A 63,857-nucleotide genomic window follows, 5' to 3' on the forward strand; every position below is an offset into this window, starting at 1 on the left:
TATAAATCTACGACCTTTATTTATGTACTTTTGTTCACACTCACACAGACTCTGGCTTTCCTTTTTCTGATCTCAAACTCCCTTGTTATAATTCACTTTTCTTACAATACATTTGTTTCCTTTTTTTTTTTTAATATTGACCTTAATCAGCAACATCTTAGACAATGTAAGCGACATAAATAATTCCCTTTCACCGATCTCGCTCTTGTTCGCTCAGCAGAATCAGTCAACGTGCCATTGATTTCCCTTCGGCTTGGGGCTGATTGGGCGATAACTGGGGGTGACAATTACTTTCCAACTGAACAATAATATATTGACAAAAATTATAATACTAATAAAGTGTATTCTAATGAGTTTTCTACATCGGTATCTTAGTACTGTTATATCTGTAAATAGATGAAGTGTGGCTCATGTTCTATTTTTTTTTTTCATTTTGTTATATTATAGTGATAATGTGTGTGTGTGTGTGTGTGTGTTTGTGTGAGCGTGTGTGTATTGTGAAAATGATCTGCCGTTTGTTTCTCTGGCAGAGAGAATCGAATAGGAATAGGTTGTTGTAATAGTATTTTGCATTTTACAGCAAGCAAGCAGGGAAAAGCTCACATTTTTTTCAGATTTATTTTCTCCTTCAAGGTTTAACTGTGGAACAAACTTTATCATCATCATCTTCGGCTTGTTGTAGTTATGAATTACAGCGATATAATATCACAGACTTTCATCCTCAACACCACCCCAACATAGAATTTAAGCAACAAAAAACTAATCCGACAAAATAGAAGCTATTTGAATGAACCATAGAAGGACACTAACAAAGAAAATTATACAATAAAAATATGGCGAAATTTGTCGTTGTCATCGCCATCGAGAAGTTTGTCACCTTGTCTGTAATTGTTAGACACATCAGCCGATGCTCGGCACATCGAACATGCCACATCAGCTTTCTGACGCAAACGTCAAAATTATATTAGGATCTCGATTCAGTATTTATATTATTAACAGAGCTCTTTTCTTTTAACATCATAGGGGCTACTTTTCACTTGCACTTCATCGTACCCCTGCGTATAGGGCATCAGCCAGGTGATTTAGGTACATTCAAGATATAGCTTCACAAGGCTTGGCGGGTATCGATAAGCTCATCAAAGTAGAATAAGTATAATAATGAAAATAGTAATTAACTACTATCAATATTAGGCATGGCAATAATCGTCATGATTATTGAATTGAATGCCATTTAATCGTTATATATTGTATGAACACCGGTTAGTTATCTTAATGAATTAAATAGCTGCTCAAATAACAAAAATAGACTGATAAAATTGTTACGCATCTAAATAAAATCCGTATAGATATCATAAAGTTAAAAAAGGAAGTACATATTATGAAAGCAGTCACGTAATAGGAATAGTCCTAATCCAAATGCAACTCCAGATGTGACCACAACCGATCCCACATTTCCTCCGACCCCAATGAACTTAGCTGACTACTGACTAATTACGTTTCATTTTTGTAATGAGCTCATGTCTTAGTACATGAGAATGTATTTCTTCATAAACAGAAAGCGAAGTACAATATCTAGAGGTCTGGACCATTACCGTCCATTACAGCAAAACTGCAGCCCTCGAAGGATTGCATTTTAATGACGACTGCTCGACGAATCTTGATCAATGCTTGTTTCATTGTGACAACGCCATCTTGCAGCAGTATTATTATTATTAGTACACTGCGGTCTATGATATATGTTACTCTCGTTGTTTGTCATATACAGGTCGTATCTACTTTACTAATATATACTATATAAGTTTGTATATTATTTTACGTTGACTTATTGTCCCAACCCGCCCCGTCCTTTGCTCCCGACGCTATTTTTGCTCTCCCTTTCACACAACCAATTCGCGGTCAAATCAATTCTGAAATGTCCATGAGCTTCGTTTAAGTGTCTATACTCCTATTTTTTTTCTCGTATATGTTCCTCACGGGTACGAATTTTCTTGACAAGCAAAAAGTTACATTACCCAGCCATGATTGAAGTTACTTTCAAGAGGTGAGCGCACTTTCTCCGATCATTCACTACCTACCTGTTACGTATACATCTTTCTATTGGAAGCTTTATTCTCCATTGACATAAACATTCCATTTGTCAGTGTGGATTACTCCATTTCTCTTCATTATTTTTAGATCTACACATATACAAGAGGGACCAAATGTATGGCAAACGGGAAAATGTCACGAATGGCGTCTATGTTGAGCGCACGGATAGAAGAAGCGCATTATGCAAATGTACAATAATGATACTGTTATTTTAACTTAATAAAATAAATCATAAAAGGATCAACCATCATATAGGAGCGACCAAATGTAGGAACCATACTATGAGCTTACCGCTGCGTAGCCTTATTTTTATATTAAATTTTAGGTTTAATGCATGTTGATCTCTTTTAGTCTTGTATTCCACTTGACTCGAATTATTATAGACAGGAAATGGATTCTACATGTGTCTGTCGTCATGGTAACAATCTGTGTAATAATTTGTAGTCTATATGAAGCATGCCTTTAGAAAGAACGGAGGCTTGACCTTTAAATAGGTACAAAATGTTGCCAATCAAATCTATTCTTAGCGTCGCAATAAATCAAAAGATAAGAGGCGTTACTCATCGTACGTATACCGACTGTATCTCATACAAGTCACATGTTTATGTACAGCGAGAGTAACAACGTCGAATCACGTTTAAAGGCAACGAATCCCATTAGAGATACCATCTTACCCGTTTCGGATAGCCCTTTATATTAATAGCGTAATTATAATCTTTTATGTATAGGAATAATACATAATATTTATAAGTAGTCAACAACAAGTTAAGTCTATTATATATATATATATATATATATATTATATATATATATATATAAGCGATCTCCAAACTCGCAGTCAAATTCTATACAGTAATTATAGTCGGTCGTGCAGTTAACCGATCGTTCATGGCAACTTGGCGTGGAAAAACTCTGCTTAGTTAACCCACCCATACACTTTTGCTGTTGAATATCAATACAAGTGCAAAAGTAGCTCATCCGTTGCGATACTGTGGAGTAAGTTAGAATGTTTACTGCAAGGAAACTCCCACTAAATAAAATATCGGAGAGCAAAGACATTAAGTGGAAGTAAAACTAGTTACTCCGGCCGCTCTTATTAAAGTAACAAAATCCCTCAATCAAAGAGTCCAAACCCGGAGCTCCTTGACGTGGATCCTGAATGTCTAGGTGGAGGCAATATACCATTGAATGCGTTTGGCAGAACTCCTACGTGAGGAGGTCGTGCCCCGTACAGCGAATCTTGGCCGCTTCCTACACCAGCTGGACCCACCGAGCTTGCACCTGGCAGTTGACCGCAGTTACCGATATCTGGGAAGATGTTGCTGAGATTGAAATTCGTCGTACTTTGACCAACGGCATTGGATCCAATATTTGACATGGGGTTGTGGTATCCATGACTGGATGTTGTGGCTCTTGTCACTGTCGGTCCATGTCCAGGGAAGAGGTATGATGAACAGCTGGCATCGCTCGATGGCGGCGTGGGTGTGACTGGAGGCCACACCCGATGGTTTTGACTTGTTGTACTAGTTTTTTGACCAGTCGCACCAACGACGGACGGTGTTGGACCACAGTTATTGAACGTGCCGCTCGAGGGCGCCATATTAAAATCAAAATAGCCCAGTCCCGTGGAGCCCGTCGAAGATCTGTCCAATGTCGGCATAGGGTAGCTATCAAGTGATTGGCTAGACCTCGTCTTATGCGCGGCCTTTGACGAGCCGCCCGATGAAGTCTTGCTACTTCGACCACTATCGCTACCCGAATTGTCGCAACCGCCGGGAACTGGCGGGACCGGAGCGTAACTGGACGTCAGCGGAGGGCACTTCGACACTGAAGATGACGGCGGGGGTGGTGGATGTATACCGAAAATGGTTGACGAGCTCTGTTTCGAACTTTTATCAGCACTTGGGGGTGCTAAGAATGATGGAGGGACGGGCGTGACCGGCGGCGGAACGAAATTATTCATCAGATGACCAGTGGCCGCCTCGTGGAGATTGAGCGAATTCACGGACGGTATGGGAGGCGGTGCAAAATCACCAGGATTGCCTAAACTTACCGGCGGTTGCGGATGGAAGCCATGGTTGTGTCCGTGTGGCGTATGGTAATGTCCACCATTCATAACCGTACCAGTTGACTGGCCCAATCCATTACTGCCTGTATTTAGTCCATAGTCGGGCGTTGTATTGTTCCGTGGCGTGAAATAGTCACAAGTAGTGTTCATGCTTCCACCAAACGAGTTACTGTTGTTTTGCTGGATCGACGAACAGTAGTTATTCGATGAGTTAGAGCTGCTTCCGCTTGTTGAATTGAAGCTATCCAGATTGTACGGAGCGTACGTCGTTGTCGTGCTCGATTGCTGTTGACCGTGACCACTCTGATATTTTGTGTTACGCTCGTTTGCTGGCGATACAGACCCGTAGCTATAACTGTTCATAGAAACAGACTGAGTCGAGACGATTGGCTTTCCACTCGAACATCCCGTGGAATGATTTTTACCGCTAATATAAGTTGGCGAGCCTGCTGACGATAGGGATACGCCTACGTCTGCCGAGTCAGACTGCAGAAGGCTTTCGGCAGAATATGAGGAGTTTAGATGACTCGTGCTCCGTAAGCTAGGGAACTGAACTATTGGTGGTCCGATGAGGCTCTCCGCTGAGTAGTTGCATAGCTGCTGTTGTTGTTGTTGTTGCTGTTGTTGTTGCTGCTGCTGCTGCTGCTGCTGTTGTTGTTGTTGCTGTTGTTGTTGTTGTTGCTGTTGATTCTGGGTGTTTTGCTGTTGTTGCTCATTGTGATGATGCAGTTGAGGAGCATTAAGTGGTGGTTCCATCGAAGGCGATCGACTGACAACCGAGCCCATTCGATTGTTGTTGTTGCTACTGCCATTGCTATTATGAATAACGCTGTCAGGACTTTGCCGAGGCTGTTGCAACGGTGACATAAGGTCTCGACGGGGGCTGAGCGCAGGAGAGGGTCCTTTGGGTAGATTTTGCTCCGTACTAGACCTTTTATGGCCGAGAGCTATAGAAACAGGAGTAGTCGATGTCGAACACGATAATGATGAAGAGCTCGACGAAGACGTTGATGTGCTTGATTTCGATGCCTGCCTAGAAGGTCCTTTAACTGCAGACAGGTCCTGATTCTTGAGAACTGGAAGCGGCGCTTGGGCGGGCGGGGGTGGGGGCTGCACAGCGGTCTGCATTGAGTGTGGAGGAAGAATGTTCGCTAAATGGTTGACCCCCTGCCGGTAATTAATATTCATCGGCGGCAACGGTAGACGGGGGAAGTTGCAGTTATCCGCTCCATGGGACATGGGCTGCGGCTGCATCGAGGACATACTGGTTATCGGCATACTGGGTAGACCCCGATACTTTACCGAGGATAGAGACGTGAATGGAGGCATAGGATCCGCGGAGGACGCGTAGCCACTGTTTGGGCCAGAGATCAGAGGAACGCTCAGGCTGTTGCTTAGTGTCGCAGCGGGCGTATGCAATGTCTGTGACGTCGGCGGCAGTGGAGATGACGAAGGGACTATATTATGAGATATGGCCGATTCAGGAACTGTCGCCGTTGTCGACTGAGACGATGCCGCTTTCGCAGCAGCCTCAGCCTTCAGTACTTGGGCTACGGTCCGCGGGGGCTGGCTTTGCCGTCCATGGTTCGTGCCAGACTGGTTTTGGGGCTTCTTCTTACTACTGCTGCTGCTGCTGCTGCTGCTGCTGCTGCTGCTGTTGTTGTTGTTGTTATTATTGTTGTTGCTCTCATCATCCTTTTTAACAGCGATATTAGTAGCCGTCACTAATGACGTAGGAGTCGTTGATACTTTGGGAACGGATGAAACGGCAGAAGGCGAATGACGTTTTTCGTTCGCCGTTGTCACTATCAAGGCCAATGACCCTGGAGTAGAAATTGATGTCGGAGTTGACGACAATCCGCTGTTATTACTGTTAGTCGACGTTCTTGTCGACGAGCTTTTCGAAGAGACTAGAGAAGGACCTGGGGCTGGTGGCGTCGCTGCAGCACGCCTGCTACCGGACGTTGCTGCTGCTGCTGCTGGCTGAGGGGACATCTGGGTTACGGCCGGGGTAGACGCCGTAAGCGTCGTATGCGAAGTTGGCGCACCGGAGAGAGCCGCCGGCGCCGACGGAAGCCGCTGGATTCGCTGAGCCGCCGTCGCCGAGCTGCCAGCCACGGCCTGCACAACCAACACTTTTTGATCCCCGTTCGTAGCCGCAGTCATCCCACTTGCCTTCGATACGACAGTGGAAGTGACCGTAGATGCGGTAGTAGCAGTAACTGCAGCTGAGGCTGTCGAGCCCTTGCTCTCTGACACGGGAGCCACGATCGGAAGTAGTGGGGATTTTGCTTGAGACTTCGAGGCTTCCTGATCCTGGCTTTTTGTCGGAAGAGCAGTTGTAATCGTGGGAGCAACAGATGGTTTAGCTTTCATTGGCTGTCGTGTGGGCCCTGGTATTGCCATTGTTACTGCCACTGTAGGCAAATTGCTAGACGTCATTAAAGTTCTTTTTTGTTGCTCAGCTGTCTGAGACACGATATGCACCGGTGTTCGAGGTGACACTGTCGATGGTTGATCTATCGTCACTGCGGGGGTCGAGTTGTGTAGGGAAGCCATAGAAGAATCTACAGACGTGGCCACAGCTAACGAATGATGCTGTTGTTGCTGCTGAGACACTAACTGTTGCTGAGACGTTACCTGTTGCTGGGGCGCCAATTGTACCTGAGACACCGATTGTGGTTGTCGTTGTTGTGTTTGCTGAACTGCTGTACTCGGTTGGATTGTCGTTGGCGGGACAGACGCCGTCAAGCCTACACTTTGCATAGGCAAAACCTGTGATGGTTGACTTTGAGCTGATTGAGCAGGAACTGACTGAGGCTTCTGCTGCTGCGCGGTAACCGGAAGGCTGCTAACAGCACACGTTGTGGTCGTCGTCGTCGTGGTCGTGTGTCCTTGCAAGGTCAACGTGTGCGTTTGAGGGGTTTGCGAATGCATTGCACGAGATGGCGAATTTCGCGCTGCTGCTGCTCGAACACTGGGAGCGGCAACAGACATCGGGGGCGTGAGCACAGTGACGGGTGTAGGTGGCGATGGAGACGGCGGGATAGGAGTTATTGGAGGGTCGGGTACCTGCGAACTAAAGATACTTTCAGTTGCCTGCGCCAACAGATCAGGATTGGAGGAACGCTCCAGCTCGCCCTGTGTCTCCTTGCCGTCTTTCGTTAGCTCCTCCGATGACCCCTCGTTGAGGTCTGATTTGGGTTTCTTCTCCGAGACCGCCAGAATTCCACTGGGCGTGCTCGCAGGTCTTTTAATACCCTTGTCGCGTTCCTTATTGCTGCTGTTCTCCGTAGCGATAATCGCAGGGTTAGTAGTTTGCATAGCTGTGTCCGCGTCCAAAACTAAAGTCGACAGGACAACAGGCTTAGGTGCTGCGCTCGTAGGCAAACTAACAATGGCTTTCTTTGGGGCAGAGGCCGGCTGAAGTATACCAGTTGTCGGGGCAACAGTGCTAACAATGGACAGTGTAGGATTGGTGGCATGCGAAACAATCGGAAGTAAACTGCCGTTGGCGGAAGGCAGCAATATCGTGCCTCCATTGCCTAATTGCAGAATCTGTCCGCCGACGCCGCCTACACCGTTAACAACAGTGGTTCCGTTAGCGCCAAGAGTAATCGCCTTTGGATCGGCTGCCGCTTGCATCAGTAATTCTTGAGCCCCACTGAGCAGCAGGTCTCCCGACACTCCAGTCGTACCTGAAACGGTGTTCACAATGCGGGGCCCTCCTAAAAAAATTCACAAAACATTTGCGATAGATCAATTATTGTTACGCAGTACTGAACAAGGTTGGACTATAGTAATTACATAATGATGATTTAACTTGAAAAGAAAAACTGGCAGCAAAAGCAATTGGATAGCTAGCAGTCATACCTGGCCCGTTAAGAATGAGTTGTTGGGTTGGAGCTCCATTTAACGTCTGCGGTATGATGAGAGAACTTTGGGGGATCAACATCGTGGACATTGTAGCCGGTGGTGGATCATTGGTCATGAGAATAGGTGGCCCACCCGGATTTAACTGTACTATTGACGAAGGCAATAGTTGATTTACTCCATTTAAGGGTTGTAATTGACTCACAGATGCACCAGTCAAATTTCCTAATGATGTCGTTAGCTGCGGTGCCTGGCTGTCACTTTTCGGAGGCACGGGAATAGCTGTGGTTGAAGATACCGCCGCAGATGTGACTGTAGTCACGGTTCCCTCCTGTAAATAGTCGAGCATTTATCAAGGGGCATCCGTAGATGGAAAAATGATCTATTCATAAGTTTATTTTTATAAGCGATTTATAAGCATAACTGCTGTCTTCGTAAATGAAAAAAACCACCCGAAACACAGTGACCAAATCAGTTGGTTAAAGCGAATGAATGAATCGTTTGATTTTAAAGAAAATGGGAACTAACCTTAGCCAATGCGGTCACTTTGCTGGCAATTTGTGCAGCCGTGTTTTTCTCAGCCTCTCGTTCGGCAGGGGTTCGGTCAGGGTTCCCTTTAACTAGACCAATCGGCTCGGAGCAAAGAGAAATACCCAGCTTTTGCAAGAGACGCATGTAATTCGAATTTACTTTCTCCAATTCACGGATCTGTTTCCGTAAATCAGTCAGTAAAGTCGCTGCAATTTAATTTTACGGTTTACAAACGAACGTAAATTGCTATTAGATAATAACACAGGACTGTGACAGGTTATCACTGGTTCAAGTTTACTGTTCAACGAAATCGTTCAGCCATCTTATGTTTGAATCTGACATATTAAGGAGTCTAGTGCTTTAAGTAAGTGATTAACAATAACGTGTTCGACATGTATACAGAAAGTTCGCTGATTAGTATCATGCTGGCAGGAAATGGTTGTTAGATTACTGATTTTGTCAATAATTTTTACAGATCTTAATTTACCACCCCATAATTGTAAACAACGTGTATTTTTGCTGTTCCACACTGTTTAATTCGTCCAGTGTACCAGTATATGTACATGAGATGTTTCATTTACACATTATATAATCTACACATTCCGTTTCTGCTAACAGAGCAAGCTACCACTGCGCAAAAAGTTGAAATTTAAGTGTGCATTAGACAAACCTTGCGCTTCCGGAATCTTATTCGATACAATTTTTTCGTTGAGGTCGCGAAGGTAGGTGATATATTCGCACGCGCGGCTGAGAATGTCCACCTTTGCCATTTTGCGCGGGTCCCTATCCGGTAGAAGTTCTCCCAAGCGTAGAATTCCTGCTGAGATCTATATCGGTACAAAAGAACCAAAATCGATTAGACATATCAAGAACGAATGCGGCGTCACTATATGATCCCTAATCTTCATTAAAGAAAAAAATGTCTATTAAGTTAATAAGGACATTTGTTGGCTTTGCTAATTATGATTATTTCATTGAAACAAACTCACCTTATCCTTTCGCCGACGCTCATGTTCATTATGTTGCCACTTACGGTACTCTTTGCCAGCTTGCCGCGCGGCATCATCGCTCACGGCGCTGATACTTGACGAACTGATCGTTGAAAAACTAAGAAAAACACGAACAATAGTAAAAACACCCGGTTAATTACTTTCGTGAACAATAGTGGTTTGTCATTTTGAAGCTTCTTTATCGTCAACATTAACTGCTAAAGGCTGTTCAAGTAAATGGGGCGCACGTCAATGTAACCGATGGCACCGCACATTGAATTGTAAACAAGATAGGTGGACAATTCCTATTACCCATGCGATGGGCTAAAACAGTAATAATTTTCGTTCGACTATGTTATACGACATTGCAGAGCGATGACTGGGATAAGTTATACGCAAGGCAGATCAACAAAAAACTTGTTTCGGTTTTGACATGTTCTCCTAATCATAGAACTCAAAACGTCTACCGGAGAAAAATGAAATAGTGTTAAAAATTTCTGCCGAACCAAACCGTACATCTATTCCATTTGCTTGATTATTTATTATATTTTACTAACCTTTATAAACTTGAACTGGATTATCTTTATATGTGATACGATAGTAAGTTTTAACGTTCAGCTATAGAGCCATTACGTACGCGTTCTCCTATCTGATATAGGTGAGATTCTGGCACAGTTTACATTCACAGCCAATAATTCCATTTTGTTTCGACCAGGGCAGCAATGTGTAACCTGTGATTGAGTAGGTGTGTCGACGTTCGTCGACCAGGCGTCTATTTGAAAGAGATTAAGGGCCGCTGCTTCAAATATATACAAACATGCACTGTCTAAAGAAAATGAATTCGCTTCGCGGAACAAAGTTACGATACAGTACAAGTTCGAATGCCATATTATTTCACTGCCAAGGCTATTCTATGTTTTCAATGTCACTACGTACGAACAGAAAAAGACAAGCTCAGCGTGCCACAAAACTAATCAGATATAGTGATTTGCTGTCTAGATTTGATTCTGCATTGGTACTTACTTCAACGACCGATTAGCCTCGTTTATTCTGACAATGAAGTAAACGTTCAGCTGAAAATGTAAGGGATCTAACAGCGGTGCGTTGCGTATGTTGTCATTATATGTACCGAATATGCTAACATATTATAGGTTTTCTTATGCCACTCTCAGCCGTTGTCATGTGCAGATGTTTCTGGCAGTGTTATCATTAACGAAAGGGGCACATCAACGCAGTTGCTACCCAAAAATTGACCTCTGCTTTGGTAGGTACTCCTACTGCCAATGTAGTCGTATTCTCAACATCCAAATGCTAATCGCCATTTACTAGCTGATTCACTGACAAAGTCAACATGAACTGCGCGCGAGCGCAGCGAATGAAAATAAGACATTTTTCTAGATGTAGTTGATGGGTTACAAATATTATAGGACAGCCAACCACTCGATCATCATGACAATAGTAGCGTCAAACCAAATACCCGATCGCCACAACACATACAAGTAAACACAGTACCGTAAAATAAATACAGTTATTGGGGTTCGCGTTATCACGCTGAATAACAAAGCTCACGTTCACTTTTAATCTTATTACTGCGGCAGATGAAGTAGAATTTGTTTTCATATTATCATAATCATCATTGCCAGAATCGTCGCCGGCATTATTATTACTAAGTAACAAAAGTGAGCGGGGTAATGAACAGCGTCGGCACCGGACGCGCGCCCGAGAAGCGACAACTGCTCAATAGTCTATGGAAAGTTGTGTAGCAGCTATTGCCACATGCTCTGCGGTTGTTGTTGATGTTAGCAGAGCCGTCGTTCCTGTTGCCAGAGGTCGGATGTCGGCGGAGGCGAAGCAACAAGCTGTTGCCGGCGTCAGCGCCCCGTGTCGTCTCATAGTGATGGCGTCGAAAGCGATGACGGCCCCGGAGCGGCGGTAATGCGCACAAGCTCGCTCGTCCGTGAAGGAGCGAAGCATTTTTCGGCTTCATCTGTCTCTTCCTTGTTCCTTCATTCTTCTCGTTCTCTCCTTTTTTTCTGGTAAGTTCTTCTGTTGTGTCCTGCTGTCCTTTCTCCATGGTACTCTGTTATCTGTTTTCTCGTTTAGCTATTGCCGAAGAACAATAACCTACCGCAGCCCGCGCCGGCACCGGTCATAACGACAGCATCAAAGACAACAACAGCCACAGAACAGAAAGCGAGCAACAGCGTGCCCAAGGGTCGAGTGGCAGCAGCATCTCATCACGTTATGGCCCGATGGCCGCCAGCGTTTGGCATTCGGTGCTCGACGCTCACCGGTGGCTGGTGCAATAGCCCCAGTGATGCCGGACAGAGGGCAAACGCTAGAAAGAAGAAGACGTGGTGGGGCAACGACGGACAAACATCCAATGGCTGCTACTGCTGGACTCACTGTTCGCCTTCACCAACATCATCATAATCACTATCGTCGTCACAGTTTTCATCTTCATGACTTTACCCACGTACTGAGTAGCATTCTACAACGACGACGATGACAAAAACAGAAACAACAAGGAGAGTCACAGACATGTGGGCTATAAGTTTGCCGGTAATTCGGCGATAGCGGCGGCGTCAGCGGAGGTGATAGTGGATGCGCATCACAAATTGTGAAGAGTTCGCGGGCAATGGCAAAACGCAGCCGCTGAGACCCGGGTTAATGGCAGTGACGGTATCGGTGATGATTGGTGACAACGTTACAGTAATGTCTACAATTTTGGCGCCAGCCGCCGCCTTTTGGCCTCGCGTTTGTTGCCATGTGGCACGCCAGTTTAAAATAAGAACTAAAAGTCTACTACATAACAAATAGCGCAATAACGAGTATACTCACAATAAGTTATCGACCACTATCACAGCTGTACGATACAATGGACACAAATACGGGAAGCCATGTTTGTAGGTACCTGCAGTACTAATTTGTTCATAGGCCCAAAATCAGCTCATATATCTATGCATTTGAATAACAGAATTCCATAACGAACTGTAAAAGCGGTTTGGCTTTTTTGGAAGGGCCAATCGAAAGCATCGACCAAGTTAAGGCCGTATACAGTAGAATACATATCCTTTACGCTTTTATTTACAGACAGTTTTTATGTGCACGCAATTGTACAGTATATTTATAGATGCCAAATAAATACATGCACTTATATTACTTAATAAATTATTACCAGTAGGACCTCACATACTGCGTGCACTTAAAACGTCGCGTATACAGCGCCTGAGGATGTAGGAGAGATTATACTCCTTTGAAAGAAACGCAAGCACAACTATGACACTCAAAAGAGCTTTCGAATCGAAGTGAAACTTAATGCGGTTTTCTTGTATGCAGAAAACTGAACACCCAAACTCTAAAGCCATTGATCGACCAGCCTGCTATACCACCAGCTGTTGTCGTGGGAGTCCTTTCTTTTTAATTAATAAACATATACTTACGCATCGCAGATAATCTAGCAATCGATTTCAACCTAGGTTCTGTGAGGCAAACAACCTCGACGATAACGGCGCGTAATCCACATCCGCGCGCGTAAAGCACAGAATCACTTACCTCGACTACAATACCCTCTCATGAGGTCGCTTTGTAGACGGAAGTATAACGGATATAGGACATATATGTACATGCTAAGTTTCAATAGCTAATAAGGTCTAAAGGTTGGCTAGTACAGTGTTTATGCCGACTATCATAAATACTTACCCATTTGAATCCTTGGCGTTTTCCTTTTCAGGAGGTGCCGCTGGGGGTTTAGGTCGGGTCGGAGCCTCCGACCGCAGAGCGGTCAGAACCGGGGAGCCACCCGCAGAGGCCACGGCAGGTCGCTCGACGCTAGCCGACATCTCGCGTCCAGGGGGGGAGATGGAGCGGCGGGGCAAGGGGTGAAGGGGTGGGGTGATAATTCGATGGCCGTTGAGGTTACATTATTTGACTACCACGAACTGTGTATTAGATAGCTGGTTTGACATTGAGTACTACTCGCCATTGAAAAGAGTGCATGCTTGGTGCCCACCGTATATTACTATTATGCACGCAAGTCAAGACACGGCATATTAAGGTTGTACAGGCGATAGCCAGACAGAAAATGACGACGATATAGAGTTGAATTAATTACGCTGAGTGCCCGGCAATGAGCTCAATCGGGAGACGAGCACTAAAAAAGTGATACGGCGACACACTCTCTCTTTTCTCTCTCTCTCCCTCTCCCTCTCTGTGTGATACTCTGCTGAGGTCGGGTGAACACAACACACAACAATAACAACACCAACAACAACAACAACATCCACAATCACGATTACAGGAACTAGAACTCGCTTTCTCAATCACATTTCTTCGCTTTATTATCATTGAATTTGTCTCTGATTTTGAGATTTGAAATTTAACTCTCGATTACGTTAACCTGAGGTTGATGTTATCTCCGTGTGCGTTTATTTGTTTGGCTTTATTGGCGAACACCACAACTCCACACGGTACCTTTAGCCACGGGCGCCAAATTCGACACAGGCCCACACACCAATTAATGAAACTAGGGGTTGGGTAGTTAATTCTTAGGTTCCTCTTTGGGGGGGGGGGGGGTCGTGACGCTGGTCGCAAGCCGCGATAACCACACGCTGTTGAGTTTACTAAGCGACCCTCAGACGTCAATAGCCGATTGTGTCGTTGATGGCGAGCGAATTCTAACAAAACGACAGTATGTTATAGCCAGCCGGAATCTTCGGAGTCCTCGGAATGCCCTGATAGCATTTATACACACAGAGTCAATGTTATAGGCAAGAGTTATAATCAACAAATAACAACACGCACTACTTGTCGGTCCCGGCGTGAACGTTCGTAGTGAAGCTAATACAACTTGAGGAAGATCTTTATCGAGTGAGGTTCGACGTAAGGTATGACTGCAACTGTGAAGATCTCCTCAGTCGCCAGTACGACGTCGGGCAGACTCGGCTGCCGGCGAGAGTGCACAACAACACAGATACTCACAACTCAGCTGGCGGTGCTTTTGATAGTGACAAACAATCAAGCAATACAGCAGCGGTTGGGTTCTTAACCGAGTAGAATCTAGCATCGATCAGTTAGTACCATTGCAAACAGCAGCGTTAATAACAGCAGTCTTCTATTGATCTGTGTGTATGTGTGTGTATGAAATTCTGCTGTTATTGCTAATGCTGGCGGTGGCAGTTGCCAATGATGAATAACAATCGGTCGCTCAGCCCACCGCTCACTCGCTACAGGCGTATCAGCCGCAGCAGCTACAAAAAGGAGAGCAGAAAGCACAGACACGAACTAAGAAACCGATGCAGGCGGTTTTCGAGCGTGAGCTACTACCAGCCACACTACGTTTGTCGTCGTCGTCGTTGCCGCTGCAGCAGCGGCAGGCCGCTGGTCGCCTGCCGAACGGCTATCTCGTTCGGGAGCTCTAGCTGGCTAGAAAGCTGTTTTCGCTGAGCCTATCCCAATATCTATGCATGCATCCGTTCGTCTGTTTGCCTGTGTATCCTCTGCTCTTTGTCGATGGTGATGGCAATGCCATCAATGTTGTGTTATTGCTTTCGCCGCTACCGCTGCCGCTTCGTTACTCTCGATTCGTCTGGCCGTCTGTCTGGGCGTATGCGGTGACGAACTAACATCTGTGTGGATAGGATGGTGTTTGTCTGCTCCAGCTAGCAGCCGTCGCCGTTGTCGTCGATGTTGTAGTTCACTAGCGCCAGTGTAAACAACCGCAACGGAAGTAGCTATGCGAGCGACAGAGCGCTGTGTCTTTATGTGGCCGGGGACTGACGTCCGTGACGGCGGGGAGTCTCAGCTGAATGTGTGATGAGTTCATGCTAAAAGATTGTTGGTGAGTCTGCGCGCACGTTTCTCCTGACTGGATGCACGTTTCTGCTCCGTGTCGATGTCGATGAGAGAGTAGAGCGTGTGTATCTGTCAGAGTCTGTGGTGGCGCCTTGTTGTGCGTGTGTATCAGAGAAAATGCTACTGGTTCAAAACAGAAAATTCGGCTGTCCGTAACAGGAGGATTGAGAGGCGGGCGAATATGGGGTAGAATGTATTAGCACGCTTGAGACAAAAAAAATGAACAAAATAAAAAAGTCGGAATAATGTTTGTTAAAATGGCTATGCTGTACCGAGTGAACGCAAAATATAGGAGTATTTGTCTTGAAAGGAAGAATTTATGTTTTATGTTTAGGTTTACTAGATCCGTATGGCAGTAATAATAACTGTAGGAACATAGAATTAAATAGAACCTAAAGCGGTAAGGTCAACTACATGAAGAAAGATGCTTCTCAGTAAGGGCAAATCAACTAAGAAGCAAGACCATATTCCAGATTTTTGTGTCAAGATAATGCACACTGAAAGTAATAGAGTCGCACGGCGCATACTGCATAGGATGGGAGAGTGAGAACTGACACGCATAAGGTGCATATTAATATAAATGGCTTTTTAAATTCATTCTTATTTCAACTTGGCTTGGATTTAGTCAATAGAAAGTTTGTATATATAAGCTTATTTAATTTCATTTAGAAAAGTAATGGCTAGAACCAGAAGTTACTCAAAGCCAATACATTCGACCGAGGCGGCCACAGCCTACAACCTAATTTGAAATAGCTATGATCTAGTCAACTTGTAGTTTTCATCGAGGCTGAAGTACAAGCAAAACGCAGCACACCCTATAAGTTAAGTAAAATACTATTTACCTCACATAAATAGTTCGGGGCGCAGGATGAGCAACAGACCATGAGCAGAGCTACTGGTGCTAAAAAGCTTCAGCGTAATCAAAAACAATGCCTCATACTAGATTATGTACACGAGGTCAAAGTGGCACATCATTCTCGTGAAACATAGACTTTAAATTTTTTTGTTCCCTTTAAATCAATCGAACAGCGTTCACTAACGAGTTTCACATAGTGATAACCATTTTCGTTAAATTTTTTTCCATAAAATAGTTTCCAAAGAATACTCCTTGGGCTTCTGTATCAACTTATGAAGCTTTAAATGTAATCATTAGAAATATCTCGCAAAAAAGAAAAAGTTTAGTTTAAGAGTGAATGGGGACATCCCGTATAGATTCGCCCACAGTCGCTTCCAGAAAGCCCCTCACGTGTACCGCTGATATAGCCGCCGTCAGCATACAGAAAGGTTGCATGAGCGAAACGAGGAAACGAGCTGTGTGTCTCGGTATTCGATGTGATCAAGCGGCGCGTTTCGCAGATGAACTTCAGTTGGCATTCGTAACCAGAGATGCGAAGCTGCCCGAAAAACTGTTCACTTATTGGACGGTACGACACCTGCAGAACATTAAGACCCTACAAAAAAATGAGTCGTAAAAAACGGATAGGTATAAAAATCTAAATTTTCGAGAATTTTTCCCGTATAAATATGATTTTCGTATAAATGTGACTATCGCAATACTGGGGTTGTTAGCTCCGTTTGTACACTGCGCTCGGTGGTAAACTTACGTTCGTAAAGGGTCATCACATATGTTGATAACAAGGCATAGTAGTCGAAGGATGATTAGAAAGATGATCACAAAGACTATATTTAAAGCAAATTTATTGTATAATTACTTTTGCAATAGATGCCATGAAAAGTGATTAATAGCATGTACAGGCACATAAAAGTCCAGTCGTAATTTTTTGTTTATGTGCCTAATGTACGTACCTGATACAGGAGCTGTTGAAGATGATCATGAAGGTGGCGCAATCCCCAAACTACAAAAAATGCTGAAAGACTACTGAGTAGAGTGTTACCGAACATACGACCAACAGGTTAATTTTCTGAGGGAGTACAGTAAGATTACTACCATATATTAAAACCATTGTAAAGTTTAGTTTTTATCTGCAGATGATGTAAATAAGACAGATTCGTAAGTATTTAATTTGTCAGAAATTATTATAGCCACTATATTAAACACACTAAAATATAGTATTGTATATATCAAAGAGTACCTTTATTTAGTCGAATTAATTATGTTTAATTGAAGTTGGAGGTGGCGTAATAGTTCAAGTATTGACGAAAAGTGCATCCCGTTCGAATATGGAATATTGAGGATACTCATGAAAGTTCGAAATTCTCCAAATATTGTTGTATGCAACAAAAACGAACGATTTTAGTCGTATAGTGTTGATTTGTTAGTACTAACATTATTAAAATCTGTCGGACTTTACATATACCCTCTAGAGGGCGTTGCTGGATTATGTTTCCGGATCGCATTGTATAGCTCATTGACGAAAGTAAAAAATCTTATTTACAGAGTAAAAAAAGGCCGTTTGATTATATTACCAGGTAATAAAATCGCCTGAAAGACTTAACAGACGTTAAGGAACATTTCCATGTATTCCCTTATATTGATGGTATTAATAGTATTAATTTATATGGTACAAATAATAATAATAATGGAATTACTAATCAATAATAACAGATTTCACCTAATACTTGAAAAAAAAACCGCCATAATCGAAAAAAAGTACTTACTTTGTGCAGATTGCGCATCTTGGAGAAAGACTAGTTCAATCGAATAAGACAAATGCGCTTGAACACTGAGTTACTACACCTTGGCATCTTAACTATAATTGGGTTATTTAACCAATTGCTACGGCTGGATTGGTATCCGTCTGTGTTCCACAGAGTTGAACACGTGAGTAAGTAACCCCGGTAGCACCCGGATAAAACCTATGCCGCCACGTAAGTGGTAACATGAACGTTACAGAAAAGAATATATTTTAATTTACGTGATTTGACTAGGTGCGCATAAGGAAATGGTGCTCTGTAGGATCATTTAAAAAAAATGCATCCTAGTATAGAATAGAGTTTAATTTCAAAATACTTTTTATTAGATGAAGCTAGATTTTCGCAAGGTAAACGACACTTGGCCTGATCCCGTCTTGTAAACGAACTTGTCGTATTCGCTCGTACATTTCTGCAGCTGAATGTACATGGCCTTCTGTGTTACTGGAATATCGTGGCCTTGCGCTATTTTCTAATAGGTTCATGCTTTTTCTATAATAAGTTGTATAAGCGTATTTCCGAGCAGCCCTCATTAGAGGATATTGCGACTCTTCAATGTGTCCGCGAACGGTAATAGTAATGATATATAAATAGTCATACCTGTATTTCGATTCAGTGAAATTGCCTTCATGCTATAGAAACCTTTTTGGACCTTACAATAAAAAATAAAAAATTTGTTTCTTTTTTATTGAGTATTTCATTGTGAGAAAGCTATGTCGATATAACGAGGTCCTTCTGTGTCTCAGTCTAAACCTATTTTAGGACATTTCCATATTTGACAGTTGATGCATATACTTCAAAGGCAGCATGTGCTTATCAAACTGAAAACAAAAAGCATATATCCACTTAAGAAATTAGTAATAATTCACATATCAAATCATAGTTACCTATGGTTTGAGGATCTATACAGTATCAAACAATAGCAACTCTCAGTTCCTGCTGCTAAGGTATAGGACTGTTTAGGTAAGTTTTGTTGGGATACAGTGTCAATGAGCTTTACAAACACACATTGTAAATAGATGGGCTTAAGCCACTTCAACTCCATCTTCATTCCGCGCATGTGAAAGCCCTAACACAATGTGAATTAATGACACATGGATAAATGGCAACCGTGTTCTCTTCCGTTTGCAAAAGTTGTATATTACTACCATAATGATTATGGCGTCCATTGTAGATTTGATTCTGATTATCGAAAGTACTGCCGGTAATGCTAAGAGAGTTATTAGTGGAATCGTTAACAAGGAGTAACGGTTGTCATATTGCCATTGTTGTTATTGACAACAGTTCTCGCTCATAGTCGTTTATTGACAAGCTGTTGATTGATGTATATCGTATGTAAGCATACAATATTTGATCGTTAATGCTATTACCGTATTGCTTATACAGTCGTAACACGTTCTAGCATTGAGTGTGGATGCTATCAAGTTTGAAGGCAGCTTTGATAACGGATCGCCGTCAACACTGAAATAGAAGCCACTAGAACTTCTCTAACAAAAACGGGAACGTCTTGTTTAGCGGAGAATAGGTGCATCTCGTATAGACACTTGAACAGTCGGATCCGGTTAAGCCCTCAAGCGCACCACTGATATAGTCGCCATCGAAACCTCCAAAGGTTGTATGCACAAAACGAAGAAACGAGCTGAGTGCGTCACTCTTTGATGTAATCAGACGGGACATTTCGCAGATGAACTTCACTCGGCATTCGTAGCTGGAGATTCGTAGCGCCCTGAACAATTGTTCGTTAATCGAATGGTATGATACCTGCGACACGAAAATAACATCCGAATGAGTGTCTAGTGAATGAAACATGTCGATATTTACTACGCTCGCTCTGAAAGTTCTAATCCACGTCCAAGTCTTACTGTTCGTCTCTAGATACGCTCACAGCCAGCTACTGATCCTTTCTAAATTGTTAAGGCCACAAAAATGCTATCATATCATTGACACGCATAAGGGATGTAAGTGACGTAAAACTGTTGAAAAACCACCAGATATAGTTCGTCTAGACGCCTGGCTTTAGGTGTGATATGTTCAAGAAGATCCGTAGAAAACGTCAGCCTTTTTCATACCTGATTTAGAAGATGTCCAGTGTAGTCGTAAAGATTGAGGACTTGCCACACCACAAAAAACACGACGAGATTGCAAGTTGCATAGAAATACAGCACCGCAGATATAACCGCTAGGAGCTTTGTGTCCTATATCAGAAGAAATAGAAGCTAGTTATTATGTTATTAAGAGCATTTCATTTTACCAGAAGTGCTGGAACGCTAGAAGTCATAAAGGGCGTCATCGGGACACAGACGATAGATACTGCTTTCATAGTACCATGACTAACTATACGACGAATAGGCTGTGTCAAATGGCTCTCGTGACGGTTTTAGGGTGACCTGTTCGCCTATTAGCCCTAGGGAGACGTGAGCTCGCTTCGCTCCCAACAGCTCTCATCAAATAGTTGATTTAAACAATTTATGAGGAAATATGATAAAAGCAACTCAAGTATACAGCTTTATCGTAAATGTCTTATACAGACCTTTCTAACAAATATGTAGACCACTGTGACCACGTTGATAATGAACATAATCGCAAGAGCAAAAGCTAACGTGGGTCCCCAGTCTATTATTTCCTGGAGCTCCGTCATTCTGTCGTACTTCAACAGGCTTAGTACTAATGCACAATAAAAGGAACACTATTTTTCACTAAAATACTGCTACGCGCACGGTCAGTCTTTCAACAAATTTGGAACGTTTCACTTCTCCGACAATTTGCTAGCTGAACTATCCACTGCACGGCCAAAAACACCCGTCGTTTCACAAACTACAACAACACTTCAGTCTCTGAAGTTTTGTCCATATGCTGGATCGTCGGGAGCTCAGCTATTGGCTTACTTATAATTAATCTGAATCCCCAGCGGTCACCGAACTTGAAGTCTCACATTGAGTTCGTTTCAGGAGTTCTGGAGGGTAGAGAGAGGACCACAAACGTACCATTCTTTCTATTTCCAAGTGCGCCCCGGTTTTGATAACCCGATAATACTAAAATCAAATGCTGTTTGTAGCCGATAGAGAGTTATGTCAGAGAACGCGACGTTAATGTTGGTAAAGGAACGCGCCAAAGCAGCTCGAGGCGAAATCAGGTCTGTGCCTGCCTATGCGTGACGAACGTGCATCTACCTGCTTAATCTGTTCCTTCGCTCTTCTTTTCTCCATAGAGATATACAGGAGTCCTTTTCAAGTGTAAATGGGCAATCGGGCGAGGTGCGTCGACGTTATTAATTAGTGATCATCAAGTGCACAACCAGAAGCGCGTTTATCAAATAATGGTTAACTTAGGGACAAATGATTCATGCAGGTATATTAGACGGCTACAGCATGAGCTGCTGGAACTGATCACATAATCGGCAGCAACAATGTTCGCATTCGGCCTTTCTCGTACCTCCTGGTTGAAGATACTTTTGGCCAGATCCAACGTGCAAAGAAAAAAAAAACCAACTGTCTCCACAGGCTGCATGGACCATGTAGTAACTCTCTACGAGTAAACACTTTAATTGAGATGGCGCGCGGAACGTTGTGAGGGAGGGCGATACGTTTGAAGCGAGCAACTCCCAAACGACCTGAAGTGACCAAGCGCACAACGTTGATTGGCTGTTGCCGTCCGTCCTTCTGCCGGATTTTGATCATGTGGGCGATACGGTTGAACTCAAACGCATTCGAGGTTTTGGGAGAATGTTTCTAACTCGACCAGTAAGCGAGGGCGATGGCTTCTTCACCCTCGACCCTCGAAGTTCAGCTACGTTGGACGGCGAATTCAAACTGAAGTCAACTGCAACGAAGAACTGCTAAACTTCAGCGTCTACTTCAGAGACAGGCTCAACGACATAGCCGCTCTTGACGCATCAGACTACTACCACGGTGGCGAAACAAATATATAGTGAAGTTCTTAGATCGCATGAATTCCACAGTTCAGGACGAGAGAGTCGTATCAATAGATATCTAACATAAACGTCACGATCCACCAAGAGACAGGCGCGCATAGTGCCTAGCACGCAACGGGAGGTCGTCGCAAGCTGCACCAATTGTCCTATTGTCTTCGCGGAAATGGAAGCTACGTGGTACCTGTCACCATTCCGACAGGACCTCTCCTGCTCTGTACTTCTCTTTAACTTGCTTATTCTTGTACATCTTTTTTCTAGATATGTATATCCCGTTTATACAGGCTTTCAGGCCGATTCCTGAGATTATTTCATGCGTTATTTTGTTTCATGTGAAAAGTTACCACTACTCGTTCAGCAAAATATTGCTCGTTGCGTATTCTCTATGGGATATGAACGCTTTGCATACATTATATATTCTTCTTTGTGTCTGATGATGATGATGATGATGATGACGGTGCTAATGATAATAACTATCGTGCACAGTTGTACCAATGCAGCTTTTTTTTGAAAAATACTACTTGCTTTACGTATTAGAAGTAGCTAATATAGCTATAATACGAAGATATAACAGCATATTACAATTCTTCACTCAATGGCTCGGAACATATTTAACAAACCTGTGAATGAATAATTCGCCCAATGATTAGTATGTAGCAGAAGCAGGATATAAAAATAAAATCCCGAGCTTCTATCCTCAATAGTCGTAATATATCATTTAAAAACGTTCGTTTCTATGTGCACGATATATACATCTCTATATGCAGAAGTTATATATCAAGTTGTCGCGATCGTACAACAAATGCAATGTTTAGTATAGGGCAAATCTGTCGAAGGTCATGCACATCCAATTCTAAAGGAAACATTGGAAAAATGAACTTCACAGATTGAAGACATAGATACGTCAAATGGCCACTGGAACAATCGGCATATTCACACGTGCAACACAACAATCATAATAGGCACATAAAAAAGGCGGAGGAGACTCCTGCATATGTCTACGGTAAATTACAACCATCAAATGTGATAAGTCGCCATTTAGCTGAAACGACATAGAGCAATTGTAGAGGCTCGAATATAATCTTCTGATACTGCCTGATCCATCATAGAATCCTTTCATATACGCTTTAGCCATACGTGGTGCAACGATTGCACTATGCAAGAAATCTAAAAAAAAAAAAACACAATATCTATCCTGAATGTTCACACGTTCCTAGAAGATCGTAGCAAATGGATTGACGGTTCCAGCAATATGTTTTTTGTTAAGATCAAAGCTTGACAATTTATTCTTGCTTTCCTTAGGGATTGTCTTACCGAAGCCACACCGCTATAAAGCCGCTTGTTTATGGCGTACCTTAGATAAAATTTCATTATGTAAACCACTTCTTCAATCGCGTTCCGTCCTTTTGAATTGAGGACCGTGGGACGACATGAGCTGTTCCTCTTTTGGTCAGGCATTCCAATAACGATAAGTTTTGCCAGCTTTCTAGACAATGAGTCGGGTTGGCGCACTCCTGTAATAAAGGGTATCATAATCATAATTTTTTATTATTTCTTTGACTCTATTAACGATTTAGGTGCGTCCTCTCTCACAAATGATTCAAATATCACCTGAGCGCAGATTTTTATCAACAAAGCGTTGCATTTCTGTTATTTCGATAGCCAAACGCTGAGCCGAGGCCTTCACAGTTGACTCGCCGGTTTTAGTGGCAGGACCTTGAATCAGACGTCGCCATGTTTAATCGTTTCGCGCAAAACTGAATACGGCAGCATTAGGGTTAACATAATTTTGCCCTCGTAAAGGAAGCTACCTTAATAAGTTCTCGTCGTTGTTAGATATCTTATCATGTTTTGATAGGTTTAGTAATGATAGGAGTAGGATTGCCGAAATCAACTTAATTTTCTTTCTACGCAGTTGTGAAATATTATTATATAAATTAAACGTTGCGCAATATTGTTCGATGTGCTCAAAAATTCATAAAGACGTTTAGCTAGATATGGTTTTGTTTCCTAACGTCACTAACAAAGTTATCTATTTCATAACATAAAAATAACGACTAGTGATTGTAGAGGCGTCATAGTTATTCATGAAAATTTGTAGCTGCAATGATGGTATAGCGTTTGTGACTAATTTCGCAGTCCTCGATACAAGCCATTCGGTTGGGCCCTGTCTCTAAGTGCTGTTTAATAGACTACCGCGAACATTTTCGCTCCCGGCCACCACTGCAGTTATCATGCATCGCAAACGCGTTGTAGATAATATGTTTGGCAGGCAGGGGCAAAGTTGTTCTAGATATCACTGAAATATCACTGCTGTGCTTGTTTGACGAACTATATTTAGCTTCTCTCCTAACTTGATTTACGTTGCTGGCCACAACGTTACAAACGACGGAAAAAAGGACCTGACCTATCTTCACCTCAAATGTCAATAAAATCTTCTAGGCTACTGAAAATAATTTCTCCCGGTACGACAAGGTAGTTGCTGTACCAAAAGAATACGCAGGCATCGCAGAAGTGCGGGAACGATCGTATGGTCGTTTCTCTGAGGTCGAGCCTGAATGGTAAAACGCGCGAAGTTTACCTTGGCGCGAGATGACTGTACTGTGAGAAGTAGACTATTTTGGGTGGCCCGGTTGATTCAGACGTAGACACGAGTAATGATCTAAAGTCATTCATCTCGGATCACCGCATGGAGTCACAATAAAGTCATTTGGTTTGACGTTCCAAGGGGTGTCATCCATCAAGCTAATAGTGAGCTTTATTGTGTCGTACCTCTTAGCGATCTCGTGGAGCTGGTTCACTAAAAGGTCCAGCGTTATTGTTCCAACTTTGAGTTTATCGTGGGCTAGTTTTCAGGTATTTCGAAGCTCCACCATAACTTTTATTGAACTAAGCAAGTATTGCAAATGGTATTACCATGGAGCGGATCGAATTTATCAGTTTGAACAGCGTCATGTCACCTGGCTTTCGATGGTGAGCTGACGGTTGAGCCAACTTAACTGTCAAAGGATTTTCTATTAGAAATGGCCAGTTTAAATGCATGAAACCTGATGAAGACAGATAAACATAAGATGAAGATGATACTTATCTATACGTGATTGTTATCACAGCGTTATGAAAGGTTAAAACCTTAAGCTGACTTGCCTTAGAGCATAGGTTGTTAACACTTGAAGGCGGTTACGTGCGTGCGTGTTTATCATCATGTTCACCCATGTCATTGGTCATGTTAGTTTAGATATGGGACTACTAGCGTTAAAGTGATGAAATGATAAGTAACGTAGCACGACTACTTCAGCTCATCTATGCCAGCTTCATTCGTCGTCATTCATTCATTCATTCAAATCTAGGAAGTTCTAAGTGGATTATTGAGAAAATCGACACCTCACGCTCCGACCTCGCTACCGGCTCAGCCTTCATGTTCAATGAAATTCAATGCATTGTGAAGTTGCTGAAGGGTAAGGCCACACCTTGTGTCTATCCGAGCTAGTCCAGACTTCCGTCACTCTTTTGAGCCATGAACGCTAATCATGTATTTGCTGCTTCGTTCTGAAACCTCACTAACTAGGAACGAACCCTTTGTAGGGTCAGTTTTCGCTGGCGAGTTTTTGCTGTTACTTCTATTGCTACCAATTACAACTGGTAATGTTTGTATGTGTACTGATTCAATTATTATGTTCAACAGGGTTTCTGCTTGGCTTGCTTAGTGTCCGATTAGCACCTCACGAAGTGGCAATTTACATGTCACTCAGCACAAGTCCCAGTAGCACCAGCAACTCCTAATGCCCGGCACTGTGACTAACTTCACTTCGTGCCTATTTTCTGCCTGCCTAAAGGTAAACGTGTCGAAATCCTAACAGGGTACGATCCGATTTCTGGCAGAGTACTTCCGAAGACGATCGACAGTTTGTTCGGTTGGTGCACTTTGACTGGTCCGGCTACGGCGGCTACCGAAACACGGTTTGTCTCACGCGGCCGGCAGAACACACAGCGCACGTAGCTACCCTCTGCGTAGCTGCTGCGAACATCGAAGCAAGCGAACAAAAACAGTCCAGTTACCTAGCCACCGAACGAGTGTCGTCTACGAAACTAGCAGATGACATATTGATTGACAGTCAGTCAGTCAGTCAGTCAGCAAGCACAGTAGCTATTGGAGCTCGCTTTTGCGAGCCGGCGGCCGGATGGGTTGTTAGAAGAAAGTGAGCTCTCTGGGAACCATTACCGTGTAGAACGAAAGACCGCAAGAACTATCTACATGCTAGCACAACGAAAGACTCTTTTCGTCTCAGAATGAGGTCTCATAGTCTTCTTTACTATTAGCTGCATCGGCATCGTCGTCAGCCAATCGCCCGCGCTCAGCGCCGAACAAGGGACATGAGCGATAAAACATGAATTTCTCATGGAAGACGCAGTAGTGGCTACGAGCACCAGACTCCCTGCGAGTGTTGCGATGCTAGCACTACAACGAGCCTCTATCTCTACATATGCGCTATGTAAAATCACTGCTGTCGTGCGTACGATACAGGTCCGTCGAGTAAAAACTTAAATAGTAACTGCAGTATCAACAAGAGCAGCCGCTGCGACGGGCGCTGGGTGTGCAACAACAGTAACTGTTAGTTAGCTGAAGTAGCATTTGGTGAGAATTGGAGACTCTCGCGATCTCATTTCGCTGTGGAAGCCGAAGGAGCAAAGGTGACTAATAAAGAAGCAGCGAATGAGGGGGAGCGAGAGGCATGGCTGATAGTGCGTCGAGAACGTGCTGACCTTCCCGAGCGCCTCTTAAGCGTCAAAGGTGGGAATGACTCATAGGTATTAGAAATGATTGTTGAAATAGGCGCTTGAAGTTAGCACATGTTACGAACTTCTCTCTGAGTTTCGCCCTTTCATAGCTTATCTTTCAGAAAGTTAATAGTTAGTTCGGCTTCGTAGAAGAGGTTTGCCGGCAATATGAAGCAGAGGGCGTTGGTTAGGGCGTCATAGGTGTTTTCCTGTTATTGTTTCCGTAAAAACAGTTATCATCGTGTCACGGGGCAAGATTATCGTTATGAATCAACACTGCTGTGAGCGACAAATTATCTAGAAGACAACCACGCGGTAGAGAATTCGTCACCACGAGGCACAGCATTTGTATATCTCTATATTATAGCTAGCTTGAAAATATCTGTTAACTTTACCATAGTCGAATTTTCAACTGGTTGAATTTGACGCACTCCGCATGCCACCGAACGATGGATGCTGTCTGCTTTCCATTATTCTCGTAGTTAGCCCTTTAGTAATGTCTCCGTGCCGTTTTTCCGTGGAGGAGTTGTTGATTTTCGTACGTAGCCTACGTAACCAGTGAACGTCGGATGCAATCGAAGCAAAGCTCAACTTATTCGTATTAGATTCTGCAGCGCGGCCTACTTCCACAAGCAGCTATTCTAGAGATCATAACTTTAATTTAGTTGTTACAAGCGCACGCTAAACAGTGTCATGTAAATTAAACGCCAGTCGATGGTTATTTACAAGCGTCAAGCCTCCATACCTGTAACAGTGTTTCCATTTGCTGGACTTCTTTAATAAGATATAGCAGGCCAATCAGCTCCAGTCGTATCGGCTCATTGTCTACCAGAGCCAAAAGATCTGATATCTAACAGAGCAATGCTAACTTTCAGATGTGTTCTCTGTTAGCCTTTGCCGTAGGTGTTCCGTCCGGGTGCTTTGCGGTGTTTCCTTCTCGAGTTAAGTGGCTGCCACAATATAATAGTTCTGCGTTGGTCCTCAAAGCCAATTGACCCCCATGAGCAGACAGATTAGCGATCGCCAAGGCAGGACGAGCGGGTCGGCCTACGAGCTCGATGGAGTTAGGAAGCGATTTTGCAAAGTTCGCAGACGCAGCTACACGATGGCCGTGTTCTGATACGCTCAGTCGACGACTGCGTAAAGGATCGATGGCCAGAACGGCTGCAGCGGGAGCAGCAGCGACAAATGTAGTTCGTTCGCCACTGCACAGCCTCACCACAGTGCAGTGACGGCGCAATTCTACGCTTAGCAATGAATTGAATACTGGTCACAATGCTAACGCTCGGAGGGACAATACGAGGCAAATTAGACGCACCAAGGGCCGCTGCTACTAATGCTACTAGCATGAGAAGCAAAAGGTCGCCGATATTTGTGACGCAGTGATACCCCCTGGCAATAACTGAAGCTTTTGAAGAGCTTGGCCGCCATCGACAGTAGCAGCGGAAGCACTCAAAGACCTCAAAAGCAGCAGCAGACGAAGTACGAACCAACGGACGGAAAGGCCTGAAAATACTGCAGGATCAGCGGGCCAGTTCACCGATGGGTTTGCTAGAGCTCGTGTATCTGTAAGCGCTCTGTCGGCTTTTTCTAAAGACGCCGACTGAAGACCTGTGCTCTGTTTTGTGGTCAGCGAGAACTGGACCGAGATTGGCCAATATGTAACCCTCCAAGCCCTTTTAAGGCACCCAGTGATTTGGGCGAAACGAGATAATTTCTCTAGCGTATGTGGTATAGCTGATGCTCATTGAGGTGAACGTCGAGACTCTGCTAAATAGGGGTGAAGTCCTTTTACTTCATGCAGTCGAAGGAAATAGGCGGCCGGCTATCGTTTGAATCGTTTGTGGTATCGACAAATGATCGACATGAAAGAAAGCGCGTTTACTACATTGGTGAAAGGCGGCAAAGTTTCTGAGATTATTGATGTGTCACAACAACACGGTACAGATAAGCAACCGACCATAGAGATGCAGGACACTTCGGCAATAATTTATAAATGGCGGGTAAGCGTTAACTTTAAATCTCTTATTTATTGGGTCATATAATTAGAGTCCGCCTTGCTTGTCTCTCCTGTGAATAAATAAAGGAGTCACGCAGATATTCAACCGTGGACCCGAACAAAGCAAGTTGACTTTGCGCTGGTTCAGAAAAAGCTGTTTCCTGTAAAGCGACAGATAAACCGCTCTTTATTGTGGCTTTGTACCATTCGCACAAACAGTCTCTTCAAGACATTTATCGTTAGTGATGATAGACTTCTGAGTGCTCGGATAGGTTTAGTACCTCTTAAGGACAACAGTGCTAGGACATAAATGTAAATCTGACGGAGCTTGCATCCGCTTGATGGTCTTAGAATTGCCTGCTTGTAGAAGGCGACAATCGGAACGATGATATGCTTGGTTCTTCATAGTAGATATTTTGTGCACGGACGAACAAATGAATGTAACAACAATTCTTCATTTAGATGCTCAGCTTTTAACTGCTGACTCCCTTGGTAGCTTTTTGTTCCGATTCATCTGCCATTATTATTATTGCCAGGACATGTTTAAGTATACGATTTGCGAGTTCTGTGAACACTAAAACCGTTCGAACGGTTAGCTTCCAGATTTTGCTATAGGCCACGTGATGGCTTCCACAGACCGTTCTGGTACGCGCCTTTATACAGAAGTGACAACATCGAGTGTTCTCTCGCTTTCGAAAAACTAACTCAGTTATTAAAGATAAATATACTACAAAATGAAATAATTTTGTTCTCTGCTGTATTTCGTTCCCTTATTGTAATACTGTTCATAATCTACTCGTACTATACACAAACGGTACGATGTGAGTGAGCTTCCTGTGGTGGAGCAATCTGCGCCCGTCAAAAAAGTGCCATGGACGATATAATGACCATTGAAAGTAGCGAGTACGCTAAGCTTTTCCAACACACAAAGCCATACCTCTATGTATATGTATGTATATATATTGTATACTGTTCATTCGCAAATTCAGATGCATCTCGCTCGTGCTACCATATTAATCATGGCTGTATGTTCAGAGGATCCGATCTGTTGGTGGCGTAAGTCGAATTAATTACGGCCGATGCTTCTGGAGCGTTTCCACTGCCAGAGGCTAGCTATTCGTATAGCGGCACGCTCGGAAATCCGGTGACACAGACAGACAAGGAACCCGACTTTCACCGTTTTGCTGACCGAGTCGGCCCGACCCGACGTCCTAAACGCTCTCAGTAAAGCCAGTTCAGTGGCCGCAAATTAACCAGTGGTCTTCGTTCATCAGCTGAATAGCTTACGAGGTCATAATCGTATTTTTCAAGTAACACTGACGATCATGTATTCATTTATGTAAAAGAGCTACTTATTACTCGGAATAGGCAAGTAACTTAAGTAAGTTAACTAATGAGCGTAATGTAGCCCTAGCAATGAACACACTTAGGAATAGCACCGCAACTGGAAATGATGTTGAATAAGTAGAGACATTCGTTAACTAACGAGATCTGTGTTCATTGCTCTATCTAGGCCCAGAGGCTACTCGGTACATATCCAAATAGTACTGAGCTTCTTGTGCAGTCCTCGAAGAGGAGTTTTAGATGGACGGACAAGCCGGCAGGCGATCAGTAGCTGGTAGCCACTGGGTCCTAGTCGATAACTTCTGTGAACGCTAATATTACCTTACTTCTTTTTGCCAAAACCGCTACGACCATGATCGGATGTGGAAGTAACTGGGTACTAGAATCGGTTGGGGGTTTCGTCGTTCGTTTGGTCATCTGTCGATCCAGTGTAGTCCGGGGTATTTGTTTGGGTTTCGGCGGCGAAAAGAATCCTACGATAATCGTAGGAAAGAGGTGTCTATTTTCCGAACGGAACGTGCCAGTAGGCACAATCTGCCAACAGTAAGAGACAAGCCATACGAGCAAATGCTTTTGTTGTATTGGGAACGATGTATGAAGCTAGCCTATTCCCATTTATGCCGTATGTACCTACATGGTTATCTATCTGTAGGCGTACCTAGTTACCGTTTGAGTATGTTATCGTTTGTGCACGTCGAACAGCATCTTCTTCGATGATTTGACTGTGTTCTTCTGGCTGACAAGTTGACTTCCTTCGAAGCATGTATATACGTACGGGTAAGATGGGTCGGACGGCTTCGACGGTCCAATGTCAGCTGATTAAAATAACATTAAGATCATATCAATAAGCTAGATATACGTATAAACTAAACTCGGGCTAGATCCGGTTATCTTCAAACGCTTACGGTGGCATAAAGTTGGTCGACTAACACCGGATGAGAATCGTTGACATTGGGATGCTTGTTTTTGATAATTACAGATAACATGATAATAAGTGATTGTCCACGTGGACTATAGTTGTCGCGGTGCTTTAAAACAGTTTTACTCTGAGGATATTATGATACATTAATCATAATGAGAAATACTCGATTATTCTAAATTAAAAACACTTCATATTTTTAGTAATAACAATCAATAAACAGCTTACAGTCACATAGTGCCGCTCATTGCACGCTATAATTTATATCTTTTCTTCGTTCGCAAAAACGGTGATGATGAGTATTCACGTGAATGTATTGCGCAACGGAGTAAAATAGGTGTTTGCGTTTTATCAAAATCAATATTTATATATAATATATAAAACGTTTGGCTTCCTTTTTACGCTTTTTAGTCGAATAGTTGTTAATAGCGATATTCTTGATAGTTGAAGGTTAATATCCTGACGAATCATACTGAATAGTCAAAAGGTGTGAACGTTCGCAGACCTGTCGACCTTAGCTACCACAGTTCCGATCATCGTCGTCGTCGTCTTACCTCAGTCCAGCCTACACCAGTTCATCCTCTTAAATAAACCACCTTAAATAAACTGACGGGTTTATTCAAAGCAGTAGCGACCGCAACAACTTGATCCGCCGCGGTGTCTAGCCTTTATCTCAGAGGAAAGCTTCCGAACCGTTCAAACAGGTAACACAATTGCACTCTAATCCTTGACGTCGCCCAATAAAATGGGCCCCGTTCGTCAACTCGGCGGGGCATTTGACTCGTTTCAGCCGATGTACCATATACTGAGCTAGAGAGCTGCATCAGCAGCGTCGTTCATCTACGAATGGATTCCACGCGAGTTCTCTAAAGAGTCGCTTTGAAGACAAGTATCTGTCTGCTTATGCAATGGTTCAAAAGAACCATTGCTAAGCTGCTCACTAAACTCAGTAGGAATAAATGGTTAAATATTCCAAGTAAAGCACTTATCATAAATCTTGATGATAGCCTCATCTAAGACTGTCGACAACTATCTAGAAACTAGATACTGTGTAAGTTCCAACTTTCAAACCAACTAAATCCTGTTCAAAGGATATCAGCCCGTCGAGTCCAAAGGCTTGGAGGGACTGCCGAAAGGTCTCAAAGGGCGCAACTGGACGACCTAACTTTATGCGTATAAGGGATTTAACGCGTATTCAGGTTTTTCACGTTTCGACAAAAGTCAGAGACTATTAGAGTTACTAGAAAAGCTTGATCATAGTGGCTTCCAGTCGTATGCGTTTTTCGTGACCCCCCGCTGGCACGCGCCGTAACATTATGCGGTAGTCTAGCAATAAGTCTATGAACCATTGAGCGACAAAAAGGTGACAAAGCTCGTCGTAAAACTGTCGTCCCTAGTGTCAATTGCCGGTAGCTGACGAAACGCTTTCATATAGTAACTGTTGTTTCTACCTGAGCGTTTGTTTCTTCAGGAGTCACGTGCTTTCATCTTGCGTTTAAAATCGATTCGTTATTTTACTGAGATCGGCAGCGCTGTATATATTGGTACAAACTCACTATAGACAAGCTCCGAGATCCGACTGAACAGAACAACATAGAAACCGTGCATGTGTCATACAATTTGTAGCGGATTGAAGAAGGTGGTAACGGATCTTCACTTGTGTAGCTTAAAAATAACTTATGCAACTTGTCAAAACACACAGTCCCAAATCAGTTTGTAAATCCCTTACCAAAGGACGTGTTAAAGGCTACCCTATGTTTATTCGTATGTGGTTGTATCGTATTAAACTCAACTTGAACGAGTCGATCGACTCTTAAAAGAACTGCAGACGGAGTATTTTACTCCGTATAGTTACATATAAGTTAGCTCGAGCAATTTTATACACATATATATATATATATATATATAACATGGTAAACAGAGCGCGAAGACGCGTTACGTAACGTTTACTCATAGGTGCATAGAAGATGGGCTCATGGCAGATTGCGTCGTTCCTTATGGGATCGTTGCTTGCAAAGGTCCTCGGCAGGACAGTTTAGAAGGTCAGCGTTCGGCCACCCAAGTGAAGATATTTTATCCCAATCATTGACAGTGACAGAACTGGCACAGCGATATGTTTACTTTCGTACCGCATAGAAGACAGCTCATAAATTTGATCTTCGTAAATAAGATTTACCTTTGAGGGTGGCACGAACGGTCTATACTATAATGATTGGTCCTCGTTCCAACTGATTGCCAGCTAAGGGGCATATTGTTACGAATCGAGTTTCTTGTTTTAGCGAGCTGGCGCACTTCGAAGGCATCTTCTAGGGTTATGCAGGTTACGGGAAACTGAATGTTCTCAGATTGTTCAATTACATTAACAGCGATGAGAATGAAACGTCTAATGCTGCACCAAGATGCAGAATCGCGTCACCCTATCTGTAGAGATTGCTCGCGTTCAGATTCACAATAGGCAGATGCTTCCTAATAGAGCACCAGGTTCATTGAGAATGAGTGACCTGCGAAACGTTGCCGGCTGAATACGGGTAAAGCGGCTTTGTCTGATCAGAAGAAGCTCCGAAGGGCCACTTATAAGCTGGTTGCTTCCCGACAACCCTACTCAATAGAGAATACTAGCTAACCTTTGGCCATTCGACATATTTGCACAATTCTTATTTTCATCGACTTCTTTTTTTGTCTACGGCGGTAATATATGGCTCTTTTTGTCCTTCTCTATGCTGACCTTCTATATGCATATGAAGCCACGGTCTTTACTACAAATTTAGCGCGAAGAGCGGCAAAAGATTATCGACGCAAGCGCCCATCAATAATAAAAAACAACACCCTATTTCAGGTTCAGGTGCTAATAATGTCTGCCCGAATACGATCTTGTCTTCTTCATACTATTTTTTTATATTAGTTTATAAACCGTAACAATCATCTATTTTTGGGTAGAAGTTTCCATGGATTCTGCTGTGATTCTGCATTCATTATACAGTGCTCTACTTCAGTGAGCTTCATTAATTTGGCCATTTATGCTGCGATCTTTATATAGCTATGTATCGTTTAAATGTCACTTATTTGGTGAAAACACATGCGAAAAGAGCTAGTAATTCAAAAAAGACCCCTAGCACTGTCTTTTCTGTTCGTTTTAGAAATGTTTTTTTAGATATTAGACATTTAAAAATTAAGCGTCATGAATCTTTTGTTTTCAAGATAGCATAGATAGAAGAGGCATTCCAAGAAAAAGATGAAAATACTTTTCTCTCGGTTACTACTTATATTAAACGATATGTGAGCAAAGAAGATTGACCCAGGTGATGCTGTATTAAATTCCGCGACTTTGAAGATCTTCACAGCGTCATCATCCCGATTCGACTGAGAGATCACCTGGAAGCGAGACACATGAGTATATTTGACTAGAGACATTTGCATAATGCCTTTAAATTTTCTGTGGAACTATACCTAAAACATGTGGCTTTCATGTTTCCGCCAAGCATGTACAGGCGGACTAAGCTGTACAGCGAATGTAAAGAGTAGTCTGCAGTGGCAACATAACATAGAAGACTAATGTTGCTGCTGATTTGACTCTTGGTACAGGCTCTTGTGACCTAAAACTGACATCTTCGCAGTAACGTATGTGTCGTTAAGCTCGAAAAAACGCAGAAAAAAAAAATGCTCAAACGTAATCTCTTCTTCGGGGGTGTTTGTCGCCGGCTACAATTGTAGAAATCAACCCCTTAATATACTTAGTTATTTATATATACCACTTGTGTTCCTTACGACCGTTTCGTTAAGCCAAGTTTTCGATTGTGCCAAAAATAATATTACCGCTATTATTCTAATTATTGTGTAACCATACTACATAGGCGCAGTTCGTAGCAGTATTTTACGTAGTTAATAACGGTGAAGCAATACAGAAGACGTGATCATGACCTACGATAGTGCTATATTTGTCCATCGCTTGTTTTACCCACTGTGTAATTTTACGATTTCAAGCAGACTTCAGTGATCTTCTTAAGGAAATACCTTAAATAGCATCCCTTAAACTACGTATGTGGTAAAGGACAACCCTGGTCTCAGCCCAACAAATTCAAAAGAGCACTTATTTATACATTATGCCTATAGCTATTATTGAACATAGTACTTCGCTTGGGATTAAACATAGATACGTGCGTTTCCTACTAGCTGGCGTATTTCGAAATTCGATCAAGCGCGAAGTAAAGGAACTTGTCTCGCAAACTAGATGGCTACATATAAATGAAATAAAACAACAATTGCCGTTCGTAACTTCCGAAATTACACGGAAAGCTTAATTTATTTTTTGTATATGTTCCATTAGCTATAACGATTGCGGATATATGGTCCGATATTGCGGAAAGATGGTAACATCTACCGATATAAGTTGGCATCGACGCAAATAAGGCAATAGGCAGATTTCTCGTAGAGGCTTACACCTCTATTTATAGCAGTTGCTCAAACTGCATGGGCTTTTAAATAATTCAGGTACCTTCCCTTCGTTTCGTTCGTTGAGGGCTATTATCGAGGCTTGTAATTTACCGTCATATTGGTAATGCAAAAGGAACTCAGCATGTCCAAGCCCAAAGAAATAAAACAGTTTTTTGCAATTCAATTTATATTTATATTATCAAATTGATGTATCCATTACTCTGTACAAAAGATACATTCAGATTCTACCCCAAACATTTGATGCTTAGGTAGTAGTAGTAGTAGTAGTAGTACGGGTAGTAAAAAAAGAAGCTACGACGTATTAACATTATATGTTATGCCTATTGGGACGAATTTACGTAGCATAGTGTTGTAGCTCTATCCGTTTTCTCCTCATTCACTAGTCACGGGTCATTTCTTGGTGACTCGTTAGCTATTGTCACTAAACCCCACATATCCCCGACAGCTTTCACCCAGTCCTAGGCGTCCTCTCCACTGGAGGGCGGAGCCATTCTGAGCGACCTTAAAAGGCTTCGAACCTGATCCACAAGTAGATATCGATGAGTGATCCAAACGCGCCACTATTAGTGCTCTCCGGATACGTTTACAATCCCTGTGTCTGTCAGAGATAAAGGAGTCACAGAAATTATTTCTACGGCAGAGGAAGACGTGTACATACTTTTGTGTGAATCTGCACCTTATGCAAGCTTGACAAGGTATAGAAATAAAACTTATTAGCAGCCAATGTGAACTTCAGAGCAATATCGATGATTAGTAAGCTAAAAGGACATTATAACAATAACTGTATTTACAGATTTATCTATTTGTTAACATTTTATTCCCATGAAAGGACGATGTAATCATCCTAAAGTCGCCCCCGGTTTTGGCAAAGCTTCGTGTCTTCATTTGTAGCATCAACAGGACTTGAGTCCTACGTAGGTAGGCACCGTTCACTAGAGCACACGCAAATAATATTTGCTTACACTCAGTCGTTTGTTTCTCCACTCGTTTACTCTGTCGTCATTGTCTTCGTCCATCACCTAACTCAATGTATTTGTAATTTTCCTTTTTCCAGATGCTGTTCGATACTTCAGTTGAACTCTCATCTGACTCAGACTCGAGCTTAGACTGTACCCGTAAGCGGCGGGTTACTGACCACCTGACTCCGCTGCCCGACCCTTCTTCAGCGCCATCGTCACGGGGCGTCAAGCGCACCCGTCGCCTTCGTGCCAACGACCGCGAACGAAATCGAATGCACAATCTCAATGATGCTCTTGATCGCCTCCGAACTGTGTTACCAGCATCGAACGATGATGGTAAACTCACTAAAATTGAGACGCTTCGCTTTGCTCACAATTATATCTACGCACTAAGCGAGACACTGAAGATGCTTGACGGACATGTGGATCGTTTCAATCCAGCGTTAGCAGCTTTAGCGCTACAGGGCTCCCAAACGAAAACCTGTGACGCTACATTGAAAGCCACCATTCGCAAGGAAATTGAGGAGCAAATGACCACGACAACGTCGACTTCGACAGTAACAACAACATGTGCCACCGTACTTCCTTCGTCAAACGATTTATTACCTCATTGTCTTTCACCTCCAACGCTTACTTGTTGTGGTCAGCCGTTCGAAGCAAGGTCGAGTCCTCTCGAAGCGTCGACCTATTCTCTAATCTCACCCTCGTCGTCGAGCCAGGACTATATTGAGTGTTCCCGGCTAAGTTCACCCTCGTACGATCAGATCTACTCCTGTTAATGCCAGTGCTTTGTTCTTTCTCTAGTTACCTCTATTGATATTTACTGTTTACATACACACACGCATCTGTATGTATATGAACAGAATACGAGCGAGTGTATGGAATTCCCGTGATCAACTTCGTTGCGGAATCTGTTTTCCCGTCGTTTGAACCGTGTTGTATTGTTAACAAAAAGGGCAAACAGAAAAATGTAGCTATTTTTTTAGGGCTATGTGATAGTTCGTTGCTTTCGAGTAGACTATCATTTAAAGCCTTAAAATAAGTATGTGTCTATTCGTCAGACTTTTCTGTACAATGGTAACGCAGTTGGCGAGGAAACACGTGAAACATACTCATAGTGCGTACTCATTGTCTAAAATCATTTCCACAGTAGACACGTATTTGGCGATGACTACCTGTGTCGCCAATTGGCTCTACTTTGAACTGATCTCCGTGCTCGACATTCCTTCAGATACCCTGCACTGCCATTAATGGATCCCCAGTGATTTACAATTATTTGTACATAATATATACCTATTAGTTGATGTAGCAGTAGAGTAATATCAAAAGTGCCTCAAATAAACTAATACTTGTTTGACGTTGTTCAAAAATTGTGTGCCTTCCGTCTAAATAATAAATAGGCTATCGAACCACACATTGTTGGAGCCTTACCTAAAGTTAGCGTTTTCGAAGGAAAACTTCTGCACATCATCTCCTTAATTTTAGTTTCTGTTGATAATAACGTAGATTTCAAAACCAACAGAAAAAGCGTATGCAAAATATTCACGACGGACAATTTTAGAAGATTTTTCACTGATTTGAAGAAAACCTTGAAATCCTTCGGTGGTACCCTGAGTAAGGGTTGCCATCCGTCAAAAAGCCCCATGTGCATCCCTTACCCTTTGTTCTTTTGAACTACATTGTACAAATATGTAGTATAATTTGACGTTAAAAGGCAAGCCAAACTCTGGTTAGTTTCCCCATAAAGTTTTCAGAACATATTACGATGTTGACGGCAGTAGGTCCTTTTACCGACTGCTCTTGCTACGCCAGAGGGCGTATAGGTAAGACTACCCTAAGCTTGTGTCAGCAGCGAGTAGTCCCTAGACATCGAGATCGATATATTATTGGTCGTGCCTTTTGAACCTGTTTTATTGCTATTTCATATTAGGTGGTAAGGATTGGCACTATTTGTCTTAATGTACAGTGAATAATTAGCCAGCCGTATAACTCTGATAACATCTTCAATGGCGAAGAAAGCATTGGCCTTTTACAGATAATAACGTGGCAGATCAAACAAAGAAAGAGTGTTAATAGTAAAGTTGAGCGAACTCGCAAACGCCGTTGATTTGATTATGAGTTTTAAGGTAAATTTGCTTTAGGGTCTAATGTTCTAAGCATCTTGCGAGTGGTAAATGTATTTATCTTGTATAACTCGATTATTCAAAATGAAGAAATTAATTCTATCATTATGTCTGAGAAGCTGTTAGACCCAGATCTTTATATATAAGCGAAGTTGTTACATTATATTTACTCTGATCGTTTACAGTTTTGAACTACGTTTAAGATTGATTTATGATTGTTAGAGAATTTTATCAAGTGATCATTTGACATATTGTAAATAAAAGATCTGAGTTAGATCAGTCTTACGCAGCTGATCGATTATACCGCAGTTTTGTTGTAGCTTATAGAAGTTTGTTTAGAACAATGCAAGTACGATTTCTGCTGGCACATACTCTTGAACATCTGCAACATTCAGAAGTACATCTTCAAAAGATCCGCGCTCTAAAATATTCGAGGTTTTTTAGGTACTGATAGAAACGGAACACCCGAAGATCCGCTGTTGAAATATGTTCGCTGTATTGTTTCTCTTGAATGTTCCCAAACACCTGTCGTTGTTTACAGATTTGCCTCATTCAATATTTTCTCGACGACATGATGCAGATTACACTAGAAAACTTAATAGAGCACACCTAACTGGAGTTTTTTCTCAAAATAGAACGAAATGCCCTTTCGATTTTCGTTTCTCAAAGTCAAAATGAGCACATGCTACCTACTCTAATTTTTTCCGCTACCTATATCCCAAGCGAGTAACCACAACCTCTTTTTATTACTCTCCGAACATCCTACAAGCACACCGATGCCAACCCGCACCCCCTTCTTCCAGCGACAACCCCAACACTTCCTCCTTATTATCCCCTAGAGACATAGCGACCTCATGTAAATTTTGTGGTTCCTAACAAACTATTCGTTCCACTACATACACACGCGCACACGCACGCACGCACACGCATACGCATTTCTCTGAATACGTCGCTACGTACATGACGCAATATTGGAAATGCTCTCCCAATATTTCCCCCTATCTGATCCTAGAAAGCCGCGAGTCTTAAGCGGTTTTAACGCCACTTAGCAACCCTGTGCAAAATGTCTAGAAACCTGCGGTGCGCCTTGACTACCCTTTACTCGATGCATACCCATTGAATATCTCTAATTCCCCATCTTTTTTGAGTCAGTCTGTAACTCCCTCAGTTTCCCTTGCGCCTTGCTCAGCCAAAGCCGGCCTCGTCGGCTATTAGAGCGTCAACAGCCATCTAAACAACAAGCAGCGCGCTGAAGGCTGTCACCGGCAACGAGCAAATGGACCACTGCCGAGTTATGTCGAGAAGCGAGAAGCTAATCGCACAGAATCACACCAGTGGCCGCTAGTCCGCTGCGGCCCTCGCTCGCCGTTGATAGCTGTACCGATAGCGATACCGGTGATGTCCTCGTTGGCTTGACGAAGTGCGCAGTACCCAAGCTAGAAGCAGACAGGACAAACGAGAGTGAGCAGAGCTGAGGGAGAGCCACATATAAAGAGCCTTTCGTGAAGGAAGCAGGAAGGAGCATCAGGCGAAGGACAGCGCGATGATAGAACAGCGATCAAGTACGAGGGATCAATTGATCGCAAAGAAGTTCTGTTATTTGGCTCGCATTGTTATAAATCTGCTGATAGGTGCGTCTTGCTGCTGTTTCAGTTGTTGTTGGCTGTCTGAATGATTATCATCGTGGTCGCGGCCGTAGCGCCGACATTTGTCATAGCGTTTACCGTAGCTCGGACTCTTTTAGACCTTGCTCTGCTGAACGTCAGCAGACATGCACACATACACTGCTCTGCTCCGTTTTCAGTCTAGATAACTATGGGGGCGCAGATGTGTCTGCGTGTGTTTGGTGAGCACCGAAATCGAAGTTCGGAGCTCTCCTGTCAAAAGACTTGTTCCTCCCCCACATTTATCTTTAGCCTGAAAAGCCTCGCCCTTTCAATGGGATAGGTACAGATTGCTGGTATTGCTCATGCTAGCGTCGAGAGCAGCACTGTACAGTTCGCTCGATCTCTTAGAACCAATAAAGACTGACAGAACACCGTGGTTCTGAAGAAGTGAGTAGGCAGGACCCTATCCGCTATAAAGGTGTTGAGGTGGATCTCATATTTCATCAGATTCTACGAGGCCCTTCCTGTAAAGGCTTGGATCAAGGTGAACGAGAGCAATATACTGTGTGCCTGCAAAGGCAATTCTCCGTCATTGGGAGCAGGCTGTTGACGTCCTCAAAGACCTAGGAAAATAGACCGGCTGCAAGCAGTGGCCCTGATAAGAACAACTTATATTGGCGTCTTATAAGGCTGTATACTTCCTAATCAATGGCTGACAGGGACAGTTAGTTGGTATGGAAACATCTGTATTTGTTTTATTTCTAGAAGGAAATTAGCTGCATAATGTACAGACTTTTATTCTAGAGATAGCTGCAATAACCAGATGTTCTAAATTATCTATATTCTTGAGATTTTGAATAAGGCAGAAAGGCGTAGCGGTACCCTAAACGTAATTATCGCTAATGCACTTCCCACAGAATCCAACAAGGCGGACATTATCTTAGGAATAATTCCTCAGGAGTAAGGGCTATTTAGAACAATTGATTATTACGTCTATGTTCAGCTTTGAAATCTGCAGAGCGGGTCTCCGTTTGCATACAGATACGATCTTTCGCTTAAAGGCGCGAACATGAAACGAACATAAAAACATGACCTGATCTGATTTTATATATTTTCAGGGAAATGACGCTTGATTGTTTGGACCAAAGTTAGCTGCAGCTTAGCTTAAACAGCGCAATCTGCGGCTGCGAAACCAAGAAGCGCTGATCCGAGTCCCGTTACCGTCTTTTGCAAAAAAAAAAAAACAAGGCGAGAATTGTTGCGAAAAAGCATAGTTTCCTATAGAAGTAATAAGATACCGTACTAGAACGAAACTATCGATCATACCCTGCAGTGGGTCGGCCGTTCTTGGTTTTGGTAGCCCGCGGTAATAAAATAGGGCGCAGGAACTGAGCCCTAGCTGCACCACGCAGCCTTTTCAAGTTTATCAGCGCTCTTCTGTTCAGTAGAACGAAGTTAAGTCATCTGTGATCATTTAATTCAGCCTGTTTTACTCAGTGTTGCCAACTGTTTCTATTATTTTCTGACATCTATCAACGGTCGCCTCCGAATGGTAGAGGTACGATCAGCACTGTTCCTCAGAATTCTGGTACTTTCACAAGCTTATTTCCGTGTTCTGTTGTTGACGTTCCTAGTGCTTGAGGTCTACGATCTCATTTTGCAAACACACTCGTATTAGACGTAACCAAGGTGTGTTGTTCAAGGTGTTCTCTGCTATCTAGAGCAACTATTTCCCATGCAGGAACATCTAAATCGCTTTAGTCGCTATTGCGCTGCGTCCGCTTATCAGTTAGTGCAACTTATCGATCAAGTGCGTTAATCTCGCCATACCTTAAAACCCAACTAAAATTGAGCCCATAATGGGCCCTGGCTGCCCCAGGCAGCCTTTCCAACCGAAGCGCTATGCTTCTCAGCTGAACGAAGCTCGTTACACCTTCGTTCAACTGAAAAGCGTCTGATTCCTATTCATAATCATTTTCGTTAATCGAAGCAACCAGCGCGGGGTGTTCTCGCTATTATCAACAGCCGCCGCTGGCGCTATGTGTCCCCTAAGGAACATCTGAAACCTAAATCGCTCCACTTATATACGAGCGTAAAACGCACTTACTTGCGTCTCTTCGCGTAAAACCTACTTGAAGTCAATTTCTGGCATTTTTCAACCTATTATCAGACGTCTGTACACCGGATATAACTAAGTTCAACTCAGCTCCACATGAATATAACTTTCCCAACGCGTACAATAATGGTACATTTTAGTATTTGTACAATCTGATACAATAAATGGGCGGGGAGCTATTGGGCGGTGCCACTCTGGTAAGTAAGAGGACACGCGGATATTGGGTGCAGCATGAGCGCAAGGGAGGACCAAGACGAGTACGAATAGCTTGGTGAACTCTCGAACAACGAAGGCCAACTTCTGTAGGGCAGTAAAACCTTTCGCTTCCTCGCCTGCAATGGCAACTCCAATGTTAGATGGAGAGTGGCGGGACGTTAACGATGTTAGGTACGTTTCGCTGACTTACGTGTCTACACTAATTTTTATTACCTCATGGAGGCATATAACTGTTTTTAACTGTAAATACGATCGACCCAGTAAGGTACCCTCTTAAACGATAGTATTTCGTATGTCGCTACTACTGGGTTGGAGGTGCTATTGGAACACTTGTTCCTGCCTGGTGAACCCTAATACAAAACGATTTGTATTTGGAACTTAACATTGAAACATATACATCTATTAATGTGTACCACTGAAACTCGTAGTCAGACATGTTATCGCCAAGCAGTTACAGGAGTATATAGACCCTATATCCATTACATACTTGTAAAATATAACTTCGAGTTTTCACTTAGAGACGAAATACATAATGTTCATCACTATATCTGCCTATGTCGGGTTAACGTGACAGTCAATAAAAACGTAACCAATATCGATAATTGCATTACTTTCAACATGGATACTATGACAACTAACATAGATGAAGTAACGAACGTACCGTAGGTCATAGAATCTACGCTTATGAGCATTTCTCACCTACCGACGAAACGCTTTGGGAGCGTTCGTAAGTACACAATTAAAGTACAGCATCTAGTCTAATCCATAACCAATTCGGCTATAGAGCAACTTTTGTAGACGCTTCTTAGATGGCGCTGGACGGATATTGCCAATAACTTTGCACCGTTCTCTCCGATATCCGTTTTTCCAAGTTTCGACTATCGTCAGAGCGTGAGCTACTACCCAATCGCGCAACCTGCTTTTGGATCACAATCAGAGCGCAAGATAAGCTGAATTGATCTGCATAAAAAGAGCTGATACAGTAGCCTCAATAGACGGTGCTGGTAAAGACACGCATCGTCGAGGCGATGACTAGCTGACGATTCCGATCCATTTCGAATAGATGTTGCCGAGCGAAGTCAACTCAAGCATTTGTTGAAAAGGAAGCCCGAGAAACAGTGCCTATTCGAGGCGGTTACTCTACAAGAACGGCGCATCCCTCATTCATATATATATATTCGCCTATACAAATCTTCTTCTACCCAAAACTAGCAGTGATCGAATGCATTCGATGCGCGACCCCATGGGCGTGCCTCTGTCGCAGACGACACCGGGGCGGTCTGTTGATATTTCGCTTGTTGACGCAGTCCAACACTCTCAACCCGGCGACTAACTTTTCGTTTACAACTCGACTTCTGCATCGTCGATCTGTGTTTCGAGATTGTGCAATACGAATACATAAGTAGCAACGACGAAGCTTCTACTGAGCGGCACCAGAGGAGCGCCTGCCATAAGCTGGGGTACAGCTTGACCCCGCGTCTTTAACATTTGCAAAAGGAAAAACTAGGCTTGAAGAGAACTCGTCATTTATGGTTTCGTCGCTTGCTATTGACTGCGATTTTTCTCAGTGTCACATTGTTTGCGTTTAGTATGTAAACAAGTAGTATACTCTACTTCCGGGTCGAGTCACGACTATCAGTGCACTGTTTACTCGGGATACTATGAATGCGATACAATAAAGCTGTAAAGTTTCTCATGCCCCCCGTTACCCATCATTGTATGCGGAAAGTGTGTAAAGTAGGAAGTTGGGCACAAAGCTGCAAAATGCCTTCTTGTTGTTGGAGCTGTAATGGGGCGTACGGGACACGCCTGCGTTGCATGCAAGGACATTCAGAACGTGTGCGAGACTTGTTTATTGTTAGTTATATACGCCGATACCTGACCCGTTGCAAAGCGTTGAGAACAGGTTGTTCTAGTAACGGGCCGATGTATAAAATGAACATAATAAAAAATACCAGCGTTCCTGTTGCAACAAGCAATAAAAGTAGTTTCAAATTTTTTTTTGAAAAACTGGAGTCGGCGATTTACAATGTTTTGTTTATGGGTTTTTTTATTTGTGTTAAGATCAAGAAAAGAAGACTAAATTAAGACGAGCTGGAAACGACCGAAGGTATTCATTTGACCAGTAATACACACTGAATGAAATTGGCCATTTGCTAACACGGTCGGTACTGCCCAATGCTTATGAACCAGTTTTGTGCGATCCTAGTTCATCAACTTGCCCATGTTGCACTGTGATTACATACTAATAATGGTGAATGCTACCAGAGTATGCAAAGATTTGAATTCAGGTTGGATTGAATAGCAAAAAAAAGAACTCGCGAACCCGTAAACGCAGGCTCGGTTCTAAGCAAGATCGATCCGTATGTTTTAATCTGTGCATTGCTATTGGCCATCGCTGACGGTTTTAGTTATTTAGTGAGGTGAAAATGGTTCGCGGATGATTGTACCTAAAGGGAGATCGTACTGTATACATGCTGATCAATACGCAGCTAGAACCAACAAACGTAGGCCGCTTTGTTGCCCCACGCAGGTTAGGATCCATTTATCCAATTGTGCAATCCATTAGCTCTTTTCTTTATATGATCACTCTTTCAGTAACCGCTTATTGTTTTCGTTTTTCGACTCTCATTGACGAGAAAGCCTGATGGAAACCTTCGCCTCTCACGACCTTCAACTCGATAATCATTGTTCTGGCAAATAATACACGCATACACGTGTTTCTAGCCCTAACACACTAAATGCCGTGCCTATTGTCCTGAAAGTTGTTCTTCGTTATTGCTGCGAAATTTTGCCGAAGACAAAACGAGCCCGTCGATGCCTGCTTGATCGGTCGAAGTCATTCGCTCAGATGGGCCTGTTCTATCGATCAATCAGAATACGACTAAAAACAAGTAACATGTATATGCATTACAGTTGAAGCCAATGTCGATTATTCGACCAGCCAGGCAGGCTACATTCATCCGAATCCATATTCAGCGTTCTATATCATGGTGTTCCCTGTTCACTAAAACGATCCAGGCGGAAACTGAGTAGGCTGGTTGCGATCGTGGCTGTTTCGGGCGTCATTGCCAACGGCGTACAACGGCGAGCACTACGATTGACTGTGAGCGGGGGAGATACGATGAATCTGCCGGTCTGGATCTGCGAAGGATTCTGATGACGAGAGAGAGGTAGTCTTTTTAGCAAAGGCAGCAGCAGCAGCAGCGTTAAGTCTATGAAGAGCAGATGCTGAAGAATGGAGTTGGCTTTGATGGGCTGTGTTCCTTCGCGCGCACACGATGAAGACGGAAGCAGATCAGTTCTAAACAAGTAGCACGTAACGTCGGCGGCTAAGCACAGTCAAGCTGAGACTACGGCGCCTGTCACTCTTCGAAATTATTCGAGTCCGGCATTGGTTCAGAGGACCTTCCGGAGCGTAAAGGTCTGACTGTATTTATTGAGGGTGGCGTACTACTTGATGTAGTAGTTGGCTCAACAGAAAGAACATGTCTGATGGAACGAAAAAGAGAGAGAGATCTAAATGAAAATAAATTATATCAATGAAGAAGAACGAAACGATATACTACAAATTTGGATCAACATCGTGTTGGCCAGCCCTTTATCGTCGTTGATCGGCTGTCTGCGACCGAGTCACCATTGATGAGTACAGTGATGTGAACGAGCGTAGTTCGAGTTCGGTCTCCTTGAAGAAGCCCACCGCCCTTCCGTTGAGCTGCATGAAGCAGTAAGCATCAGTACGCTTCTGCAAGTAATGCGCTTGATGCTTCCTTTAATATCTCAAGGGTCTTCCTGCGGTGCCAGTCTACAAGTCAGAAGTCCAGTCATAGCTAAACGAGCTAGGGATTAAGCACCAGCCAAGGTGGACGTCATGCATTAGGACTCTTGCGGAGCTGAACTTCAATTTGATGTTTCCGTTAAGCGTCCCGTTGGTGGCCTCTGATCCCCACCGATGAATTTGGAGTGAAGTCTGAAGGGCGCGGTGCACCGCTAGGAACGGTGGGCGATTCTCACGGTTTCTGTAGTTGCTTTTCTGGTATACAAATACATCGACATCGGACATCAAACATGTCGATGTCGTTATCATGTTAAAAAGGCTACAGTCTCCAGTTCATACGATTGGCTGGCCGGACTTTGACGTGGCGAACGGTAACTTAAGAAAAACATACATACAGCAACGTAGAAACAGCAAACGTACGAATGCAGACAAAATTAGGGGCTAGTTCGTGTTCTAATGAGTTGTTCTAAAGTAAGTTCGTATTCTAGTAGTAATATTTAAATTTTGGCTACAATTAATATGAAATACATTTTCTTGAAGTATCGTATAGGTTTGCAAAACCGTTATTCCGGTTGACGATAAGTGTGCTTCGAAATCTGCTTGAATGAGTGCGATTTTTTTCGATTACAACCCTTCACGCTTCCCTGATCTGCAATACGTTTGACTAGCAATACTTTGTGGAGGAGCGGTAAATTCCGGGAAAAGTAAAGAGAAGGCAGATCACTTCATGTCTAATGGTATATAGACGCTATTCTAAACACATCATAATACAAACTAAAAAAATCGAATCGAGAAGTAAGGTCGTGTTCACTACGACTGGTCCTTGTGTTGTCAGTACTTAGATGTCAATCAATGTCTCCTGGCTACCCCGGTCGATAAATGGCAAGCAGATCCCACTCGTATTTACGTCCGTTTGTCACCTCACACACAATTGGATCTACAGTTAGGAGATAGCCCGGATATGATTAAAGGGTGGGTCTAGACCACCCCCCAAACAAACAAAAGCTAAGCTTCATATCAATAGCCTGCCCTGGGAGCTCTTTTCTCTTCGCTGAACCTTTACTTCAGAGCTTCAGCTAACGAGTCATGCTGATGTTAGCTAGTCCAACGTCGACGTTTGGCGCGAATTCCAAGAATCGAAAATGCTTCGCTCTCCCCAGTTCACTGAAGTTATAGCTTCGGTTAGCACCGCTGGCTTTAGCCAACTTAAGACTACTCTTCGAACGGAAGTATGAGCTAGCCGCTAAGTCTGTTGTTTAAGTACATAAGTTCTCGTTGTTTGAGGAAATGATGGTCGCCTGTTTAAGGCAGAACTTCGTCACTTTCTGCGTGCTTTCACGACACTAGATGCGTTCGAATGTATTCGACTTTATACTAACTACAATGATAAAAAAAATGTTATGCGTCTCCTAAATATCGGCAATTTTTTTAACCCAATTACCTTTCCAACCGTCGATGTAATATGTCTATGTTTCTAGCACTCCAGATCTTATGGTCGGCTTATTTTAGCCTAATGGTACTTAACTTCAACATAACTGCTCTCCCTGTGAAGTGAACACAATGAAAAACTGAACGTTTATATACCAAGATTTTCTCAAAAGCCGACCTACAGGCAAATTTTCGTTAGCCTTAAACAGCTCTAGCGTTACCTCATTTATAACTTCAGAATCGAAGAGTATAAAAATGCGTGGCCTGTCCAGGTCATCTTTTTCAAGTACCTGCAGGCAATTGAATGGTGCTGCACTGCATGCAAGCAACTCCTGAATAAGTTGGCCTTAGAATATAATAAAAAAAAAGAAAAGCTGCCAGCTCGCCGTCACAAATCACGACCGCCGTCGACACATATAGTGACCCCCTCCCCGTGCTGTTGTATAGCTTAATGATCGCCCCGTCGCCGGCGAACAACTCTCTTGGTGGCAATCAAAAGTCTCTCAAGGGAAAAGTCATACATTTTTACTCGATCATGCTTTGCTGGCTACCTTTGTAGTACGTGGTGCCCAGTTCAAGGGCCTGCCCTCACGGAGCCTCTCGAGGCCCACCGATCGACACAGCAATAACTGGCTTCACTGCCACTCCTGGGATCGCTGCGAACGAGCCTACAGTATCATACGCGCCTGCTTCATGTGGCTGACTCAAATTACGCGCCTGATTTGTTACAAACAGCGCTATCTGGTGACAAGTTTCTTCCCATATAACGTGTATTCACACATACAGAAACGAAAAGAGCCAACCATTCGGTGGAGCAAATCGACGGTGCGATAGCTCGGTAGTGGTGGAAGCAACAGGGTCCAAACGAGGATCCTGCTTTTAAGCGCGTCGGCCTAGCAGCAGCAGCAGCAGCAGCAAAGTTCTGGCAAAGACAGTGCCTGTTTCAACCCTCGATTGCAGACGATCACTTATATCGATATCCTTAATGCTCACCCTGCAACTAAGGCGCCACCGTATCTATGGTTGTATTGCTCTCCGGCTGTGTATAGGTATGTAAGGGGTAGCCCCAGTCTCAAAACTTCTGTTCGGCAATCAGCCCCATTCTACCTCCGGTTTTTCAGGCTCGTCTCAGCGAGATTCGCCAGAATTCGTCCCGTCTGGCCCGCAGTGTTTGGCGTACTGTTTGGAAGATGTATCGTTACAGGGTGTGTTGACAGCTCGTGTCAAATCAACAGACGAGTCTACAGGAGATGTCGATAGAAGGAGCTTGTGGAAAACGCGACAAACGATGCGATAAAGTTGGCGGCGCCGATTTTCGAGCATCATTGAACTTCAATGAAGAGGTCTCTCACCAACAGGTAAACTGACCGGTTGACTGTAGCAGTAATAAGAAAAGGACCACGAACGCCGCCACTTTGAAGAACCACCGATCCTTGATCGAATAAGACGGCCATGTTGGCGATTACAAAACCACCAATTGGCACTGCATTCTTGCGTTGATAGGTGATCGGGATCCAGAAGGGGCAACTTGGGACTACGCGGCAAAGAGACTTCGTGAGAGACAGAAACAGGCCGAAAGCAAACGCCGAAAGCATAAATAGCCGTGATAACGGCAATAATCATACTGAGGCTGTACCAGGCGTAGTAGTAACCCGAAGCTACTACTCCATTTGAAGCTAGAGATCTGTAGCTACAGCTCAAGAAGCCTCGACGAGTGACTCACTACCGAAGCGGAGAAAGATGTGAAGATGCCAAAAGAATCGTCGGGCGACCTTCTTAGGCTTCGAGAGTGCTGCAAGAGTACCAGGGAACCGGTCGTTCTTCACGATAGCTGACCGGCAGTGTAAAAAGGAAGGGCAGGAGTTGTTGTCATTGACTGGTGCCTCGTGTCGCTAGCAGAAATCATCTCTAAGACCGCTCAATAAACCTTGTCGAACCTAAGATCGAACGTACCACTGAGATTTTTCTTACTATATATACCCGAATGAGCATGAACAACGCATCCATATTCACAATAATAGCAACAGTAACTACAATGAATATAGTGAAAAGGTCAATTTTACGCCCATTTTTAAACGAATTGCCGAGGTGCCACATAGTCGTGAGATTTAAGCGTCACGTCTAACCGCCTTGGAAGAAATTGGATATGCATTCTGGGAGGTACGATCTATATTTCATAGGATGCAGCAACTGGGCGCGGAATCATTAGAGATTATGGCGAAACTAATTTCTATACGTTGGCGAATGTGAGGTAACCAATATAGGCTTAAATCGAGTGAAAAGTACTGGCGAGTTATTATTTTTTGAGGGACAACAATACACTGTGAATACCTGTACGTAGAGAACTGTGTGAGAAGCGTGGCTAAGGAAGAACGCTACTTTTCAAATTTTTAAATAAAATTTTCTAAAATAGCAGTCTTCCTTAGCTGTACCTATCCGATCGTCACGAATAGGTTCGAATCCAGCTAACATCAGAATAGGATTTATATGTAAAATATAAATGTAGTTAACTCTTAGAATCGTATCTGCACTATAATTCGAACAGCATACTTCACATATTTAAAAGTTTACAGTCGTCTTTCAAAGAGACTCCAAAACGTAACAAAATCAAACAATGTCCGAGGAAACAAGCAGAAGTATCAAGTTGTCACCCTGTAACTTTACTATTAGCAGCCGGTACTATCGGTCCAAATGTTCCATGAGTTAAACAAGTGCAATTAATACCGCTAACTAACATGTGTCATGGTCTTCCATGATGAACGGAGACAGTGGCAACCGTTCTGGATAGCTAGAGCCCACCTTAGAGGCGCTGTCCAGCTCTGGGTGAATTGGGAGCCATCCGTGTCCTTGGATACGTCCGGTATGACGTCCGCCAATTTCAGGGGAGTTGCCAATTCCTGCCTTTGCCTCATAACATCTCGTCATCGATTGAACAGCATAAAGCCAAAGAAGTGTATCAAAGCAGATCAGATCGATTCGAGAGAATGTTCTTCAGAAGTAGCCGTGACGGCCTCCGCTTCAGTAGCCAAGACTGGGATAGCTGATGATGATCGGAAGTACTTTGCAACGATCGTTTTGCAAAGTTAAGGCCTGTGACAACCGCAGCGATAAATACAGCCGCATCGGCCGCTGCCGAAGTGGTGGATTGTGCTTTATTGTGGCTTCGTAAACACATAGGCGCCGTTCGTAACTATACGACTAGGTAGAGCGCTGGCCGGTAATTCTCTCGGCAGTCATCGGCTGTCAGCAGATCCTGCTTGGATCGTGGACCAATGCCATTTAGAGATCTGTGGCTGTTTCTGACTTCACCTTCTTAGTAGACCTGTACATTTACGTGCGTGTGTGTGTATGTAAAAGTGACCGAAGGAGCGCTGCGGTCGCAATGTATAAGTCGCTTCAAGGCACTGTCATTACAGAAAAACCTCGGGCTCAAGCTGAACGTAGAACTGTTGCGAACTCTCTCGACTTTGACTAGAAAAGCCAATAGATTGAAGAAGGAGCACTAAGACTAGGAGAAGAAATGGTTGTGTGCACAGGATTGACTGGCTTTGCTGGCAACTATTATAGAACCACCGTGCCACGAAGACCACGGATATCGTCCGCCTAGAAGACAGTGGCGACATGTTTCTTTTTTTAGCTTACAGTCTATTCCTGAACATCACAGTAGCACGAACTTTGTTTTCGTTGATGGCGACCGCTAGCAATGGGATCTGTGATGATGATATAGTGATAGCGTACCACGAAGCGTTTAAGTGTAGATTCTTTCTTCACTGCGAACCTCAGCGTGTGGAAAGAACACAAAGAAAATAACCAGAGCTGGGTGAGAAGAAAGATCAAGGCGTCGTTTAGTTCGCGACGAGATCGCCCAAACTTCCCCGACTCGGTCTCTTTTCTCTTCTGGGTGAAAATTGGGAAGTTTTTTTTGGATCGAAGCTACTAGGACTTGGATGGACACATAGCCACACAACCACATCCGGCGGTCCACCAGCCAACGCTGTGGAGCTTCGAGCGGCTTGCACAAAATATTGATGATGCTTTAAAATGGTCTGGGCTGGTCATTGCTATTAGCTACCCAATCGTGTATTCGAATCGTGTATAACTTAGTGTTACATTGTTCACATAGACAAGTTTACCGCTATTTAGAGCTAATAGCACGCGAAAGTCTCCTTAAGGAAGCTCCCTATTACTGGCCAATTGTTGTCTGTGCTTATATATTACGACTGGAAGTATAAATGCAAAGAGGCAGCAATGTGTGTGTGGAACCTGATGTCTACGCCGCAGTACGGCTGTGTATGTACAAGATTTTATGCGAATGGATCCCTATTTGGCCAGCATGTGCTCTCGAACCCGGTCGACGCAAAGAGCAGTAGTCGACAGCCGAATTAGCCTAATAAGAGTGGGGCTGATGACCTTGACGCGAGCTGTCGCTTTGACCTTTTCGCCCAATTCGCACTTTCGATAATACAAAAACCCGGAACGTCGTGCTTGCATGTTTAACGATGTTTCCTCACAAATTGACGATTTTATAGTTAGTGGGAATTATTGAATTTTGACGATGAAAGGACCAGCGGATCGTGTCGATTGCAAAGTGATAAACACTAGGATGGAACACAAAGATCTTATGGCTGATGCTTAAGCAGTAAGGAAGTTGCCTACCCCACGATAAAATCTAGTTCTAAATAAATGATGAATTCGCAGACAAATAAGACTAAAGATAATAAAAGTAAAGATAGTACCAAAGTGAAATTTGAGCTGACGTTTATTTGCCTCTATTGTTTATTCAAGGTAAACGTAAATATGTTTGTGCTATAATGAGGTCGATTGATTTTTCCTTACATTAAGACTATTTTATTGGATTCTTATTATAGTTATTACTATTATTTCAGTTCATCTTATTAATTATTCTCTACTACGACCTGTGGTATTCACTTTATGCTTTTTCAATGCATATTTAACAAACGCGTTTCATGCAACAAAGAGAATCACTTGAACTACCTCTGACACAATCAACTCCGGACGTTTGACATTTTCGAACTTAGGTTCGATCACTGTCTTGATCCTATTATCACTCTCAACGGCTTAACCACGAATGGTAGTCGCTAAAAACTAAAACGCAGCTTGACTAGCGTTATTGCTAAAGTATGATACGATAGGGCGAAACTATTCGAGATGACAACATCTAATACATGTGCCTTACAGGCAAAACTCGTGTAATTCTTGCTAACAGAGTTAACCCCAAACCCATAATTTGCTACGCGCCTTCAAGACATCGATTTTGACACATGGTAATTTAATTTACGCAAAAGTAGGGCAGATAGGTCGACATTTCTGCAAATGTTAATCTTTTCCAACCTACGTTCGAAATTATACAGTACGGATGGCTAATAGCTCGTTGTGGACAAGTGGGGGGTCGGGCGTTAGAAAGAGAAAGTTCAAAAGGATTTCTAGCGGAAGCTGTGAAGGCCGCCCGCCGCTACGTATTCTATTGATCAGGATTTGCATTTGAAGGATCTGTTTGAGGCGATCTAAGATCGGCACTGCTTGAGAAGCTACGCAAGGGTTACCCCTTTTTAAATGATTTAGCGCTATTATAGGCTTTCCATCACAAAACGCGTTCCTCAATGTCAACTAGCAGAGAACTCCAAGGACAGACCTGAAGGACAGCCCTTACCTAAACATGAACCTCGTCTTCGTTTACAATAATCCGTTTCAGATTCACATGAAAACTATAAAGAGCCGCACTTAAGTAGGTCAAACGGTTTGACGACAAACGTTATTAAATTGTTTTGGAGAGGACGTTACAATTTACAACGGTAAGGTTACAGGTTCGATCACTACGTCAAACCTAATAAATTTTCAAACAGCTTGAAATCCTAATTTTATTTCATTGTGCAGTTACATTAAATTTTGGTACGAAACATTTGATTTGGAAATATTTCTCTTAGATTGTATCACGGCAAATTTTGAAGTTTCCCTATGAGAAACAGACCGAGGTTTTGCAACCTTTGATACGACATTTTCTTGGATTTGTAAGAATCTGACTGAAGACTTGACTGATAATAATATGTATCTATAATAATAATTTTAGCAAATCTTCCAAATGTTAGTAAAAATTTCATTTCCTCTCAATTAAATATATATGAATGAAACAGTATTTGAAGATGGAAAAGAATCGCATGAAAGATTCCCTTTGTAACAAACAAATTTCTGCCAATCTTTTGTAAAATTGCCGAATACCGCTTTGTAGCGCACCATCGTTAGTTATCATGAACCACTGAATATTAGCTATTCTACGTACGGATGCAACAATTTTATTCACTTATTGTGCTAATATAAGGTACGTTTATAGTTTAATAAATCTACGCACTTAGTAACACAGAAAAAATAACTTTTGTAACTAATATAGAGCAATATAATTGAGAATTATCGTAGCTATGAACACATCCAAATCTAAATTTACCCATTCGAAAGAACAGTTGTCTAAAATATAATGTCTTATAAAAATATATGTATACATATATGCTGCTGTTGTCCTGCTGTCTTTGCCAAAAAGGTCAATACGTACTAAGCCATTTAAAAACAGGCATTATTTTTTAATGCGAATTTTTAAGCGAAAAATTAGGATACAGCGACTCATTCAGAAATCAAGGCCAATGCTGAAGACCCTATACATACACATATACATACACATACATGCAAAAGCACACGTACATGCAAAAGCACACACACATATACAGAGAGGAATAATACAAGACACAATCCGCAACCAGCTCGTTTATGCATTATCCTGGGCAGTCGAAACCAGAGGTAGCGAGCCACAAGGCCCAACCACTGATCAGATAGTACTCCATGAAAAACTTCAACAAACTATGTTCAACAAGCATCACCTCCAACGGTGTTTTCTACCCTCGTCCCCTACTAGGCGCTAGGCGCATTATAAATGTTAGCTGTTGTGCCCGTATTAAATTGGCGTATTGTGCGGTTGAATAATCCTCATCAATACAACGGTATACCCCATTCGATCCGACACTAATGAAGCCAATTCATAAAAGTATAGAATATTGTACGTAACCATGTATTAATGATGATACGGTGCAGATAAAACTGAACCTTGTAAAAGGCATGAATGCCGTCAGAATATACGTCTACAAGAAAATGTGACATTGTCTGTCAAAGTAGCGTGAAATGGCTATTGTTGAGGGTGTGAGGTTCACAAGCAGCCGACGATGACCTGTAGTCGATGTTGCCTCATCGCAAAGCATCAACCAGGTGCAAAGTGCAGCGCGCTACGGAGCCTTAGAAAGGCACCGGCGGGGTCAAACTCGGACATAAGTTAAAGACATAAGAAGCTCAAGCTAGTTGTAAGATGGTTGGAAATTGGCCGCCAGCTTTTCACATTGCTGTAGTACTTGTACACTATAGGACGCTTTTTTGGCGACCATCTTAAAGGAATACTACATATATAACACTTATGAGCGGTGAGGTGCTGTGAAGGTATTCTAACACATTATTTTAAATTGGTCATTGTTTGGCGGCATAGAGAATCTCTTTTGGGTTCCACATTAACTGAATACATTGTTTTTTTCACGACAACGATGAGAACTGAACTGAAAAAGGAAGACGATGTTGACACTGTATGGGACACAGATCACTGAACACAGAATAAATGTTAACGTAGAGAAGAGGAAATCAGACCGGCGCACTCCTCAAAAGCTTTCCAAACTTATTTTGATAGCGAGACTTTGAAAATTCGAGAGGATGGACCACTAAACAATATGAATACTTTTTCTTCGTATGATCCCATAATGTTATGTTATTAAGAGCTAGCACAATACGAGATACCTATTATTCTAAAAGGAATCAATATTAGGTTTCACATGATCTCACGACTTAAAAATTACTGAAGACATTTATTGTATATCCCGTATATACCCACTAATTGGTCCCTTGTTTTTAGAAAACCCAATATACCAAATGACGCCAAACAGACGAAACTTGACAGGAAAAATGCCGAATTTTTTATGGTATTCATTTCCAATAAAGTTGCTAGAAATAACGGCTTTTCCCATAAAACTCAGATTTCGCCGGATCACCGAAACGGTACTTTTTTACAAATTCCACATCTATGGAGACTTTCTGAAGACTGATTAGAAGCTTCGCTTAGTCGCCAAGTTGAATTCCACTGTATCAAGCAGTGACGCTTGCCCTAGCTAAAAAAAGAAAAAAGGAGCAGAGGAAACAATAGCCCCAATTCACGCAGCCAATGCATTAGCCTTTTCGCCAATTTTACGTCTCGTCGCCAAATACTGTACAGCGTAAGTATATCGGTCTCACAGAATGCACAAATGGTAAACTATTAAATAATGAAAAAAAAAAGCATGACCGATGCGTAGAACGGGTAGCTTGCTAGCGTCTTTTTTTTTTGCTAATAATGGTGACTACCACAATTGGCGTCTTAGCGGATTATGTCAACATGATTATCGAAAGAGTAATGTCGACAAGGCAACACATTGTAATGGCAAGGCTTGCGACAGATTCGTGAAAGGTGAGCAGGATACTATACCCAACAATAGTGGCTGTATCTTTTCGCCAAATAACGACTTTCTTCGATCACTTAAATCTAACGCCTCAAGGAATAAATGAAGGTCGCTTGAAGATAGGGCACGTTGGGCGATTTCGGTTCTTCTAATCCGCCCCTAAGAGATTTAGTACTTAGCTTCTGAAATTACGTGTTGATTTCATTGTTGTTTTCATTTTAACCGTTACCTGTACAAAAGGGGTTTGCAAAGATCGCCTCGACCGTCAATCGCGTGATTTCTGCGCTCATGGGCGCAACCACAAGTAGACCTCTCAGCAACAGCCATCATGAAGTCATCGTATTATAAAAGGTCTATTGTACGGCGTCCACAAAGCTGCATGCACTCTTTGGTTCGAATCAGTGTGAAGTTAGCCACATCAAAGTGATATGACCGCCGTAGAAAGTATTTGCCTCAGTCAGCAAAGGGATTAACATTTGCAGGTGGAACTGCTTTTTTGCTTCACTTTTGTGCTTTTTGTTGTCGCATTGATATGTTAGATTAATCAAGATCGCCTATGTCATGTAAGGGTTCGAAAAATAATGTTCTTTTATCGTATTTCTTCAACGAGTCAACAACCATATATATGCATAGCAGCATACTACAAATTCACACCATCTAATGTATCACCTGCTTTTTTATTGTTAAGCCATAATAATGTACGTATTACGTCATGTGTCCCGCGGAATCAACTAAGCCAAATAAGCCACAATTTGATTTTTTATGATTTAAGACGATAAAGAATTTTGGACCTACCAAATGGTGTATTGCCTATTGTAGAGGTATTGGTGCGGATACATTTTAGATCTGGGAAAAAATAGATTGTGCGTAAATGTGTGACGTATTTTGTGGAGATAAATTCAACTGTACGTCGGATGCAATCAACTTAAAGTAGAATATAAACATAATAAGAACCTTTATTGAAGTTTATTTGTATTTTATGTCACCGCAAAGGTTGCATTAAATATTCAAAAGGCTTCGCCTATATCGCTCTTATCTCTCGTGCTATTACAGAAATAACAGCGCATCGTTAAATAGTAAAAACAGAAGTAATTTGCGCTGATAGGGATAACAAGATACTCTGAACTCATCCAAGTAGTTGCTTGTTCACTTTTACGTGTGGATAACATGTCCCCGTACCCGCTTATCAGATAACGTATTTGCCTATTCATCCTAGGCATATGTTGTGGTCTAGGTTCGAACCCGGGCGTAAGCACACTTCATTTTGTAATGGCTGAAAGCCAGCGAGTCGTTTGTCTGATAGAATGGTTAACGGCAATACCGGACGTAAAACTTGAAATATGAAAAAAGCCCATAGTTCCCGACTGCACCGAGATGTAAATACTTAAATAGCTAGAATAACTTTGATAGCCATTTAACAAAAATGTGCAGCGACTCCCGAATGTGAAAATATACTTGCCTTTCTAATATACCGAGTATTCATCAACGCGTTGTTAAAGCTTTTAGTCACGGCTGACAGATCAATAAAATGCTAAAAAATGCCCATTTGAAGTTTTTATGATTCATTGTCCTCCATGATTTACCAAAAAAAATTAGCTTATACAGGAAACAGTCGTTAACAAGGCCCTCTCCCAAAAAATTGCAATCGCCCTCCATAACAATGAACTGTTAGGAGAATTCAGCCAATTCTTGAATGCGTTCATTCGAACCATTGGAGGACAATGTAGGAATGGCCGCCATTGAGCGATTGAGTGAGTTCTGTGCCTGAAGACGCGTAACCCATAAAAATGGACCGTCAACCAACCGAAAGGTCTGTATGCATTGTATGCGCGAGCATCTCATTAACAAACAACGTTTACGCGCATTGAAGCGTTCGCGCCATAGCCGCTCTTTTGCGGGTTGTGTGTAGTTTCAATGGCCCGTGTATGGGTTTTTGTTGTTACTGGATCCCGACTATGATAACCTAGACATCATATAAACACCCTAGACATGGCTATTTATTTTCGCCAGGGTTCGACAGCCGCAGGCCATTTCAATCTTCTATTCGACACAACTGCGTGATTGGTGTCGGCCATCCAGAGTCGAGAGGCGCGTTCTCCTCATACGCAAATGACATGACGATATGAGTGCTCCATTGCTTGGAACAGATGTTGACCAAACCACAACAACATTTATCAGATCAAATCTTGCTTTAAAGTTCGCAGTCCTATGGCTCATTCTGGCGGCCGTATTTTTAATAATAATAATCAATATAATGATAATTTTCCATAATTTTAATTATTTATCGCTGCTGTATTTTCATATCAAAATCATTTTCTAAGAGAGCCCTAGGAGAGTGAACTAGTACTGACAAGAGGTCTCATGTTACTTAAGGTCTGCTTATTTGGCATAATCGGATGACAGGGTTTTTTTTTTGGTAAAATAAAGTCTAAATTTTACCTTCACGAATGATAATAATTTAATGGAAATGGCGAACTAAGTGTAGTGGAAGGGTAAAACTAACCAATTTGAAATTGTTACCTAAATGATCAGTTTCTGTGGTTCAATAAAATACCTTGGTGATATATATATATATATATATATATATATATAGTCCTGCCCCGTATTCTCGCCGAATAACGTGGCGTCTATTGCCTTACCTGAATTTGCTTAGTTATGAGAGAGTTTACCTTATTTCGTAACTGTTTCTGTTGTAAAAGAGAGAACTGAAAATGAATTATAAAAAAGGCTGGAGCGGTTTCTGCTGATCGGAACGCGCATGTGTGACTATCACTGCCAAAAAAAATCAGTATATTTACAAATGGTAATAACAAACTTAACTACTACTAGCCCGTTTTACTCATTAAGGATCAACTTTTTTCATGCGAAAGCAGAGGCTTTATTTACATAACCGTGCTGATACTTGTTGCTACTAGTACTTATTTTTTAGGTATTATTTTTTCAAATTAGCATTAATACAATCAAGCTTTATTTTGAATAGGACTAACAAAGAAGCTCCGCGCATGATGCCGATTGAGATTACAGTGAAAAATAGGCATGGATATTAGAATTAGTTTGAGCTGATAATGCTTAGGCGTATTTGGAAGTATCTGTTTGTTTAAGTCTCTCTACGGGAATTCGAGCGGGTACATTGCGTACATTTGGAAAATAATTGTAACGAAGAGCAAGAAACGAAGCAACGATCATCAAATGGCCCCAAAATTCGGTACGGAGCCTATTAGAACCCGCTGAAATATATTTCTCGCCATCTGTAACAACTGAAAAACCCACACTGGTGCCATTTACACTCATTCTTTACACACTTAACGAAAAAGGTGGTTAGCCGCAAAAGTACTGGCTTTTAAAACCATCTTGAGCCATGAATATCTACGATTTTCTAATTTACTTTCCTTAATGAATGTTTAACGAATACAGTTTTAGTTATATAAGAGTCCGGTTAACTGGAATTTGTAAAGCTCATTTTAAAATTTAACGCTTGTAGAACCTGCTTCAATGGAGAAGCAGCATTTGAGAGGATGTAATCACAATAGATGTCTGCAGGAACCCATTTAGAAAATTTGTTCTATTATGCGTATTTCAGTAATATTTCTTACGTTTATACCGATGGTACCCCTGTGCTTATCCAAGCTCCGCCAGACCACCTCCATGAGCAGGTCCATACGCAGGTTCAAACTGTGGCCGTAGTGACGCATGAGATCGCAGGGCCGCTCCAGACAATACACCATCAGCCAGAAGAGGAAACGCACGAGAATCCCGAGCATAACGAAGCACAGGACCAGTATACAGAAGAAGATCACCAGGCAGAACAAGACACCTCGGCAAGCCAAACATCAACCGGTGGGACAGGTACAAAATACCGCTATGATCGACAGTGTCCTTCTTGCGGAAATGTGCTCAGCACACTGTACGCTCTCAAGTTGCATATTGCAAAAAAGCACCCCGATGAACAGGTAAGCAATTATGGTTAGCCGTATAGTGTTGACATTTTTCATTATTTTTGTATAATGTTGGACGTCCGTGGGCTGATTAGTTTTCCACAAGAAGTTAGCGTATATAGAATCATCTAGGATATCAAACTAAACATCCTACAAGGGAACTTTTGTTTTTTTCTGTGAATATCAATGGACGTGCCACTTTTGCAATTATCTATTTAATGAATGACGCTGTTTTTTGTATCTGCACTATAAATAGCTTTTGAGTTACATTATATAGTTCAATATGTAGTCATATTCTATTTCTCGTAAAAACGTATCGAAGAGAGCACAACAATACGGATATCGATGTCAGTGCATGTGTTTTGCTAATCTCCCTGTTTCTACTTCACAGGAAGATTTGATCCCGTTAATCAAGCAGACTCAGTGGCGATGCATGCAGTTCCCGTGCACCGTTGATATTAATTGTGCTGCCGTCTGTAAGGGACGCAAAGAACTTCTTGAGCATATGCAAAATGACCACGGAGTAGCTGTGAGTACGGTGATTAGTGTCAGCAGACTACAAGAATTGATGACTCGCAATCATCACTCAACTGAAGTAGATTTATGACGTTCAAATTAACTGTTGACTTTTTTTGTTCAGTTCGGTTGCTATTAAATCCCTAAACGATAAAAATGAGCGCATTATATACGCTTTCTGCATGAATAACGTGGATGGAACTATGAAAAGTATCCTTAAAAAGGACTGTTTATAACTAGAATCTAAATTCTAGATGTTTTTTCTTGTTTATTTGAAGGTTGAGTGGATCGATCACAGCTTTAGTACACGCGATGAGTTCGAATCTTTCAGAAGAGAGCTGAAAAGCAATGGAACCGTCTTTATTAAAGCCACGTCCAGGTATAAACAGGCTGTCGGATGGGCCGTCTACCGGTGCAATCGAGAAGGAAATAAGGTACAACTGCTGGTCTTAATGATGAGGGCAATGAATGTAATCATAATGATAATTATTTTTAGCAAGAAAAGGCTTTTACCGAGCATAATCATAATTGTTTTGCTAAAAATATATATTTACAGGACGAACGAAAAAATCGGCCACGATCATCAACTGGTGGTCGGTCATCGTCAATTAAGATCGGCACATTTTGTACAGCCTACTGTAAAGTATATTACGAGGGTGAAGGTATTCGTGCCTTTGGCAGTACCACACACGTTAATCACGAAGTAAGTATTGCAAAATATAGGTCACACGTTAATCGCGAAGTAAGTATTGCAAAATATAGATTATTTTGTTGATTAGGCTCAAATCGATTTTCTAATGCTGTCGTTTATTATTACACAGAATAGTTTGATGCCATATATTTTTCTGGGTCATGTACCGAACTAGACTTTATTGCTTTTTTACAGCCAGAGTTAATTATGTCATAGGGATTTCAAAAACTCAAGAGGTTGCACTCGAGTTACATTATTTATATTAGGTTTTCCATTCATTAATTAGGTCAACGGTCAGTGGCCAGAACATACAATGCGTGCTCCTGAACCCGAAGAACGGCTTTTGGAGGTTACACGGGATGATGGTACGGTTACCCATCAAATTGTGAAAGTGATCGAGGAGCCAGCCGCTCAACCAGGCGCCACTGCTAGAAGTATGCTTCGATGCGAAGAAGATCAGGTAGGAATTATACTTACTATCAATAAAACACGTATTTCTGCACCTGATACAAACGGACAAAAACCAATTAAGGGATACCTTGCACCAATGAAGAGAATACAAACATGAAATAGAGCATCGAACAGGTTTCGAAGTGATGTGGAATACGGTCAATAATTTGTTTCATATAATTATTTAGATCCTAATTTCTACTGAAGACTCGGATTCGGGTGGGCATTTGAAGCTGGATGCACTAGTCGTGGAAGGAGTAGAGGAGCTACGCACTATCTCTGAGGTATAATAAAAAAAATTTAGTCAGTTCAAAATGAGTGCAAAGATTAGAAAGTTATTAAATTATTATTAAATTAATTACCAATAATGCACATATTTCACGTGTGCTTGTATGTAGTTTATGGTTTTTATTGAAAATCTAATTTTTTTGGTTGCCGATCGACAGGCAATAAACTCACTTAGATTTCGTTTAGCAATAGAAAAGGACTTGTTTCTTTTGCCCTATCTAGTATTTGTATATTTACAGCGATCTTATATTTTGTTTATCTTTTGTTTCTTTCCTCTACAGGAATGTCAGGCCGAACCTATGGTTATTTATGCTGATCGCCTTCGTAAATTCTATAGAAATTTAGGTGAAGCCGTAAGCAGAATTGTGGGCGATGATTTTAAAGCCAAAAGGCGGAGTATGTCGACTCAGAACACCGCTGCACCCGGCGCACCGAAGATGCTGAAAATTGCAAATGAATAGATTCTACATTATATAACTAATATGATTGCAAACAATATCAATATATTGGTATATAAGCATGTATAGATAGAAAAAAATAAGGAGGGCTAAGTAACGTATATATATACGTATATACCTAATCATTTAAGTTCCGCTTACCGCTTCTGTGAGAATAAATTCTATTTTCATTTTCTATAGAATGTCCCGAAATCGAGCTGCTCTAACTTAAAATAAGGTAGCCAAGGTGTATAGATTTTAATATTTTTTCATCAAAATTAAGTTTTTGTCAATGTATCCTTTTCGTTTGAGCGGGCCTATGTAAACATAAATACCTAAAAATTTGCTGACCTTGTGACAAGGAGTAGTGACTACACAGTATTTGTTTAAAAGTACTCGTATTACACGAATTACATTACGAACCCAGGCTATTCTCATTGTGATCTTCTTACTTATAAAAATGGCTACCGGATATTTTGTTCAAAATAGTTTATAGAGATACACTGTATACTGTGTCGATCATGAATGTAGCCATCTTCAACAATCTGACAGAATATGCGCACGTAATGTATTAATAGACTCAAATAAAAAATTCCTAGCCGCGTTCATAGTTCGAAGAAATAAGTATATATGCTGGCACCGGATATCCTAACCAATTTTTCACGGCTCAGTCAACAAAAAGCAATGAAGCGATACCGGGTGCAGTACTGGAAATCAAATATAAGGACTCAGGTCAGAAATTCAAGAATTTTGACAAATTTAAATAGCAAGTTAAGGTATGTGTGATATATAATCTGCGTAATATGATTATCTTATATAAAAAAAAACGGGGTTACGCTGAGTATAAATAATAGGAATTATGTTCAGGGAACTACGTGAAAAACTACGGGACGGTACTAAGGTGGTTACATCAAATATATAACAGGTAGACTCGTTATATAACTACTATCAATTTTATCATACGGTAAAAAATCGAGAGGCGCTAATAAAACGCGCTTGATTTTCGCATATTCAATGATTTCGCGACATGTGCCCTATCTGCCTTAATCTGACTAGTTTTATATCTAGAATTAATATTTCGCTGTATAGCAAATATAGTATCATGGTTCATTTTGTATTTAACTGATTAATTTTTCAAGTTCTGCAGAGAATGCAAGCAAAACTGGACCTTTAATGCAAATCTACTATTACTAATAATTAGTGAAGGGGCATGTTTTATTGAAATATATTTAGTTTTACGAGATAGGTGCACAGCAGCTATTACTTAGGGCTTCGCATGTTTTCAAGAGTTCCAAAAGATTTGA

The 63,857-nt window shown here is 42.3% G+C and overlaps 4 protein-coding genes across 5 annotated transcripts; 2 read left to right on the top strand and 2 right to left on the bottom strand.

Moving 5' to 3' along the window:
- Positions 1–413: 413 nt before the first annotated feature.
- On the bottom strand, positions 414–15,962 carry LOC111272350 (uncharacterized). The gene is made up of 6 exons (XM_022853764.2): positions 13,252–15,962; positions 9,550–9,667; positions 9,231–9,387; positions 8,558–8,766; positions 8,030–8,360; positions 414–7,884 (listed from the first exon to the last, which is right to left on the bottom strand). Exons 1-6 carry the CDS (start codon positions 13,389–13,391, stop codon positions 3,203–3,205), a joined length of 5,637 nt encoding a protein of 1,878 aa, XP_022709499.1. The 5' UTR covers positions 13,392–15,962; the 3' UTR covers positions 414–3,202.
- Positions 15,963–18,345: 2,383 nt separating this feature from the next.
- On the bottom strand, positions 18,346–21,602 carry LOC111272351 (uncharacterized). Of its 2 annotated transcripts, XR_002687471.2 has the most exons (4): positions 20,585–21,600; positions 20,124–20,249; positions 19,425–19,815; positions 18,346–18,875 (listed from the first exon to the last, which is right to left on the bottom strand). XR_002687471.2 is itself a non-coding variant. In XM_022853765.2 (3 exons), the coding sequence occupies exons 1-3, from the start codon at positions 20,690–20,692 to the stop codon at positions 19,531–19,533; spliced, it is 519 nt and encodes a 172-aa protein (XP_022709500.1). In that variant the 5' UTR covers positions 20,693–21,602; the 3' UTR covers positions 18,346–19,530. The 2 variants fall into 2 exon arrangements, 1 of the variants encoding a protein (XP_022709500.1); XM_022853765.2 differs by having other exon boundaries at positions 18,346–19,815; positions 20,585–21,602.
- Positions 21,603–35,855: 14,253 nt separating this feature from the next.
- On the top strand, positions 35,856–37,768 carry LOC111272349 (uncharacterized). Its single transcript, XM_022853763.2, has 2 exons — positions 35,856–36,167; positions 36,527–37,768. The coding sequence occupies exon 2, from the start codon at positions 36,527–36,529 to the stop codon at positions 37,208–37,210; it is 684 nt and encodes a 227-aa protein (XP_022709498.1). The 5' UTR covers positions 35,856–36,167; the 3' UTR covers positions 37,211–37,768.
- Positions 37,769–57,944: 20,176 nt separating this feature from the next.
- Positions 57,945–63,161, top strand: LOC111272352 (uncharacterized). Its single transcript, XM_022853767.2, has 8 exons — positions 57,945–58,046; positions 59,817–60,186; positions 60,563–60,700; positions 60,966–61,121; positions 61,244–61,390; positions 61,665–61,838; positions 62,017–62,112; positions 62,398–63,161. The coding sequence occupies exons 1-8, from the start codon at positions 58,024–58,026 to the stop codon at positions 62,575–62,577; spliced, it is 1,284 nt and encodes a 427-aa protein (XP_022709502.1). The 5' UTR covers positions 57,945–58,023; the 3' UTR covers positions 62,578–63,161.
- The last annotated feature ends 696 nt before the right edge of the window (positions 63,162–63,857 follow it).

This window comes from Varroa jacobsoni, unplaced genomic scaffold (assembly GCF_002532875.2).
Source record: "Varroa jacobsoni isolate VJ856 unplaced genomic scaffold, vjacob_1.0 contig02047, whole genome shotgun sequence".
Taxonomy (NCBI): Eukaryota; Metazoa; Arthropoda; class Arachnida; order Mesostigmata; family Varroidae; genus Varroa; species Varroa jacobsoni.

What these genes read in the sequence shown, in the direction of transcription:
- LOC111272350 (XM_022853764.2), bottom strand. Translation starts at nt 13,391, where the DNA reads ATGTCGGCTAGCGTCGAGCGACCTGCCGTGGCCTCTGCGGGTGGCTCC. An exon ending in AACGCCAAGGATTCAAATGG is followed by an intron (nt 9,668 to 13,251) that starts GTAAGTATTTAT and finishes TGTTTTTCTTAG; the next exon opens with TTTTTCAACGATCAGTTCGT. An exon ending in TAAGATTCCGGAAGCGCAAG is followed by an intron (nt 8,767 to 9,230) that starts GTTTGTCTAATG and finishes ATTAAATTGCAG; the next exon opens with CGACTTTACTGACTGATTTA.
- LOC111272352 (XM_022853767.2), top strand. Translation starts at nt 58,024, where the DNA reads ATGGACCGTCAACCAACCGAAAG. An exon ending in AAAATGACCACGGAGTAGCT is followed by an intron (nt 60,701 to 60,965) that starts GTGAGTACGGTG and finishes GTTTATTTGAAG; the next exon opens with GTTGAGTGGATCGATCACAG. An exon ending in AGCTACGCACTATCTCTGAG is followed by an intron (nt 62,113 to 62,397) that starts GTATAATAAAAA and finishes TTTCCTCTACAG; the next exon opens with GAATGTCAGGCCGAACCTAT.
- LOC111272351 (XM_022853765.2), bottom strand. Translation starts at nt 20,692, where the DNA reads ATGACGGAGCTCCAGGAAATAATAGACTGGGGACCCACGTTAGCTTTT. An exon ending in TCTACATATTTGTTAGAAAG is followed by an intron (nt 20,250 to 20,584) that starts GTCTGTATAAGA and finishes CTTCTGATATAG; the next exon opens with GACACAAAGCTCCTAGCGGT. An exon ending in CTGGACATCTTCTAAATCAG is followed by an intron (nt 19,816 to 20,123) that starts GTATGAAAAAGG and finishes TTCGTGTCGCAG; the next exon opens with GTATCATACCATTCGATTAA.
- LOC111272349 (XM_022853763.2), top strand. Translation starts at nt 36,527, where the DNA reads ATGCTGTTCGATACTTCAGTTGAACTCTCATCTGACTCAGACTCGAGC.